At 39.3% G+C, this 60,948-nt stretch overlaps 9 protein-coding genes and 1 long non-coding RNA gene across 20 annotated transcripts; 7 read left to right on the top strand and 3 right to left on the bottom strand.

Annotated features, from left to right (window-relative positions):
- Positions 1–1,780: 1,780 nt before the first annotated feature.
- On the top strand, positions 1,781–3,158 carry LOC149375230 (uncharacterized; the record flags this gene model as incomplete). Its single annotated transcript, XM_089589716.1, has 1 exon — positions 1,781–3,158. A coding segment is annotated over one exon (861 nt), but the record flags the coding sequence as incomplete, so codon positions are not given.
- Positions 3,159–5,028: 1,870 nt separating this feature from the next.
- On the top strand, positions 5,029–7,263 carry LOC106643327 (pentatricopeptide repeat-containing protein 2, mitochondrial). Its single transcript, XM_014358416.2, has 5 exons — positions 5,029–5,246; positions 5,744–6,270; positions 6,369–6,668; positions 6,754–6,858; positions 6,927–7,263. Exons 1-5 carry the CDS (start codon positions 5,165–5,167, stop codon positions 7,104–7,106), a joined length of 1,194 nt encoding a protein of 397 aa, XP_014213902.2. The 5' UTR covers positions 5,029–5,164; the 3' UTR covers positions 7,107–7,263.
- On the bottom strand, positions 7,241–12,835 carry LOC106643326 (tetratricopeptide repeat protein 37). Of its 2 annotated transcripts, XM_089589373.1 has the most exons (14): positions 12,575–12,835; positions 11,931–12,428; positions 11,476–11,852; positions 10,946–11,361; positions 10,408–10,869; positions 10,143–10,297; positions 9,936–10,071; positions 9,502–9,869; positions 9,118–9,437; positions 8,734–9,030; positions 8,398–8,658; positions 7,921–8,304; positions 7,586–7,847; positions 7,241–7,470 (listed from the first exon to the last, which is right to left on the bottom strand). In XM_089589373.1, the coding sequence occupies exons 2-14, from the start codon at positions 12,254–12,256 to the stop codon at positions 7,329–7,331; spliced, it is 3,906 nt and encodes a 1,301-aa protein (XP_089445499.1). In that variant the 5' UTR covers positions 12,257–12,428; positions 12,575–12,835; the 3' UTR covers positions 7,241–7,328. The 2 variants fall into 2 exon arrangements, with proteins under 2 accessions (XP_089445499.1, XP_014213900.2); XM_014358414.3 differs by having other exon boundaries at positions 11,931–12,835.
- A 2,328-nt stretch (positions 12,836–15,163) lies between these two features.
- Positions 15,164–20,548, top strand: Rga (CCR4-NOT transcription complex subunit regena). The gene is given in 10 exon segments (XM_089589311.1): positions 15,164–15,360; positions 15,474–16,269; positions 17,012–17,516; positions 17,518–17,577; positions 17,580–17,674; positions 18,008–18,243; positions 18,562–18,807; positions 18,920–19,181; positions 19,268–19,375; positions 19,450–20,548. Coding segments are annotated over 8 exon segments (1,515 nt in total). The 5' UTR covers positions 15,164–15,360; positions 15,474–16,269; positions 17,012–17,228; the 3' UTR covers positions 19,670–20,548.
- Positions 20,549–21,567: 1,019 nt separating this feature from the next.
- LOC106646409 (uncharacterized) lies at positions 21,568–25,337 on the bottom strand. 2 transcript variants are annotated; one of them, XM_089589313.1, is made up of 5 exons: positions 25,197–25,337; positions 23,402–24,462; positions 22,672–23,106; positions 22,059–22,124; positions 21,568–21,983 (listed from the first exon to the last, which is right to left on the bottom strand). In XM_089589313.1, exons 2-5 carry the CDS (start codon positions 23,609–23,611, stop codon positions 21,780–21,782), a joined length of 915 nt encoding a protein of 304 aa, XP_089445439.1. In that variant the 5' UTR covers positions 23,612–24,462; positions 25,197–25,337; the 3' UTR covers positions 21,568–21,779. The 2 variants fall into 2 exon arrangements, with proteins under 2 accessions (XP_089445439.1, XP_089445438.1); XM_089589312.1 differs by having other exon boundaries at positions 21,568–22,124; positions 22,645–23,106.
- Positions 25,338–27,479: 2,142 nt separating this feature from the next.
- On the top strand, positions 27,480–31,857 carry LOC106643314 (uncharacterized). Its single transcript, XM_089589544.1, has 8 exons — positions 27,480–27,574; positions 27,643–27,756; positions 28,223–28,274; positions 28,349–28,597; positions 28,681–29,044; positions 29,483–29,730; positions 29,806–30,129; positions 30,909–31,857. The coding sequence occupies exons 2-8, from the start codon at positions 27,692–27,694 to the stop codon at positions 31,197–31,199; spliced, it is 1,593 nt and encodes a 530-aa protein (XP_089445670.1). The 5' UTR covers positions 27,480–27,574; positions 27,643–27,691; the 3' UTR covers positions 31,200–31,857.
- A 2,637-nt stretch (positions 31,858–34,494) lies between these two features.
- On the top strand, positions 34,495–49,637 carry scny (ubiquitin specific peptidase 36). 5 transcript variants are annotated; one of them, XM_014358455.2, is made up of 9 exons: positions 34,495–35,522; positions 40,604–41,241; positions 41,594–41,722; positions 41,795–42,021; positions 42,098–42,496; positions 42,774–43,279; positions 43,622–44,206; positions 44,781–44,929; positions 45,059–49,637. In XM_014358455.2, the coding sequence occupies exons 2-9, from the start codon at positions 40,710–40,712 to the stop codon at positions 45,412–45,414; spliced, it is 2,883 nt and encodes a 960-aa protein (XP_014213941.2). In that variant the 5' UTR covers positions 34,495–35,522; positions 40,604–40,709; the 3' UTR covers positions 45,415–49,637. The 5 variants fall into 5 exon arrangements, 4 of the variants coding, with proteins under 4 accessions (XP_014213941.2, XP_089445582.1, XP_089445581.1 ...); XR_016292870.1 differs by having other exon boundaries at positions 34,496–35,522; positions 43,622–44,185; positions 44,840–44,929; positions 45,059–45,145; XM_089589456.1 differs by having other exon boundaries at positions 34,496–35,522; positions 43,622–44,185.
- A 145-nt stretch (positions 49,638–49,782) lies between these two features.
- Vps8 (vacuolar protein sorting 8) lies at positions 49,783–56,764 on the bottom strand. 5 transcript variants are annotated; one of them, XM_089589451.1, is made up of 15 exons: positions 55,810–56,764; positions 55,198–55,544; positions 54,834–55,109; positions 54,384–54,677; positions 53,905–54,303; positions 53,441–53,827; positions 52,876–53,352; positions 52,460–52,809; positions 51,992–52,381; positions 51,449–51,896; positions 51,201–51,368; positions 50,914–51,064; positions 50,589–50,832; positions 50,267–50,489; positions 49,783–50,164 (listed from the first exon to the last, which is right to left on the bottom strand). In XM_089589451.1, exons 2-15 carry the CDS (start codon positions 55,279–55,281, stop codon positions 50,066–50,068), a joined length of 3,990 nt encoding a protein of 1,329 aa, XP_089445577.1. In that variant the 5' UTR covers positions 55,282–55,544; positions 55,810–56,764; the 3' UTR covers positions 49,783–50,065. The 5 variants fall into 5 exon arrangements, with proteins under 5 accessions (XP_089445577.1, XP_014213893.2, XP_089445578.1 ...); XM_014358407.2 differs by having other exon boundaries at positions 55,631–56,764; XM_089589452.1 differs by having other exon boundaries at positions 49,783–50,168; positions 50,259–50,489; positions 55,198–56,764.
- LOC106643315 (uncharacterized) lies at positions 55,928–57,270 on the top strand. Its single transcript, XR_016292871.1, has 3 exons — positions 55,928–56,167; positions 56,589–56,764; positions 56,864–57,270. It is a non-coding gene; the product is annotated as an uncharacterized LOC106643315 (long non-coding RNA).
- A 1,217-nt stretch (positions 57,271–58,487) lies between these two features.
- Positions 58,488–60,583, top strand: LOC106643341 (tsukushi). Its single transcript, XM_089589666.1, has 4 exons — positions 58,488–58,665; positions 59,151–59,299; positions 59,389–59,895; positions 59,985–60,583. The coding sequence occupies exons 1-4, from the start codon at positions 58,653–58,655 to the stop codon at positions 60,276–60,278; spliced, it is 963 nt and encodes a 320-aa protein (XP_089445792.1). The 5' UTR covers positions 58,488–58,652; the 3' UTR covers positions 60,279–60,583.
- Positions 60,584–60,948: the final 365 nt, after the last annotated feature.

The raw sequence follows: 60,948 nt of genomic DNA on the forward strand, positions 1-60,948 counted from the left end.
CGGTATAACTATAAACCAAGTGCTCCGTAATTGAAAACCGTTGCGGGTGTACGCGTATAGCCAAGAGCGGGGGTCCCCTTCCTCCTACGGGCCCAAGGACCACTGGGATGCTCGTAATTTGAATTTGATTGGTTTTTAGCTGCTGCCCCGGCAAAGGATGCGTGCCTCCCTGCCGCGCCTGATGCTGCTCCGATCGAGGGGTGGCAAAGCGAGAGACCCGACCACCCGATGGCGGAACGAGTTTATATACTATCGCTCTAGATTATCGGACTGATAACTCTTTGACTCTTTGACTACCTCGTCGTTTCGTCCTTGGTATAATTTTCACGGCATTGATGTATCACGCTTTCCGATCGGAATTTTACTTGGAAAGTCACAGACGATAACTAATAAAAAAAAAAAAAAAAAAAAAAAAAAAAAAGGAAAGTACGGTATAAGTTAATTGTTATTCGTTTTCATGAGTTATTTTGATTAGGAAAGAAAGAACAGTCGACGAATTCAAAGATTATAAATAACCAGCGAACAAACCTACTATTTACACAATTGAGTGTGCAGTGTGTTTTGTTTTTTTAAGATTGTTATCATTATTTTTTTTTTAATTAAAAAATACTTCTTTTACTTTGTATACATGCTTTGCATTTGATTGGTTCAAAGAGAACCATTTCATAAACATGTGTTTAAAGCTAATTGTAAAGAAATGTTTTAACCACAATGGTTGCCGGCGTTCGAGTGAGTTGATAATGCTCCATTGCACCATAAAATTTCAAAAACTCACTATCGTACTTTAGATCTATTATCTTCCTCATGGGTACTAGTGCATGCGCTACACTAACAGTAATTATATTCAATGTTCACTCGCCTCTCGCAACAGTAACGGCTCTTTAACGTTTTACATACTAATTTTTCTTTGTTTCTACGTTTGTAACTTCAACAATGCTGCATCAAAACACTGTTGAATAACATTGAATAAACTTTACAAATACTTCGAGTGTGCACATGTACCATTGGCATATCAAAGAAGAAGTACTTATTTTGTTTGGAAAAAATCGAAAGCTCAGTTAAACACAAAACCCAATAAGCCCATTGCATCCAACGATTTAAAACGGAAAAACGAAAGGTAAATTTTTGTTTTATTGTAAAAATAATTGTTTTTAATTCCGAAACAAACGCTAAAACAACTACGTACTTTTATTTCCTCGCTTCAAAAACAAAACAACACATTTTCTTCTTATTGAAAAAAAAAAAAAAAAAAAAAAATCACTCATGGAAAAATGTTTTTTGTGCCAGTAGTCAGTAGTAAATGTAGTTTTTAATTGGTAAAAAAACTGCATATATATATATATAATGATGACTCGCGAAGAATAGTACGGCATCATTAAATTTTCGGGTGCTTTCATTCCAGTTTTGGTACTTATGAGGTTGAAAAAGTAGTTTCTAAACTGAAGTGACATTTTTATAGAACTGCAGGTGGAACGTTGGTCTCGACATCGGCGACGAAGCTTTTCCGGGCCCCCCTTGTTCTCTCTCCGTCACGAGTATGGACGAAAGTGCCATCGATTTCCTTTTCAACGAATTAATCGGTACAATCGGCGAAACGAAGGACGATCCCTGGGTACGCGAAACCACCGAGCCGGATGATAAGTTGTTCGTTTGCAAAGTGTGCAAGAGGAGCTTTCGCCTCAAGGGCAACCTGACGAGGCACGAGAAGATCCACGCGAACGTGAAGCTCTACAGGTGCAAAACGTGTTCGCGAAGCTTCGCCCGGAAGGACTGCGTCACGCGACACGAGCGCAGCCACGCGGGCGTCAAGTCCTACAGTTGCGAGCAATGCCCGAAAAGCTTCGCGTACAAGTCCAGTCTGACGAAGCACGAGCGGCTCCACGCGGATACCAATAAGCCCCTGTACGGTTGCAACCAGAGCACGAAGAGTTACCCGCAAAGGGCCCAGCTTGCGGTGCACGAACGGGTCCACAAGGGCGATAAGCCCCACGGGTGCAAGTCGTGCTCGAAAGTGTTCGCTTACAAGTCCAGTCTCGCGAAGCACGAGCGCATCCACACCGGTGAGAAGCCGTACGAGTGCCAGCAGTGCTGGAAACGTTTCACCTACAAGTCCAGTCTCACCAAGCACGAGCAGATCCACACCGGTGACAGGCCCTACGGGTGCAAGGTGTGCCTGAAAACCTTTACCTACAAGTCCAATCTCGTGGTGCACGAGCGGATCCACACCGGTGACAGGCCCTACGGGTGCAAGGTGTGCCTGAAAACCTTTACCTACATGTCCAATCTCGTGGTGCACGAGCGGATCCACACCGGTGATAGGCCCTACGGTTGCAAGTGGTGTTCGCAAAGTTTCGTCCGGAGGCACTGTCTCGTGCAGCACGAGCGGATCCACACGGGTGACAAGCCCTACGGGTGCGGATTGTGCTCTAAGCGCTTCGTCCAAAAATGTCACCTCAAGTTGCACGAGCGAATCCACACGAGCGCGAGGCCGTACAGTTGCTTCGAGTGCGCGCAAGCCTTCGCCGACAAGAGCAACCTTGCCAAGCACATGGGCATCGTGCACGCGTACCACTGCCACGGCTGCGAACTCATTTTCATCCGCAACAGAGATCTCGATAATCACGTGCTCAACCACCACTAGCTTCTTACGCGGAGAGAGCGAAAGAGTTTTTTTTAAAAACTCGCCTTGTTTTGTCTTCTGGTCATAATACGTGTATAAAGATGTTACGATACGACGCTTCACGAGTGACAAACACATCGACAAGTTGGATTTTTTATTTTTAACAACCATCGCTGATGTAGGGCTGATCTTTCATCCCATGTGGTGTATACCAAAATGGCTCGTCGAAGAAAATGGCAACAAAAGTAGATAGTAGCAGAGATGATATAAAAATTAAAAAAAAAAAAAAAAAAACAATTGTTGACTAATAATCGTGATTAAATTAAATTATCACCCGTGTGTTGTCACCGGTTGGGCTAACACTTCGCTTGTATTATCTTCATTAATTTTTTGCGTCCGTAGAAGTACATTTTAATACGGGCATTACGTATACGTTAATAATTAAAGCGTCGATTAAATTTTCATTTGGATAATTGTTTGTAATCATTAATTGCATGAAAAATAAAGATTTGTTCCGTACATGTGTTGCGCCAGTAAACTGTACCATCTATTTGTACTCTTTTGTAATTGGGTCTTGGGCCCGTTCATTAAATGAAATAAATATAATAATTAAAAATATATGACATCAATATGAAACGCTGCTTAATCGTTTTCAAACAAATTTAAAATTAACATTCATCTGATTTCTGAAAGGTAATGAAATATCTATCTGACGTTACATTTTCGATCCACAATTCAGTGTCCATATCAATACTAATTTAATATTAATTCAACGTTCAAATATATATTCATTCACTATATTACTACCTTCTTTTCCGAGACGTAAGCGATTTAAAGTTTTTTACTTATACACGATTTTTCAAGATTACTGTCTTACCTGATAACAAATGGAAAAAAATCACCATCCTGAGGTTTCCTTCGGTGTTTAAATAAAAATTATCTTCGGTTATTCCACTATCTATGTTACTCTGCAAAAAGACGATTTGATACTTCGAACTGAACGATCTCAAAACTAGTATACGCATACTGTGCTTTAGCACATTTTCAAACTCGAACTAAAGTTAAGAAACATTTTATTTAAAAGTACGTTTTTCACCTCAGTTTCCAAGTATTTGGTACATTTTCGATGATAATTCATGTACACATAATTGTTTTGTTGACATAATTATAAACAAATAAAATTATCGAAAATCTTGAGAATTATGATTATAAGAGTGAGGAACTCACCGACAATTAGTACAGGCTGACGCTACGATTTTATCATTCTGGTAAAGAGAGCACGGTGTTAGATATACGTAAAGTTATTAAGTACAGTGCCATATGGTCGATTTTATTAAACCATATAAGTAGAACATATGTACTTTTGGAGGTCGATTTTCGGGTAAAAAGTAAATTGTCGACTTGCCGCAAATAGCACAAACAATGTCAAATTTTTATTTTCTATTTACTAAATTAGTTGCGGCTGGTTTACAATTGATTAAGTAGCTCTACTGTAAGTAATAATAATTTATTGGATCAGCGCCATCTAGCGTTGCGGATTTTTGAACCAAAAAGTGGCCCTAGAATTCTCAAGGAGAGCTTTAGCTCTTAGAGACACTTAGCCTGTTATAAACCAGCCGCAACTCATCCTGTAGCTATAAAATGAAAAAATAATTATACGTGTGTTTTTGGCGGCAAGTTACTAATCTATTTTTTACCAAATAATTGACCTTCTGTGTATTTATACTTTTGAAGATAAATTTTCTAGTAAAAGATAGATTGTTAACTTGCCGCCAAAAACCCACGTATGATTATTTTTTTATATATATAGCTACAATACAAGTTGCGGCTGGTTTATAATGGGTTAAGTATGTCTCTAAGCGCTAAAGCTCTCCTTGAGAATTCTAAGGCCACTTTTTAGTTCAGAAATTTGCAGCGCTAGATGGCGCTGATCAAATAAATTATTACTACTTATTACAGTAGTGTCATTTAATTAATTATAAACCAGCCGCAATTAATTAAGTTAGTGTAAAATAAAAAGTTAACGCCATTTGTGTTGTTTGCGGCAAGTTTACAATTTATCTCTGATCCGAAAATTGACCTTCAAAAGTATAGATATTCTACTTATACATGGTTTATAAATAAAATCCACCATATGGCACTACTTGTTGCAGGTAACTGATAACGATTGCAGAAAATATTGACTGCCCATCAAAAAACTCACAACTGGAATATTTGTTATCATTCGTAGATACACCAGAAACTTACTATCAATTGACCGACTTACTATCAATTGACCATTGGCACGTGTGTTATCTTCCATTAGTAACCGCAGTACTGGCAGTAGTGTTCGAACACACACACATTGTATCAATGAATTATACATGGGCATGACACACGTGCGTGCGGTACTCCTCTTTCCTCTTTTTCCTCTCGCCTCTTTAACACATTTTACTCTCTTCATGTTTTTCAACACCAAAGCTATATAAAAGTCGAAGTTTTGTAATTATCGTTAAATATACAAGTCCATTGTCGCCATATCGTTGAAATTAAATTATTTTCAAGATGGCATTGTTGGTGGGAAATCTTACCAAAAGTAGTTTGAAGCTACTGGCTAACAATGTTATGAAACAGTTGATGTTTAATGGTAAACATTTTAATTTTTTTAACCTTACTTTTGTAAAAGTGTATACCAAGTGCCTATGTAAGCCGGAAAAATAAAGAGAAGCCTCAGATCTAGTAACGTCACCCCATGCCCCAAACTGCGGATAATAAATGAATGATTTTAGACTTCTTAATGAAATTATATCATTTATCATTAAGTAGGCTGACGAAAGTTTTCATCACTTAATCAATTTCGGAGTTTTTAGATTGCACCCCTGCTAAGTATCAAAATTATCATCTCAGAACCATACTTATCAATTTTCATTATTTTTACTTTCAAGATTACTCAATGTAACTTTTCTTACGTGTGCACTATTAACCGGTAGACAGGTTCTTGTTAGCTGTCTTTTGTATGAAAAATGTATTGTTTGTAGTGGTTTTATTTGTATCATGTACAATATAATGCTTGAGCTGGAATATTTGCCAGGTAACTTTGTGCTGTTGTATTAAAATTAAAATTACTTTAATAATTATTTTCAGCATCAAGGCCATTGTATTCAGCAAACAGCATGGGTATAAATGGCTACTTGAATGCCAGAGAGTATGTGAAGTCTCAGTTCCATAACATTGATCACATGTTTTTCAATAAAATGAAAGACTTTGTGGACAAGAAGGAAGATTCTATGATCTTCACTGAAGACTTGAAAACCATGCTGCACATTTGTGAAAAAAAGACGGAAGATTTGGAACTTTTATATAAAATGTTGATAAAATACAAGTCTCAAAATAACTTGAGGTTTGGTAGTTTCATCTTTGGCACAGTTGTCATGAGATTGTTGTACCATCTAGATGAACCAGACTTTGCCTTAAAAGCATTTATGGATCCGAAATTAGATGGTTTCTTTGACCAAATTATGACTCATCAGTTGCTCATGGATTTATTATATAATCATGGGCGATACAACGATGTCATCGCAGTCTATGACGTGACCAAGTCTAAAAATATTAATGGCATAGTTCATCCTAAGAATCCTTTCATCTTAGTTATGGCAGCTTGTTATCAAGAGGTATTTAATAATTTTACTTTTTTTATTTTTTATGAACAACGAAATTTTATTGCTAGCAAGCTAAATAACGTTAATGTACAAATTATGACCATTTATAGAATACACCACAGAGCTTACAATATGCAAAGGATTTATTTACGGAAGCACAAAACAGGGGTTACGAATTTCCTAGAAGATCAATCACATTTTTAGCTGCTTTAGCTCTCAAACAGAAAGATGCAGTCACCGCTTTGGAAGTTGCAGCATTAGCCAGAAATGTCAGATACATCGACATTAGATGTGTCAAAGTCGTCGCCTTTACTTATATGGAACGTATCGACGAAATCATGGTGTATTTCCGTGAGTCTCTGCAAAATGACTCTGATACAAGGCGAAAACAATGCTACTTCCACGATACCGTAAGATCATATTTCATAAAATTTTTTCAATTTTTTTTTATCGTACAAAGAAACCCATGCATTGGAATGTTTATAATTCTTCCAGATCGAAGAGGTAGAAAAATTCATTGAACATAAGAAATTAGATGAAAATCATGATCTTGTAAAAATGTTGAAACAGCTCAAACTTCACGATTACGTTCAGACTGGTGTAAGCATCCATAAGTTTACATGCATCGATTATATTGAAAGCATTACTTCATTTTGATTCTTTTTCAGACTTTACATGACCACATTACGGCAACTATTGAAAGTGTGAAAGTTGCTGGCAAACCTTGGCAACAATCCTATGGTCAAGAAAACTTGACACCCAACCGATTCAAAGACAAATTTAGGTATCAAGAAAGAGAAAGAAGAGACGACAGAATATATAGCGCAGGATTAAGAGACCGAGCCTAATCGTGACGTTGAAAGCATAGAAACTATTAATTGACATGATTCAATTATTTATAAGGATTTTAGAATACCTGAATTCTGTAGAATGAGACTATGAACTAAAAATTTGTAAATTAGAAATGAAAACCATCTTCTTTTTATAAAATGTTGTTTATTGAAATAGGACTCTGTATCTTATTATTTGTACATTCGTTTTTACAATCTGGATTGACAGGTGTAGAGTGCTTAACAATAAGCAATATCATTTGCTTGTTTTTCATTTTTTAAAAGCCACTGCTCCATGCCTCTTGTACATGTAAAACTGTTTCGTACTCGCGATGCCAATACCATCAGCCAATGAGCATTAAATTGTGACTGCCTGCTCCATCTAAAACATTTATTATTTTACATTTGTTGAATTCTTTTTTTTTTTATATAATTGTTTGTACAATCTGAAAAATTGAAATACTTTATGAATAAACTTTGGTATTTAAAAGAATTACCTTGGTAACAGTGCCGTTATTAGATTAGACCAGCTGTCTGCAGTTGCTGGGAAAGAGTGAACTGTATTCAATACAGATCGCAGGCCTTTTTGTGGACTAGACGTTATCAGGGTGCTTAAAGAAGACATACACTTGACCTTTGCAATATGCTCGTTTGACAAGTTCCGTCCCAAAAACAGTGCTTTATCAATGCATTTGTTAAATGAGATGTCGCTCATTATCAATAGGATTCTAGCCAGATCAGTCCACAGTTCAAACGAATCTACAAAATAGAAAATTTTCACTTAAAATAAACTTTGATAACTCTTAAAGTTATCTTTTATCGCTCAACTCACCTGGATAACGATGGATATACTTGCACAATACTCTCGCTGCTCCCTCCATATCGTTTTGTATCAAGAACGAATAAGCAATCAGCCTGGCGATGTGGTTCTTGTATTCGGGATTGTTATCGTGAGCTTTTAGTTCCTTCAAAACCAAATGTGTCAAATTTTCATCTCCATCTAGCATTCCCAGTGCAGCTAGTGCCAATAGGCCAGATATGATTGGTGGCTTGATTCCAATCGACTGATAAAGTAGTGTCTTTGCATCATTACTTTCCTGAAACATGTAGGCCATTGCTGCCATTGCACAAAGAACGTGAGCCTTGTCTGTCTCGACATCTGCCAACCAGTGCAGTGCTGCTTCATAAGCTTCGTAGGATTCTTTAAAGTGCTCAGCTGAAGTAGAAATTTATATTAACTATTTGTTTGAAAAATCAGTTAAGTTATACTTTTGATATTAAAATAAAGTACGAACAATAAATTCCTTACCTTTGAACAACGACAAAGCTAATTGACAATGAGATGCAAAACTGGCACTCTTGATGGACAAACAAAGTTTTACAGCCTCTTCGGACTTTCCCAAGTACATCATCGCACGTGCTAAATTTATACTCAATTGATCCCTTTGTTTATCATCCGATATGTACTTCAAGGCTTCCGAAAATCGCTCGAATGATGGTTTATATAGCTTTTGACGTTCTAATAATAGTCCGTAAGCATTCAAAGCATATGGATCGTGAGGATAGTGGACTGTGAAAAAATAAAAATTCATAGAGCCTATTCTCAAAAATACGCATCATCTGCAGACCCTCACGTGCATCCTACCTGTATACCAATGTATTCCGTCGGCGGCTACCGCAACCGCGTGCATTTTTTCGATAACATAAGAATAGAGAGGATCTTTTTTTGACTCAGGATCCATTATAGTTTTAATGACCCAATGAGTGTAACCAGTGGCTGCTTCATGGTGAAAACCGAGTTGGGTGGCATGACGGAATAAATCCATTGCATCCTTCTGAGATACCTTTTCAGCTATAAAGGCTTGACCAATCCAACAGTTCACGTAAGCCGGATCTATTTTTTGAGCCCACGAAAAAGCTTCGTTAGCCCGATATGGATCCTCTTGAAAGTACAATTGACCCAATTAAATAACAAATTTTGCTGCCGGTACTCTGTAAAATTTAAAAATTTGATACTTTTTCTTCATACCTAAGAGCAAGTATAACGATCCAAGATTCGTCCAAGCCACGGCGTTGTTGGATTGCCTCTCCAAAGCCATAACAAAACTGTGTTGAGCCAAGGCGTAGTTTTTAACTAGCTTCGACATACAAATGACTCCCAGTAAATTCCAGTGGAACCAATTGTAAGGATCAAGTTTGACTGCCTCTTTAGCTGCGGCTAAACTTTTTTTAACAACCTCTTTAGCATCCGACAAACTATCCAAATTGAGCTGGGCAAAATAACAGCGGGCCAGATCATGCCATAAAAGTGACGAACTCTTTGACATGCTTAATGCTCTACAGTAGCACCTGTAAAACCACTGTTAAATTCTGTTTTCCATTTTCACGAGAAAAAGTAAAATTCTCTAATTACCTTATTGCCAACAAAAATATATCTTTTCGTTTTATTGACGCATAATCATCCTGAGAATCTGACTGAATCAACCCCGGAACAACATCGAGAAAGCAATATTTCTCCGGCAAAGCAGCCACATTATAACAAACATCACCCAACATTTTCCAAATACACAAAAAATCGCTTTTTTGCATTATAGCCTTTGTCAGGTTGTCCACAGCCTCTTGGAAATCATCTCGCGCTCGAGCTAAAAGCTGCGCGGCTGCGTTCTCTGTCCCAAGCTTATAGCAGCACTCCGCAAGGCCCTTCAAAGCGGCAACATTGTTTTTGTTCTCTTCCAGGATATTTGCAAAGTCTATTTTAGCCAATGCGAATTGACCGACTAACTGTAAAATGAATTCATAGTTATTGAAATAATAAACACTGAAATTGTAGAAGCAAAAAAAATTTACCAGCTTGATGTTTGACAATTGAATCATAGAATAAAAAGACTCTGGGTTCAATTGACAGGCTCTTTCGTACGATCTTAGTGCGGATAAGTGCGCACCTCGAGCTAAATATGCGTCTGCAAGGCATTCCCAGCAATTACTGAAAATTGAAGGTATCATTTACATCAACAGGTTTTTTTTCTACTACACAAGGTGAGTTTTCTTTGCTACCTGTCACTTGGATCTAGCTTGACAGCATTTCTCAAAGTCGATACTGCTTGGGATGGGTTGTTACAGTCAAGATACTGCAAACCAAGCTGAATTAATGCCCATTTTGGTCCTCTACTGTTACTCGTTAATTGAGTAAGAAATTCAAAGTTTGCTTCCTAAAATTAAATAAACAAAAAATTTAACTTCAATGTTTCAATAAGTTACTTGTAGTAGTTATAAGGGTAAATGTGAAAAAAAAAAAATGAAACCAAGCACAAGTACTAACGGTATTTTTAAAAAACCTATGCACTAGGCTCAAACCAATACCCGCTTGATTTGAGTTGGGATTTATTTGCAAAGCTTTCTGATAACATTTCCTGGAACGCTCGTAGTCCTTACTTTGTTCTTGGTGATACTGTCCCAAGTAGACCAAACATTCCCAGTTATTAGGATCAGCACAGATTGCCTTCAAGAAAGCCATCAAACTGTGCCCGTAATCAGACATCTCCCAGTGAATTTTTCCCAAAATCATCCAAGCTTCAGACGATTCTAGGATGGATCCCAAAACGTCTGCTGCTTCTTCCAAGTGTTTTTCTTGGAGCAGATAGATTGCGTGAAGAATAGTGCCTTCAGTCTTTGTTCCTGGATTGTTTTTCAAGTTTTGTATTAAATTGATCGCACACGAATCATTCAACATAACGCACAGATGAGCACGTAAAATATGACTTTTTACAGAGCCATCAGACAACTGAAAATACGACCCAAATAAAAGTTATTCAGAGAGAAATTTGATGCTTCGATAGGAAAAAGTAAAAACCACTCACTTCTTCAAACTGTTCTTTAGCTTTCTTCCATTTAATTTTGTTCAAGTTCTTAATAAGAGCTTCTAATAGTATTAAGTTACAAGCAGGACGCAAATTATGAGGATCACCCTCGGGTATGAGTTTTTGTGCATGTATAGCAGCCGTTTCAGCATCGTCCCAACAATGCAATAAAACATTGATTTTGCCTAACAGGAACCAAGCGTGAAACCATTTTGACTTGATGCCAACTAAGTGACTGATAAGATTTCTCGCATCAATCAAATTTCCAGTTTCGTAAAGATACACCGCCTTGGCAAAATGTCCCAGAAGAGCCTCGGGATCGTGATCCAAAAGAGTTTCATAGAAAATAGTAATGTCCACTCCTTCATATTTGCAGTGAGTGATGGTAAACTCGGAATAGGCACGGCACACCCACTCTGGAATAAAGCAAATGTAAAAACAGGTTTTCATTAAATTAACGTCACACATTATTAGTTATTTTTTACTTTTACAATTAGTATTTTTTTTTTTTTTTTTTTTTTTGCACTTACCAAGCGGGTAAATATCTTGTACGAAAATTGCATGCATTTTTGCAGCTTCAGACATAAGTTTATCAATCTTCTCAAATTTATATAACAATTTCAAATACTTTTTGTAATACTCGTGTCTATTGGCAGAATTCTCATCCTCAACAATGGAAGACAATATTTGCTCCAAAATCTCATCAAGGTCACTAGAAAGTCTTGGACACTGAGTTAAAACTGTAGCCATGGCTTCATTGATGATTTTCACAGTCTCTTCTGAAATATCCCTTTTTTCTTTCAGTTTGCATAGTACAGAAATACTTTCAAACAGCACTTTGTCATCATTGAGTTTCAGCAAAGTTTTGGATAGATTTTTTAAATATTGAAGAAACTTTATTTGATCACTGTAATAAATGACAAATAATAAGATTAAAAACTTTAAGGTAGCAATTAAAAATAAAAACCAGTAACAAATCTCAAACCTTTCTAGCTGCAACAATTTGTTATAAACATGAACAAGTTCAACCAAAGCCTCAGCATTGTCTTCCTGTTCTTCATAGTGAACAAGCAAGCCATGCCAAGCAAGTGGATTATCAGGCTGGATGTCAATAGCTTTTTTCAACTGAACTGGAGCTTGGCTTTTCATGGTCTCCACTTCGCGCATCGCAGCCCCCATCAAAACCAAAGCATTGTAATTGCGTTTTTCCTCTTTCAACACTTTTTTGCATATTTTGATCGCGGCGCTGAACTCTTTTTGCTTCAGAAGCTCTTTGGCTTCTTTCAACGTTGCTTTCACATCTTTTGACATAATGGCAACTTGATAAGTGTAGAGTAAAAATAAAAAAATCTGTTTGCCCAAATATTAATGTTAGATTTATTAACTATCGTGCATTTTTTAATGCAAACAACCAAACTTATGTCGATCACAGTCAACAGGTAAACTTAACTTGCGTACAGGAAGCGTCTTTAACTCTTTTGTCCTATCACAGTTTATATATTGTATACAAACAAAGTGTTCCAATTTTGTTAGTTGTTATTAATGTTGTCCATCAAAAATAAAGTAAATAAATAAATGCTTGTTTAATCGATTTCTGAAAATAAATTATTGACTGTTGACACGACTCACTTTTTAACCTCACAATTTGGCCTAAATACCCGTTTGAAGGTGTGTTTAATATATATTCCGTAATCCCTGCCAACAGTAATCACTGTCAGTGGTTCCACTACCTGCTAGTGCTATGCTATCTGCTAATGTAAACAAACTTCACTCCATTTTCACATCAATATTTGTGAAAGAGTTTGTTTACAAATGAAAATATTATACCCACAGACCTACTCGGCACAGATTGTAGGGTAAAACAAAACAAAAAACCCATCTCTTTTTTGTTGTTGTCAACGCCGTCTAGCGTTGTGATTTCTGGCATCCAACGGAGTCCAATCTCTAGGGGAACCGTCTTTGAAAAAAAACCCTAGATTTTAGCGTTGCTACATAATTTTTCGACCTAGCTAGGAAAACCCTAGGGTGCCGTAGCGGAGGGTCTACTGAAGCGGTTCCATCCTTAAAATTCACTACCAAAATTTACTGGGGCTAAGTGTCCGCAGCGGAGGGTCTATTGGAGCCGATTTGTTAGACCCTCCACTCAAATCTTTGAAATTCACGAGGAAAATGCACTAGGACTAGTGTCCGCAGCGGAGGGTCTATTGGAGCCGATTTGTTAGACCCTACAGTCGCTCCCTACAAATTCACTATGAAAATTAACTGTCCGCAGCGGAAGGTCTATCGGAACCGATATATTAGACCCTACGCTCACTTTGTAGAAATTCACTGCGAAAATGCACTAGTGTCCGTACCAGAGGGTCTATTGGAGCCGATTTACTAAATCCTACTCACTTTGTAGACATTCACTAGGAGAATGCACTAGGCCTAGGTCTGTAGCCGATGCTGGGTTAATTAGTAATTTAATCCCTAGCCCTAGCCCTACGCTCTACTTGTTGTCAGCGCCATCTAGCGTTGTGATTTTCGGAATCCATTTATCTAGGGGAAATCATCTTGAGAGAAAACACCCTAGATTTGTGTGATATATATACATTTTCGACCTAGGGTTTTTCCCCAGGAATAATCGATGGATTGTCGGTATCAATTCAGAAATACGGGACCTGCCGTGCCGACATTCACTTCACTTACCGGTTGAAGATATCTAACCGACGTTGGCCGTCGGTACAAGTTACCGAGGGAGACAAGTGCTCTATTGTACCGGCGGTCAACGTCGGGTAGATATTTTCAACCGGTAAGTGAAGTGAATGTCGGCACGGCAGGGCCCGTATTTCTGAATTGATACCGACAATCCATCGATTATTCCTGGGGAAAAACCCTAGGTCGAAAATGTATATATATATCACACAAATCTAGGGTGTTTTCTCTCAAGATGATTTCCCCTAGATAAATGGATTCCAAAAATCACAACGCTAGATGGCGCTGACAACAAGTAGAGCGTAGGGCTAGGGATTAAATTACTAATTAACCCAGCATCGGCTACAGACCTAGGCCTAGTGCATTCTCCTAGTGAATGTCTACAAAGTGAGTAGGATTTAGTAAATCGGCTCCAATAGACCCTCTGGTACGGACACTAGTGCATTTTCGCAGTGAATTTCTACAAAGTGAGCGTAGGGTCTAATATATCGGTTCCGATAGACCTTCCGCTGCGGACAGTTAATTTTCATAGTAAATTTGTAGGGAGCGACTGTAGGGTCTAACAAATCGGCTCCAATAGACCCTCCGCTGCGGACACTAGTCCTAGTGCATTTTCCTCGTGAATTTCAAAGATTTGAGTGGAGGGTCTAACAGATCGGCTCAAATAGACCCTCCGCTGCGGACACTTAGCCCCAGTAAATTTTGGTAGTGAATTTTAAGGATGGAACCGCTTCAGTAGACCCTCCGCTACGGCACCCTAGGGTTTTCCTAGCTAGGTCGAAAATACATAATTATATATAGCCACGCTAAAATGTAGGGTTTTTTTGAAAGACGGTTTCCCTAGAGAAAAGACTGTAAACTGCTTAATAAACCAAGAAAATATTAATTGTCTATCAACAGTAACATTTGTATTATTCTATGAATTAGCAAATATAGCTGAAATTGAATAAAAATACTCCCATTTTAAGGCATACAAATTTGAAATACAATAATTTGTTTACCGAACATGCTTCATTTTTTATGATAAAAATTTTTGTGTTACGTTAAACAGAAAGAAAACACGGATGTGCAAGCAATTAAAACAACAAAGAAAAGTAATAATAACAATAACAAGGAACATATTCACACATGCATGCCTTGCAAACAGCAAAAGATACATTAAATGATTTGAACACACGGCGAACTTTGAAAAAACTGCTGTTGTGTGCATGCAGGAGGTCGTCGTGGAGGATCGAAAGGATTTGCCCGTATCTTATTGAACGTGCAAAAATTGCCCAATTATTAAGTATACGAATGAAAATTCAAGTACAAAAAGTCAGTACCAAGCCTATCATTCATTTAAAAAAAAATAAAAATAAAAATAAAATCTTTTAGGCCTTATTAGGTATATATACTTATTTTATCATTCAAAAATATTTTTATTTATTAGCTAGAGTGGAGTCAGTGGAGAAAAAAAAATTAATACATAGTTAGAAAAGGAAGGACTACGATTTAATATCTCGACCTTGATGAGAATTGAATTGTAAAGGCGCGGAGAGAATAAGTAAAGAGCGAGCGAGTCGAGGCCATATACATGGAATGGTATACCTATATCTGCTGCCTAGCACTGCCAGTGACAAAAGCCAACAGGCTGTAACCTGTGTAACACGCAGGAAAAAATAAGAAATTACAAGATCCGATCATTGCGTTTGTTGAGCGTTTTAACCTCACATTCGTGGACAGTAAGTATTCATATATTTTATACAATAAAGCGACTGAAACCTTGTTCTCGAGAACTCAAGTAGGAACAAAGGGTGTACTAATCGTACGTATGTACATGTAACTATACGTGTAGCACAGACAGGTACTCTCGAGAAAATCAGCCAGCAAATTAGTCCAAAAGGCCCAAGATTGAGAACCTGTAAGCAACCAAGTACAAGGAAGTTACAGAAGTTCCGGTCCCGGAGGACGTACGATCGCATAGAAGCTGGACCTGGCACGCGATATAGCCACAAGAGCATCCTCCAGCTTCATGAGATGCAAGCTGCCTATTGCGCATGAATTGATGAATTCCTCGTCGAGTAGCTGCATCAGTAGCAAAAAAAAAAGCAGAAGCAACAACAGCACCTCATCGGCCAGCTGTACCATTACTAGTAGCAGTTATTTTCTGTCACTACGGCGCCATCGACACCATCAAGATCAACAACATCCGCAAAATCATCAACGTTTGCGTCAGGAACAACAGTATGGACATTATCGTCCCGTCACTGCTACCCTAGCCTCTCCTTCGATGCCGTCCACGTCCCGATCGTAGCGTCATAGCAGCTCTACATACTTTAACGTGCATTAACGAAGCAACCTAGAGATTAAGTCGGTGCAAAAAGAGGACGTTCTCCTTCTCATACTGCCATTAAGATTATATCAAACAATCGAAACATTGAAGGTAGGATTGTGCGTGCGCGAGCGCGCGTGTGTGTAGTTCGGTGTACCTGATGAGAAATGAGAATACGTGAAAAAGTGTAACAGAGTCCAGACCAGATGACCAGATCTAACAAGTTTTACAATCTGAGTAAGGTGGTGAAATTTGATCATAGATTACAGCGAAACTCAGAGGGCATGCCGATGGAGCTCCCCGCAGAGCTCTGAGAAAGGTACACTTAAAACTTTTTATCTACTTAAGTACTTACTTTACAGCTGACTACCAATACCTAGCCTAGTATCTACGTAGTAAACCACTCGTGTGTGTGTGTCTAATGTATGTGTATCGCTACGCGCACGTACTTTGCGTTTTCTTTTTTTTCTCTTTCTCTCGTTTTTCGTTAGGTACACTTTGAACATATGTATATTAGTGTGGGACAGAAAAGAATAAGGAAGGAAGAGAGTTGTAAAAAGTAAGAAGACGAAGACGGGAAAGAGAGAGAAAGAGAGAGAGATCGAGTTTGATATTGCACACCTTTGTTGCTATACACAGTGTGTATACGCTATATGCATGCATACACATGTCCCTCTCGGTTCGGTCTCCGTTCGCGATCATCGCAGGCAAAGCTGGCAAAGTACAAATTTGGGAATTAAGACGCCCCCAGGTGTACTTGTGTTCCTGGGTCCTTCTTTCCGTTTTTCGGCCCGTTAGCACTCAAATCACGCGTTAATCAAGCTTGCAAAGCATATCTTTGGCACTTTTAAGTGATTATTCATTGACACACATGAGTAAGCGTCTTCATTAACTTGTTTCTTTTGTTGGTTATGATAACTGTTATTGTTGACGACGAAGACAACAAAGACGGTTGCGTCCAAAAGGGACTCCGGAGATTACCTATATTCTTTACCCAACATTACATACTTCCCTTCTTAGTTACATGTAATGATTTTTTAATTTTTTTTTGTATTTTACAGTGGTATACCAAGATTTTGCTGCTGCTGCTAAAAAGAAGAAGTAAGAGCGCCGCACACACAGTGTAGAAGATTGAACAACTGAAAACTGAATTGAGCAGGGAAAAAGTGCATGTGTGATAAATAGTGTGAAGGTAACGAAAGAAAAGACAAAAGAGAGAGGACTCTAGAGAGCACAAAAAATAGAGAATTGCTCCGCGGTCGGTGGTCACCGCAGGTTATGGCCAACCTGAACTTCGAGGCCCCACCAAGGAGTATAGCAACTAATGCGAGTTTAGCCACCCGAGCAGCAGTAGCGGCAGCAGCAGCAGTAGCAGCCGGTAGCGGCAGTAGTTTGACCTCGTCGACCCTAGCGGGTCATGTCACTCCCACAACCGGTATGTTCTCAGGCTCATCCTCGAGCACTTCTGGTGCGGCGAGCAGCGCGGTCATTGGGCCAAACTTATCTTACCACCCAGTGGGGGCAGCTTCAGGTGTTATTGGTGGAGCACAATCAAGCTCGAATCACGCAGCAGCAGCAGCAGCCGCAGCGGCGGCGGCGGCGGCAGCAGCAGCAGCAGCAGCAGCAGCTCAACAACAACAGCTTTCTCCTATGAATAGTAGGGGCCTTTTTGGCCAAAGTCAGAGAGCGTTTACTGGTGATAGGCGTAATATGCCAACTCTAGGGTAAGCCATTGGTTTTGTTTGTTTGCCTGTTGTTGTTTTCTTGAGCGACAACTTTGAACAATTGTGATGTGTAAACAAACTTTAGTTCCAACTTATTCATCAGTAATCATTAAACTTGTATTTTATATTCATGTGTCTGATAACACTTATTTTCTTTAAGCAAGATTTATGTTTCACAAAGATGTCTCATAAATTTTCAAATTTTTCTTATCACAATTTCAAAATACCAGAATATAAAGGTTGTCGTTCAAATTTTATGAGGAATTCTGCATGTTTAACTGCATTTTTAATGTCTTTATATACTACGACTCTAATCTGATGATTTATTTTTAGAAATAATCCAATTGGTGGTATGAACAGTTTTGGAATACCCCAAAATCGCAACTACGGATCTCAAGGTACTATCAACAATTTTCATTCATTTGGTAGTGGGACGAGTGCTGGTGGTGGAGGAGACACAAGTACACCTCCACTTTTGGACCTGTCTGAATTTCCTTCGTTAACTAATAGGGGGCAAGGGGACTCCTCTATGCCCCAACCTAGTCCCATGCCAGGGAAACAACCTTATGGTATGAAAACACTTAATTATGTTACTAAAGGTATTGAGATTCCTTATGTTTTTTCTTTCCTCTTTTTTTCGCCTTCATTGTAACCATAAAATCTAGTCTCCAAAGTTTCTATTGACACACACATAAAGATTTCAAAACAATCTCATTTCTTGACCATGTGGTGTACGTAAATTGATTATTGCACGTAATGTTTCAGATACATTGTGCAGACATTACATACAACTACTATGTAAAGTTGTTCATTTTTTCATACACATCTGCTTCTTTGCTAATTGAAATTTTCGTAAAACGAATTTTAATACGTCATGTAAATTTTAGTTGGAATGGTGAAGCAACCGACGTCAGAAGCAAGCGAGTTCACAATGAGCTCGGAAGATTTTCCTGCATTACCGGGAACACAGAGTCGAGAAGGTCCGTCGCCTGGAGGAAGCGTGATGTCGGGTGATAAGGGAATTAATGTTGGTTTGGGTCCAGAGTTGAGTCAAGATGTGTTGCAAGCCAACAGAACAAATAGTTCCGATAAATCTGCTTCAACGAAAAAAGGCATTCAGACATCACCTGATGGTATGTTAACGTTTTTGATTTGCGTTTTAAACATATCGTCTTGATTGCAAGGTGTGTTAAAAAAAATGCAAGTTTGATGACTATCAAAAGGCTCATGGTATTGAAATCGCAGGTAAAGTGACGAACATACCAGCAAGCATGGTGAAGGACCAGTTTGGCATGGTCGGCTTATTAACATTCATCAGGGCAGCCGAAACAGATCCAAATCTCGTGACATTGGCGCTAGGCCAAGATTTGACGGCGCTAGGCCTCAATCTTAACTCGCCCGAGAATCTGTATCAGAATTTTGGTGGTCCGTGGGCCGAGACGCCCTGTCGACCGCAGGACATTGACTACCACGTTCCACCAGAATACCTGATCAATGCTTCCATCAGGTAATGATCACTTCTGAGGGAAAAACATTCAATTTGTACAATTTTGAGGATATTTAAAAAAAAACATTTCTTTCAATAATTTTTAGGGATAAGCTGGCGCCTGTCAAACTGAATCGATATAAGGACGATCTCTTGTTTTACATGTTTTATACAAACGTGGGTGACGTGTTACAGCTTGCGGCTGCAGCAGAACTGTAAGTTTAAAAGGATTTTGAGCGTCATTTTAACACAATTTCGTTTTTTTTACATATTGTTTATAACGTTTCAGGTATACTCGTGAATGGCGATATCATATGGAGGAAAAAGTGTGGATCACGCAGGCGCCAGGCCTCGGGCTCGTTGAAAAAACCTCAACATACGAGCGCGGCACTTATTACTACTTTGACGCGCAAAACTGGCGTAAGGTTGCCAAGGAGTTCCATCTTGATTACACGAAGCTCGAAGGCAGGCCCCACTTGCCCAACTCTTTTTATCAGAGTCAGCCTTGACCAGGTCTGCCCTCGACTGCACCGACTTCTCCTCTTTCTCCTCCTCCTTCTCAGCAACTGGTGCCACAGCAGCAGCAGCAACCATCCTCGCCCATTTCTGCCCGAGCGGCCAGGTGAATCGCGTGCCCAAGCGCAATGGACGTTTTTGCTATGTGAGTTTTGTGAGCGCACGAGGCGAGCGATCGAGACCGAGAGAGAGGATTGTTTGCCCAGCCAAGAGAAAGAGAACGAAGAGAAGGCACAATTCGTACAGTAACGTCACATGTAAGAAATAAAAGAAAAAAAAAAAAAAAAAAACAAGAGCCGGCCGATCATGTGTTCTCAACTTTCACGGGGAATGGATGTTTCTTGAGCTCTTGTGCTACTTCGTTCTTACCAACTGAGAATTCGGAGATAAGCGACTAAGCCATTGTATAAATGAACAAATTTATTAATCTTTAATAAAGCGATGAAATTTCACGGAGTTAAACAAACACTATTGTAGAAACCATTTAAATTATTTGCTATTACTATTTTTTTTTTTTTTTTTTTTTTTTCAGTGTGTTGTATTACTGTTATCAAAAAATAGTGTTTAGTAAGGATAAATTTTCAAGTGTTAGCAAACTTTTTGCTTCTCCTTTGCCGCCGTCCGGTTGTTGGTCAGTATCATGCTTTTGTTATTCAATTTTTAAAGTCGGCTTTGAACCTCCATTGTGGTTTCATCGTGAATAATGAATATGGCTGTTTTCTCAGTGAAGGTGAGTTGCTGTGATTCGAAGTTTCAAGTCAATGGCAGAAATGGACATTTGCAATCAGTGTAAAGATAAATTTTTTTTTTATTTTATATGGTACCTTTTTTTTGAAAAATTAAAGAAAATTTTATTTTCAAAACTTATACAACATGGAATTTTTGTTATTATTTTTAACTGCTACAAAAAAACCAAACAGTTTTCTTAATATTTGTCAGCATTTGTGGAATGCATGAATGATAAGATTACATATACATGTGTTAAAGTACATCTTGTACAGGAAAGATTAGAAAAAAGTTGACAGACATTTTAATTTTTATGTGGTAATTATTAATCATAATACTAAAGTGATTTTTCCATCTTATATGTGGATAGATACTGATAGACTTGTTGTCGATTCTCTTCATGCTCGTGATAAAAAAGTTTTGACCATTTGATGTCAAAAACATATTTTTAAGCATTTATAATGTAATATACATTTTGTAGCTTTCCGATTTACATAATTCTAGTACAAAAACTATTCAGTAATTACGTGTTATGAATTGTGTGTATTTTTCTCCTATTTTATTTTTTTATTTACTCCTTAAGACAGTAATGTGCATACGTGTATTACACTTGTACAAAAAAATTTACACATCGCGATTGCGCGTATGTTAATTTTAAAAATATTCACTTCGAAAATCTGACCTTTGTGTTTTACAAAGGTACATAATGTATCGAGTATCTGAAAATTTACTGTTTATAAGTTGAAAAAAAATTCAATGTCTGTTTAATTGGCTTACAGTAAAGGTTTTTCTCGGGTTGATTATCCGTCATGTTAACTAAACAATGCAACATTGCCGTTCGAAGCATCCGTACATCTACAAGTAATTATTATTACTACCTTTACTGTGATATGTGCACGAATAAAATTTACTCATTGAAAAGGACATTGTTTTGTCTTGGAAATAAAGTATCTTATTGTTACGCATTGGTTTTATTTTAAAGACAAAACAATCATTATACATACAGTTTTCCTGTTTAATAAGACGGTTTACTCTTTAATAAAGTCAATTTTTACGACACAAAGGTTTTCGCATTTTTTTGCTAGTATTTCACGTGATTGATCTACATAAAACTAAGATGTAACACGTAATTTTAAGAAATTCTTGTCTAAAAAAAAAAAAAAAAAAAAAAAAAAAAAACTATTGTACATAAAACGCTGAGCTACTTATGCTACTCAATGAAGAATTGTAAAATTGTTCTACTTATTTGGCAGAGAGATATAAAAAAAATTAAATTTTCCTGCGACGAAGACGCGCCTTCGTAAAAGTACAAACTCGTCTCGCCGCGCAAGAGAGACCGACCGCAAGTGTAGATCATCACACGCTGACTTGCTCATCTCATCCGTAACTAATGGTGTACCCCATGGACAGCATGAGCGTCTCCTTGATAGCCGGATGAAGTTGGCGCTCGATGTAGTGGGTGATGGCTTGGCTGGCGCTCCTCAGGAACACGTCCTCCATCTCGCGGGCAATGTCGCCGCGCGAGCGCCAAAGATTGTCAAGTATCGCGTCGTTGTCCGCGTTGTCGCCCAAACGGTTCTCCTCGTCGTTGGCCAGTCCGATCACACCGGCCACCTCGTCGATCTCCTCGCCGTTCACGCCCTCGTCGTGTTGCACGTCCTCGTCCTCGGCATCGTTGTCAAAGGCCGACGAATTGAACACCGAGTTGTAGTCATTGCTTGCCTGTCGTCGACAGTTCATTAATTTTATCTACGTATTTTGTATAATAATCGCGAGTACTTTGTTTATAACATTTTCGCAAGCGATTCTAGTCAGGAAATACCCCTTCCTTGCGGAATTTTATTGTCGATCTTGACCTACAAGAAAGTTGCTCAATAAATTGTAAAAAAAAAAAAAAAAAAAAAAAGGATTTCACAACCTTTACCTGATGGTACATATATATTGTACAGATCATTTTACAACCCGCGTTACAAGTATACTTGATTAATTTAAAACTATGTGTACAATGTATTTCGAAATCTCGGCTTTTTGGCACTCGGAGTATCCTTGAAAATTGACCGATTTTTATTGTCAAATCACATCCAAGTTTATTGTGCAATTGCAAAACCAATGCCGATAGTTTTGTCAACAACGTGTGTCGGGGGAGAAAAAGACGAAGAGTAGTCGAAAAATAGCTTGACTCGATTGACAAAGCTCTTGCATCTTGCGAAGAAAAAAAAAAAAGGCGGAATCAATTGCTCACCAGCAGCAGTCCGGGAAACACGCCCACGTTGCCCCGGGGCTCCGAGTCGATGTCCCGATCGATGTAGGCAGCAAAGGGCCTCCTGACGGGGGATGTGACCGGCCTGCATCCGTAAGCGTATATGGACGCGAATCTCGGCTCGAGGAAGCTCGACTCAGTCCTGATGCGCATCTGGCCCCGGCCCCGGGCAATGGGGCTGGTGTAAAACTCCATGCCGGCTCGGCGTAGGCGCAAACTCATACGACACGACTCGGCGGGCAGGAGGCGATCGGCGAGCCTACGGCCGCTGGGTACGCCGGGCTCGTGGGCCACCAGTCGGACGAGGCCCGTAACGGCCAGCTCGTTAAACGCCACTCGCGTGCGGATCGAGTTGTTGCTCGGCTCGTACGCGCAACGCTCGACCTTTGCCCAAGCCAAGTTGTCCCGGCTGCTCGAGCTGCTGCTGCTGTTTGGGCTGGGAATCTAGGGGATGGATTTTACGTTGCAAAACGATTATTTTGAGGAAAGGAACTTTTTTTCTTTTTTTTGTTTTTTTTTCAAACAATTTTAAACAATTGACAAGAAGAAAATAAACCTCAGTCATATAGACAAAAAAGCTTAGATGAAACGCGGTTGTTGAATTTTTCACCTATGAAACGATGCAGTTGGAAACGTATACATATAATTGTAATGTTGACCGATCAAATATTATAAATTTACAGTTTGTTTGAAGAAAAAAAAGTTAGCGTGTATACAAATATATGTTGTAACGGCTCACCTCTACCTGTATCTTCGTGACGGAGACCTCGATGGGGGCGGATCTGAGTTTTTCGCGATAAACGACGTCCGAGTCGTCGCCGTTGTCGTACCTCCGGCGCGCCGAGCTGCCCCGCTGCTGCATCAGGTCGAGGGCCCTCTCTAATCGCTCGCCGCAGCGACAGTCACCCCCGGAAAGCATCAGGGACAACGCAACCAGGATCAAACGCATCTTTCCGCTGCTTCCGTCTCCAACGAGTATACTCTTGGATTTTGGTTTTTCCTACCCTCTCCAAGCTAATACCGATTTTCCCGCGACCCGACGAGCTTGAGTAATACACAGTTGGCCGATCGCGGTTGTTAATATAGTGTCTCCGTATGTAAATGCAATTTGTTGTCCATCACACGCAATCACATTTCGCTTACGAACGATCCACCAACTATTGGGGGGTATAACTGTTTTATCGTTTGTATACGCGGCTCATCTGGCGCTCAGCTAGGGTGCAAAGGAGCAAGTGCGGCGTCGAGAAGTATATATCGATTGCCTGCAGCCACGCTCTGCACCGGCAATGTGGGCAAAAGCAACTTGTACGATGCACGTTAAAAAGAAAGAAAAAAAAAAAAATGCGTACTCGTATATGTATATTATACTATCTATCGCAAGCAGTTTCGTCGGTTGGCGTAAGCACAGCGATGGGTGGAAAAAGTATCGTAGGTATCCGTAGATGCATCAGTGTAGCGTAATAAACTGCGGGGCTGGCGAGAAGACGACGGCTCGCGCAACGAGAGTGGCTGCCGATCGGCAGGATGCGGGACGGCATCCGGGGGCCCCTCTCTTACCGATTTTTTCGCCGGTCTGCAGCTTCTTTCGTCACCAGTGCCTTTGGGTAAGGTGTAGAGTATGCACAGCCGGATGCACCCGCGCTGGGATTTTACGATCTCGATGGATGTACGTGCGTATCTATGTTATCGGACGTCTCTCTTCACGGGCTGGTGGACTCTCTTTTCTTCCTTTCCGCGGGTTGGCGCAGGGAGAGCTCGTACAGAGTGGGGTGGCCGTTACGATGCTGCTGTTGCGTCTACCTGGATATTGAGATGGATAAACAATCAAAAAAAAAAAAAAAAATTCTTTTGATTGCATCCCAATTTGTCGGTTCTCTTTTATTTTCTGATCGTTTAACGCGACAGGAGTTTAATTATTTTATTTCTCCCGAGGGTTGACAAACGCTATAATCCACGGATATACTCGATTTTCTCTTTCAAACGCTCGAGAAAGTCGCGCTCGTCACGGCCCATGACAATCATACATCACTTTTAATTTAATTAACCGCACACCTTTATAAAAGCATATCGTACATCGTACTTTGGAAACAACCCTATATCAAATAATCATCGGAACACGCGCAACAAAAAACTAAGAGAATTTATAAAAAAAACATACATTGAAAGTGAAATAAGAAAATAATGAATATAAGCGGTAAACTCACATGTTTATACTTAATCAGCCGCGTGTCGTTGCATGACGCGTATACATGTATACATGCATCATTATAATTGTCTACGTGGATAATAACAACAGTAACAACAATCCGCGAGTTGTTCAACGAAAGATTCATATAGAAGAAGGTGTATTAGAAAGTCGACGGGAAAATTTCGCCGCGTCCTTTAATTGTAAAATCGCCGTGTGGCGCACACACACGATAATCACTTTTAAAAAAAAAAACCATAGCGCAACTGTATATAATGACACTCGTTCCATGAAAGAAAAAAACGAAAAAATCATTCGTAACTCTCATGAAATAGATACATATATTTACCAAATACTCCCTTATTCCAGCACCATGTGGTCCATTTGTAAAGAATGAGTCCTGCGTCGATTGAAAATCACCAACACCATCACAAAAAACAACTTTTCTCACACGTAAAAGAGAAAACAAATCAACATTTTGACGTATCAATCATCTAAAGTAAAGGAAAAAAAAAAAAAAAAAAAAAAAGAACGAAAAAAGGATGCTCGCACATCTTTCTAGCGCGCGTCTTCGCGAGTCACTGCAAAAGAAGAGCACCAAACTCCTCGCCGCGGTGGCAGCGCAGGTGTCCGAAAAATTTAGCCAACTTTCTATGCGGCAAGTACAACCATATACACACCCACACACACATACACACTCGTAACATAACGAGCTCCCGAAAAGTCAAGCAACGCGTTACCGTGTGTACTTATACTTACAACGGCACTTACAAGTCGTGTCCGTCAGTCAGATATTGTTCCGAGCGCTACACGTTGTGCGCGGCACGTAGGTATATATAAGTATATAATACGGTGAGCGTCGGTGCATCAGCCATCACGGGCTGCAGATAAGACGGACAACAATGAAAGTGGGATGTGGCGGAGAAGGTGGCGGATATATGCGCGAGAGCGTGGAGAAGGAGAGCTGTACCTGCGTGCTACCTGAGCCGTGGCTTTTGGCGCTCTCCTCTCTCGCTATACACCACCCACCTACTTGTCGTACCTACATATTCTAGACTTAGGTACTATATGTATATATATATACATGCTAGATAACTAGATAATAATGGTTATATATATACACGTGTCCTTTTTTTCTTCCTCGACGTGACGTATGTAACGTACTTTTACACTGGGGAGCCGTGTGTTGCATACATGTACGCGTCTCATCCTTTGCTTTTCTACCGCGCGCGTCTATACACACTCTGCCTTGCAATAGAAAAAAGATCATACATACGGTACTCTACAGAGAGTCAGGACATTGATCTCCTCTTAAAATTATTTAAAAAAAATAATAACGTAAAGGGAGACATTTTTACGTGTGCCTCGATAGAGCCCACAGGGTGTTTCCCGCTTACCGATCTGCTTACCGATTTTGGGGCAACCCTTTTTTTCTCAATAGTGATCAATGGATCTTTTGATTTTCCGAAATCTTTATACAGACACAGAGTTGTTACAGTTATTTTAATATAAATCGGTCGACTGATCGTCATTTTGGCGCTCGTATAGTACTTTGTGACACAAGCATACATACCTATGTATCATTATATGATAGAGGATTAATAAAGATTTCTCTTTCTAAAATAAACACATACATGCAAAAAAAAAGTAGCAACTAGCGTGTAGTAAGTAGTTATATATAGAATAGACGTATATAAGTACATCCACGCATGCTTGGGCACACAAACACCCGGGCATATAGATGTGAATACAACATAGTGTAGAGAGAGTATACAAGACAATATAACGAGATTGCAATTGGGATCGAAAAATTTCTCCCGCTGGCGCATTACTTTTACGCTACGACGATGATAATGATGATGAGGCGCCTCTTGAACCTTTACATGTATTGTACATATATAGGGTGGTGGGTGCCAGAAAAAGTAAGTATATTATACAGGAGCGGAACCGGTCACGGCCACTTTGCACCCGAAATTGAAATTGATCGCTACGGTTTGTATACATCAAGGGCACGGTCTCCCTCTTTTTCTGTTTACATCGTGTACGTATATATTTACAACACCTTATGGAGTACCTACATACACCTTTTAAGGTACATTAACTAAGAAAAATTACTTTTCCGTGGATTCTTGGAAACGAAGCGTATATAATATGTACAGCTTCGTATTATATCGTTACATTTGTAGACTTGCACGCGTTTATCAATACACGCAAGAGCTTTTAACGAAACGATTTACAAATTTCCGGGTATGTGACTATAGTATGTACTACACATGTTGTACAACGTGCAAACATGCAAGCCAAGAGCTTTAAAATGAGCTTCCAAAAGCTCTAACGGAAGAAGAACCGTCGCCGTAACAACCAAACAATCGCTCTCCCCACCCGCCCACCGACACCAAAAGCTCTTCATACAACCAACGTATAGGCGTTACAAATAACAATAGGACAACCTTCGTGCGGGTCGAGCAACTTTTCATCCTTGTTTTTGTTGTGTTTTTCCCTTATTTTCTTCCAAGAATCGGTGGTGCTCGGTACGACAGGCGAAAGTAATAGTACTTGTAAAACTCTTTCCGCATATGTACCTACACAATAACTGAATAACCTTGTATGTTGACCGTTTAAATGTATACGTGTCCTTCCCCACTACGACGACATCGCGTTTAAACGAGGAATAACGAGATGCCTGCTCGACAGAGCGAGACGCTCCGGATAATCGAAGGAGAGCTCGTGAGTTTCTTTCTTCCCCTTTTCTTCTTTTTGCGCTCATCTGCTGGTTTTTACATGTACATATATAGGTTTCTGGTGCATCGAGGATGACATTATTGTTACTTTAACGTGGACGCGATGGTCGACGGTGGTGACAGCGTAGCCGTTTGCACGAGTGGAACAAGAGGCGACGAAAGCTCCAGGTACAGTGTGACATCGAGACCATTTTCCACCTTTTTTTCCCAATCAAAAGCGTTTAAACAAATATACCCCACAAGGCACGTGCACGAGAAAAAAAAAACAACATTTTGGTTAACCGGTCGCATAAGGTTAATCACCGTCTTTCTCGGGGCTTCCTGTTTCCTTTCGAAGGAAATTATAAAAAATAAACTCGTGCCACGCGATAGCTTTCTCCCTCCCCCTCCCGTCTTTCTTTCTTTCCAGTGAAAATTCAAACACATCGCTGACACTCTCAACTATCATTTGTTTTATTATTATTAAAGACAAAAAAAAAAAAGAACCCTCCACATATCACCCAACCTGTGAAATATACAAATAACAGTACAACAGTTAAACTCTCAATTGCCGTTATTGTTACCCGGTGAACCATTTTCAAAAAATGTGAGCGTGACATTTTATTTGTTTGGTTTTTTTTTTTTCTACGCGCAGGGTCGCTGCAAACCAAGGCATTCCCTGTACCCCAGCTGGCGGCGGGAAAAACGTAAGTGCTTAGCAATACGCCAAATCGAGTGTTTCGCCAATCATGAAAAATTCGGTACTGCCCGTGGTATTTAGCTCGAGCCACGCGGCGTTGCAGCCACCACCGAGAGGCCCGCGGATCCGTCGGCCGCGGTCCTGCTGAAGGCGCTGCGTCGAGGAGAAGGGGGCAACAAGAGCGCCGGCGGTGGCTTCTCCAAGACGCGCTACGTCCAGGGTGTCAGGCAACTGTCCAGGTGGCGGCTACTCATCGGGCAGAAACGCGACGCCAGCATCAAGCTCGACCAGCAGCTCGACATCGAGCGAAGGGCCTTCCTCGAGATCAAGGTACCCTCAATTTTCTCAATTGAAAAAAAAAACAAAAATAATAATAATAATAATAATATTTCCATCCCTTCCCCCCAAAAAAGCACCAGTACAAGTCATGCGCGAGCGCTCTGGAGCGCTTTCTCGCGCGGGAGCACGCGAAGAGCATGTCGATGCTGGAGGCGGCAGAGGTGGAGCTGCGGCTCACGAGCGAGCTGAGCGAGCGCAGGGACGAGCTCTCCCGGCGCTACGGCCAAACGCGGCTCGAGGTCTACCACTGGGAGGAGACGTGGCGCACGGTACGCGCCTGCCACCGCTTCGTCCTTTGGGTTGCGCCTCCGACCGTGGATGAACCGGACGACCAAGAGGATCACCACCGAGTAGATGAGGAGGAGGAGGATTCGCCGGTGAGGGACTTGGCGGCGACCAGCGACTACGAGCACAACTCGTCCCTTCAATCGCTCATAGGTCGGTGAACTTTTTTTTTTTTTTTCCCCCTCCTATCCTCTCTTATTGCTTCTTGCGCGTCTGTCCTACTGTCCTCCATAATACGTCACATGTGTCCCCTGCTTTTTTTCTCTCCTTCTGCCTTCCGCTCGATAGCCCCTCTGGTAATTTACACTTGGCTTGAGATGGCGACAAAACTCGCGCCTCTCTATATAATTCATTTATATGTGTATATATTGGCAACTTCCTCCTTCACTCGCGTGTACGCGATTTAACGCCAAGACACCATGTTTAAAGCATCACTATTTGCGTTGGAAGTCCTTTTTTTTACATGACCAATTGTTACGCCCCCAACTGCAAATTTTTCGAGCAAAAAAAAAAAAAATGATAATGGCGTTGTATATATACAGGTAAGTGTACCGTAACAAAACGTAATGAGTTTTACTTTCGTCCGGGTAGTGGCCTTCGAGGAGGAGGCCAACGCGTTGCCCAGCAGCTTGGCAAAGACCCCGAGCGATCTGGGGCTGGTCGAGCCCGGGGACCTTTTGCGCATCTACCGCGCCATCGAGGTGCAGAACCTCAATGCCCTGGTGCAACTGGAGTCGCTCGGCGGGCCGATGGCCGAGATGATGTCGCGGATCGACGAGGCCGAGGGGCGCGTCAGGCGCGAGATCAACGACGTGCTCGAGGACATCGGCCGACTCGAGGTACACATACGTGCATTTTTACACACGCCACCCCCGTAGCTCCCGTGAAAGTAACTTGATTTGTTCCGAGTGCAGTCGTCCATAGTGCTCGAGGAGCGCCGTGGCCGAGTTCTGGAGCGCCGGTGCTCGCGGCTGGTCCAGCAGGGCTTCCGGGCGCTCGTCTGCTCGGAGGAGGTGTTGCGCGCGCGCATCCTCGTCGAGGACGCCTACGAAAGCTGCATTGGGCCGAACGTCGCCGGGGTCGAGCCGCTGGCCATGGCCAGGGCCCTCGAGAACACCTACGAGCGCCTGAGCGCCGAACTCGACCTTTTGCCCCAGCATTTGGTGGTCACTTGCGAGCGGGAAGGCTTCCTCAGGGAGCTCAAGGAGACCCGCGAGGCCGAGGATGCGGCTAGAAAGGTCAGCTTTTTTTCTTCTCCTCCTCCTCCTCGTCGCATTGCTCTGTGTTTTGTTTTTTCAATTTCAAGTCAAGCGACTGAAAATTTGTAGCTTCGGTGATCTAAACACACATAGACGTACGATTAAATGCGTTAAAGAAAAAAAAAAAAAAAATTATTTATCGGTTGAACATTCCAAGTCATTGGAAAGTTGTGATTAGAAGAAACGAGGGGGAAGAAGAAAAAGTTGTTGGGGAGATGGAAGAATTTTCGAGATTCAACAAAAACCGAAAAAAAAAAAAAAAAAAAAAAAACGGCGCGTCATAAACTCGCTCGTTGTAACAAAAACACGGAAAAGGGGGGAGCAATTATTTTCATTAGCCCGTTTTAGAGAGCCACTATTTTTTATTATTACTCACAGCCGTATACGGGAGCACTGGACGTTCTGATAATTTTTATTTTTCCCGTTATACCGGCGCAGACGTCGCGGCACGCTTCTTTTGGCTCTGCGGAGAAAATCGCCGTCTCCGGCTGTTTTTTCTTTTTTCTCACGTCTGCTGTCGCCTCCAACGCCTGCAAAAGAAAAAAAAAAAAAAAAAAAAAATTGGTCGCTCGTCACTGAAATTAATGTACTGCGAACTTTTATGTAGCGCCACTCACTCAAGTGGGTCAATGACAGCGCAAAATTTATAATAGTCACGCCAGGGTTTTTAAACTTACTTCTCTCTCTTTCCCCCCCCCCCTAAAAATTTAAACAATACTCACGTGTGTTTCTCTCATGAATTGTCATCTCCTCTTTAGTTCGAGCTCATGCACCGGCTGCTCGCCGCACTGAGACGAATGATGGAGCCGAAGGAGCCGAAGCATCGTCCCCTGGTGCGCCGATCGGTACCCACTGGCATCAGGCGAAAAACAAAGCGTGGCAGGAAGACAGCTAGGACACCGGCGGTCAAGAAGGACGTCGAGTCGGTGAGCGCGCGAGAGGCGCATCTCAAGTTTTTCGAGAAAGTTTGCAGAGCCCAGAAGCTCGAGGACAGCGGCGACGAGAATGAGGAGGAGGACCAGCTGGGTGCAGCTCACGTCGATGCGTAAAAATTGTGAATGTCGATCGATGGTTCATTTAATCTCACTTGTTTATTGCGTACGTAAAGTGTGGGGGTGTATACAGTATTGCATTTCATACACCTATATTTACGGAGGTTCTTTTGAGACGTTTTTAATAATGCATCATCTGCAGTATGCTCAATGGAGATTTTGCCGGTGTTACCTGAAGAGATCATCTGATACGATATATATGCCCACTCGATCCCATTTTAAAAATTGATTCGTTTTTTTATTTTTTGTTTCCTGCGAACTAAAATTATACAAGGTACGTACAATAACGTTTCTGCGTGAACGGTAGGTATAACTTTATCGCGATGAAGTACCGTCGTAACTTGGGGAGTAAAAACTTGTATCAAAAAGTATCCAGGGCGATCTGAAAAACTATCGAGCATGAATTTTTCAACGATGCGGGATTCATAATTTTTCAAAGAAATACTTATGAACAACAAAAAACCCGTCAAATTTTATTGTATTTCATCTCGGTGTTTTAGAAAATAGCTCGAGAGCCCCGTTAAAGAAGTTGAACGATCGCCAATAGCATGTTAAAAAATTATTCTCTTGAAAGGCCATCCGATTAAGAGGCGATATTGAATGAATAACGTTTGTGCAGGTACAAAACCATAAATTTGTATTGAAATATAGCTATGTATAATCTAGCACGCTAAGTTTTGCTGATGTGAATTTTCGTAAAAAAAAAAAAAAAAAAAAAAAAAAAAAAAAAAAAAAAAAAAAAAAAAAAAAAAAAAAAAAAAAACAAATAAAAAAATTAAAAGTGTACATAGCCTTGCAGTCTGTGGTGAAACTTACGGAATATGACCAAAATTCTTTAAACTCACTTTGATATTCCAGTTGTATAGCAGTTTGTCGATTATGAGGCAACCGCGCCCTTGATAATCAAAGACATTTTTGGCCACGATGAGCTCTTTGAGAGAACACATTGATGCCAGATCTTCGATTTCTATTTTTTTAATTGGATTTCCTGATAAATTCAAGAGCACGACTTGGAATAAAGACAGAAGTCGTGGCATGCCAGTGAGTTTATTGACGCTCAAGTCCAAATGTTCCAGTGGAGCCGTTTGTGGACTCACAAAAGTACCCCATTTCCTCTTTGGGGAACATGCATCTTAGGAAACTGCAAGCCCGAAAATAAATACGGCACAGGAAAGCCGAAATGGTTTATTGGAGTCTTGTCGTTATGTAGGCCCTTGTTTATCTTAAAATGCCCTTGAAATGTGGTATTTGATGCACATACAGTAAGATTGAAATACTTTTCCTCATCAGTGGTCACAACTTTTTTTTACGAAAATTTACCTCAGCAAACTAGATTATATCGTATCACTTCTGACACATTTATGGTTTTTATAGCTGTACAAAAACATTCATAATTTTTTATCACGTTTCGAGTAGATGGCTTTAATTCATAGAAAATAAATGTTCACCATGTGAATGACGATCTTTTGACTTTTTCAATGGGGCACCGATGCAATTTTTTAAAGCATCTAAGTACAATGAAATAAAATAAAATTCAGGTATACCTTGTGGTGCTTTTTTATCCTTATCCACAATTGGATGAAGATATGATCCCGTAGAGAGTATCAAACATCGAGACAAAATAAATTTGTGGCTTTCTCGACACATCACTAAACTCCACTTTCGTGATTTTCGAGAAAAACGACTTTAAACATTGAAAAGCTATTTTTCGACAGCCCAGAAAACTACGTGTTTATTGTATTCTCCACTTTTTCTTTTTCGGAACTCAAAATGAAAATTAACAGACTCCAATAAACCATTTCGGCTTTCCTGTGCCGTATTTATTTTCGGGCTTACAGTTTCCTAAGATGCATGTTCCCCAAAGAGGAAATGGGGTACTTTTGTGAGTCCACAAACGGCTCCACTGGAACATTTGGACTTGAGCGTTAATAAACTCACTGGCATGCCACGACTGTCTTTATTCCAAGTCGTGCTCTTGAATTTATCAGGAAATCCAATTAAAAAAATAGAAATCGAAGATCTGGCATCAATGTGTTCTCTCAAAGAGCTCATCGTGGCCAAAAATGTCTTTGATTATCAAGGGCGCGGTTGCCTCATAATCGACAAACTGCTATACAACTGGAATATCAAAGTGAGTTTAAAGAATTTTGGTCATATTCCGTAAGTTTCACCACAGACTGCAAGACTATGTACACTTTTTTTTTTTTTTTTTTTTTTTTTTTTTTTTTTACGAAAATTCACATCAGCAAAACTTAGCGTGCTAGATTATACATAGCTATATTTCGAGCTATTTTTAAAAACATTATGATAAAATATAACAAAATTCAGGTATACCTTGTCTTAATTTGTTTTTGTCCATATCCAGGATTGGATAATGTATAAGAATTCCTTAGAGTAAACCCTATAATGCCCTAACGGCTCTTATGACAAAGGCGTAGTTTTCGCGAGATTACGTTTTTATTTTTTTTTCTAATAATTTGCTTGGGTTTAGTCTAGGGTTTTAACTTGATAAATATGTAAGGTTGATGTACTTGCTATTCGTAATTCAAATACGTAATAGTTTTATATACAAAATACTGTTTCATATGGAAAAAAAAAAAAAATACAATTTAAAATGAGGCATTTAATCTTTTTTATGGCTTTCTTGTGCATTACAAGATTTTTTTGCACACCAAGATTATTTATATAATATATATTGAGTTTCTATAATTTTTTTACTTTTATTTTGATTTGAAAGATATGATGTTAAGCAATGAAAATGAAATACTTATTTTTTATGTAAATAAAATTTTTGACAGTCAACCAAATAACGTATTAAAATGTGAGGGACTTGAAATTATGTACAAAAGTCACTCTGTAGTTTTTTAGTACAAATATTTACAAGTGAAGCTCTACACAGTTAACTGATATTATTATTATCGCAACGTTCTTGTAAAATTTTTGTTACATTGTGTAAAAATTTTGAATAAAACATTGTTTTTTTGTATAAAATATTTTTTACATTTAAAAATAAGAAACGACCTAACAATGTAAAAAATACGGCGAACGCTATTATTCTGATGCTTATAAAGCCCGTCTTTTGGAACAAGCTTAAAATTTGAATTTCGCGCCAGTCTGGTGGTGGTGTGCCGTTTGTTCCAAAATAAGCTATACTTTTGTGATTATGTTGGAACATACCAACTTGGAAACCTTGAGTAGAAAAACATCCCCAGGTTATCCCTAGCCTTAGCCTCAAAAGCCCGGAGAGGAGGAAAGTGTCGCATACGAGGCAGCGAAATGCGGCGGCTGCATCAGGGAACAGTCTAACCAAGTAGTTTCGAGTTCCGGCGTTTTAGGTTCGATAGAATAATACCTAGTACCTATTATTTCAATTCAGGTCGCCGTCGCCCTGATAGCTCTCGTAGTGTGCATATGGTGTGTGCGACAATTTTCTTCACTGAGAATTTGAGAAACGAAACTCCGGTGTCTTTGTCCACATTCACAATCGACTCGACACTCGACACGCGCGTGTATACCCTGCAAGGGCGTAGAAAAGAGAGAAGAGATAGATAGAGCCCAGGCCAAGCATATTGAGCTTTGCGGCTTGCCGGCTTGCTGCTGTGGTGCTGTTGTGCCGTAGCACGCACGCGTGTGTCTTTTCGAGCGGGTGTCCTCCTTGTGCCTTCGGGCTACTCCTGAGAGAGAGTAGCCGGTACGTGTATTTATGTATCAGTGAGTGCGTGTGTAATAATTCGGAGGAGACGACACGCAGTGAGGACAAAAGTTTCGACGACTACGAGGAGGCTACCACAAAGAGGCGGAGGTGAGGATGCTGCAGAAGGGAGCCCCGAGCGGCATCACCGCCGCCGCCGGTAGCGTCCCCCTCCTGCCCCGCGCACTCGGGCTCCATCGTAGTCCACGTTTTCATCTCTGAGTCTGTCATCGTCACCCTTTTTGCCCTTGCCCATAGTTTTCGGTGGTTTCGTTTTTTTCTTGGTGCTCTCTCGCGGGTGGCCCCGTTCGTCCACGTAAGTTACTACCGGGTTGTGTGTATTATAAAACAGCATTACCAAAAAGAAGAAACGAGCAAGAGAAAATACAACGTCGACGACATAACCGCGAATACACACACATGCGCACGCGCGTGTAATTACAATTTTTGCAATGAAATTTCGCCCAGTGTTAAATAGATAAATCTAATGTGTCTTGTTGTCGTGATGTCGTGATACTCGTGATCCTGTCTTATGTACGTGCACGTATACGTGAGTTCCTGTGGGCACCAAGGAGACGAAGCTGTCGGGCTGTACTTGTAGCTGCCAAGCCGAAAAAACCGGATGTAAGGTGAGTACCTCTCCTTCTGTAGATAGTATACTTAAGCATGCTCGAGAAGGTGGAGAAAAAAACGAAAAGTTTCTCGTTCCGCTCTACCGACTAAGATTACTAGGCAGTACAGTAGGGCTCTATCCCGTAGGCACCAAGTAACCTATCTATGCTCATATTGGAGTGGTGATAGATACTTACACGCGTTCGGTCTGCTCGCGCGCTTACGAGAGGGTTCAATGGGGACGCTCCTCTGCCTCTCCTTTGCACGTTATTTATATTTACTTATGTGTATACATAATATGCGCGAGCATAAATAAAGGTCGTCTCCTCTGGTCTCCTTGCAAGGGAGACTCGGCTGCACCTATACCTATTATACCCTTGCTTACACCCAACAGCATGCACGTCGAGGTTGCGTGGAGGCAGCAACGTATACCCATCTCTCCCCTTAAAGACATGCACGCTGTGTTTGTGCTTCCGTTCCCCTTCTTGTTTTCCCCCTTTTTTTTACTCTGCCCTTCACGCTCTCATCCTTCGACAGCCTCTAGCTGTTACTCAATGCACAAAAGTCAGTCCAAGTGTGCAGCCAGTGCAGCAAAACGTCGATATACTTACCCTACCTTCTTCTACTTACGATGAACGGCAACTCTTGCGTTTGGCCGCGCGCGTGTATATGTACGTGTATGTGTATGTGTGTAAGTTAAAGATCTCCAAATTTGGCTTTTAAATTGTAAGAGAGCTTTTGTTGATATTGATTGTTTTGATCAATCAAACAATTTACATTGTACTCACTTTTAATCCTTGAGCCCAGTCAGAAGATTCTTTTGCTCCGAAATTTTCTCGTGGCGCTTTTCATGCCGTGTCGTCACCAATACAATTGTACACACACACACACACACACACACACACACACACGAAATCTCTCAATACATAGGTGATAGGTGTATTACCTAATAAAAAGCCGGTCTCTCGCGAGAAAGGAGAAATGTATATAGTACGTATGGATTTAACACACATGTGTATGTGTGTGATATCGTACTAGCTAATAGCGATACCGCGATACGGCGATACCGACGGCGGCTGTGGCGGCGCCACGAACCACGGCGTAATCGCGGGTTGCGGGTTATTCACGACGACTTGTGAGACGTGTCCCTTCGAGGTCGTATTTTCATGACAGTACCTAATGACTATAATATATTCTTAATTATTAACCGCATATGTATTTCGGAAGATTTTTCCTCGCCTATTTCACTCTAAAAATAGTCCCTCACGGTCATTATACCCTATTTACTTACTCTTTTAATGCATCACCTGTAAAAACCGGAGTACAACCCTAAGTCAAACTACTTTTTGAACTTTAATTCATGTCAAATGAGAACGGTAAACGACAAATATTTGAACCAAAATATAAGCAGACTGTTATAAAGAGGAGCCCTGATAAGTTAAAATAAATTCTTATCTGAGTGCCTGCTTGTTGGATTACTAAACAGGTACTTGCAAGGAGATTGTCAATTGCAAATGAAAGTAACCAAAAAAAAGAAGCAACGTAAAAAAAACTACAAAAATGGAGAGCAAAGTCCAGGGGAGTAAACGATAAGGCCGGAACAATGAGAACGTGCAATATGCATGTAGTACCTTCTTGAATAGAAAAACATACATTATGCGGAATCGCCTGACTAGAATGTTGATTAATACTAGTTCAGTTTTTTTGTACGGGACCTGATCCGGTCCCGAATGTGTTCACCTGACCTTCGGTTACTTGTCCAGGACCTGATCAGGAATCCTGAAATAAACTGTACAGATACCACATGATTATTGAGTTTTGTGTGTGAATATTAACTTAAAATCTCACTAGTTTTCGACTTCTTTTTTTTTTAATATTTCATCCGAAAAGTGATGTTCGAATAGTTTTTGTTCTTGCGTCCAACAAAAAAACGTATACAGAGAGAATCGGAGGATAATTTTAAACGTTTTGAACCGACTCCCTTTCAGAGTTGATGTACCTATACAGATAAGTAGTACAAAAATTGACTAAAAGTCACCTAATTACACGTCGCGTCGCTTGACCCGGTACTTATCACACGCGCACTCGATCCGGACCTAATCAGGCCCAGTTGATTGCCCCGGTCGTGCCTTAAGTGATATCTCGTATTTCCATTTGAGATAATCCTTCAATACACACACGTACTGTTTCTATATATAGAAAACATTCGCGCGCAGACTCTCGAGGTCGTTTGGTGGGCGCGCGAGCGCGAAGCGCGAACACGCGTTATTGCACGGCGGCAACGGAGATACACTTATATACTTATTTACGTAAATGTATTGAACGCAAGATGAGGAGAAGAAAACACTGAGCGAGCTCCGATAACGTCCAGCAGCAGACTGAACTGATGATGATGATGATGATGATGATCTCGTTGTTGCAAAACGCGCGGATGCTGCAGCTGCAGCAGCCTGATTATTTTTTTTAATATCATCATCAGCGTCGTTAAATCGGAGCAAACTACAAACGCAGAGAAACCACCCGCGTCACGAACGCGCGTAAAAAAAGCCTTGTAGTGATGTGGCTCTCTGATGCTTTCTCTCTCTCTCTCTCTCTCTCGTTCTCCCGGATTGGGGTTTTGTTTATTTCGGATCGATTCGTGGGCGGGGGAGTGGGGCACGATGACACACGTAAAGAAAAAGAGACCACCGCAGCATCAGCATGAACAGCTACGGCGGCAGCGGCCGTCGAGAGCGCGAACCGACCCGAGTTTTCCGGACGCCTCGTCGTCATCGTCGTCGTCGTCGTCGTCGTCGACGATCCTGTAGATTTTGCACTTAACTATATATATATATATACATGTACATATGTACATAATTAACCTAGCGAACGAGCGAACGATTAACCACCGACTTTGACCATCCGCACACCCATGCTGCTGCTGCTGCTGCTGCTCCGCCAGGGCTGTTCTGCTCTCAGGTACAATATATATATACCTACAATAAACAAACAAACAAGCACACACTCATACGCTCGAGGTTACGACACAATAAAAGTGTTGAAGCGCAGGGTATACGTTTTTTTGGTTTAGGGGAGAGTATTGTACATTGGCTCCTATTATTATGGGCGGAGTTCGGAAACGGGGGCGGAATTCGGGAGAGTTGAAAAAAAAAAATTGGAGTATCATAGTTATATGTATACGCGCCCTCCCTTGGTAGTGTGGGTCGTATTTGTATTGATACGTCTCGTCTGTGTGGCGCCGCCAATTCTCTCTCTGCACTTCTCCTCGTCATCGTCGAGGCGTGTTGCTGCTACTCCCCCTGCCTGCCATCAGGAGGGAGGGTTTAATACTTTACAGAAAGTAAACGTAACCGTGCACGCATATACCTATTAAAGTCCCGGACGATCGATAGACCGTGTTTTTTGCTCTCGCCCCGAGAGTCGCCACTTAACACTGTATACCTACACATATTAATTTTTTTTCTCGTCTCTCTCCCCCTTTGGTACACATCTATGTTTTATAACATACCCCAATGTTGATGTTCCCACGGTTCTCCTTTAAATTGAGTAGTTGTACCTTGTACCCCGTGGGTTCCCGAAAAAGAGTCGTAATCTGCGTTTAAATGGTCGTTCGTTATGGACAAGACGTTCAAGGTGCCGGGTAAAAGGGGTGAGTGTTATACTATTATCTGTACCCATTTTGATGTACACGTATTTGTTATACTCACTGGGGCGAGAGTAAAAAAGAGATTGAGTACTTACTTCCCCCTTATTTCACAAAATGATGTCTGGAATGATGTGCAGGTGGGTGGGTGGGTGGATATATGTAAGTACGGTAGACAATGTGTGTGTGCCGCTAAACCGCATGACCACGTGGGTACTACATAATGTAAGCACTGCTGCCATGAATGCGCGCAATATATCTATATATTCCTCTATGAGGGCAGAGGAGAGACAGAGGGTTTCTTCCGCCTCGTGCAGTGTCAGCAGTAGACTTTTAAAGTATACATATATGATACACGTGCGTGCATGTGTTTGTTTTTCTCCTAAATTCTTCTCTTTTTTTCGCAGTTATTTAAATGCCGTACTTGGAACGTTATTCCTAACTTTTTCCAATTACTTATTTAAGTATTTGCTATTTTGATACATGCAGAGTGCTGAGTGTACATTTGTAGGATGGGCTCGCTGTCATTTATCAGTAATTTCGGAGTTAAATCCATATTTAAATGTTACAATTTGTTGATTATTGTTGTTATTGTGTCAAACACACCATTAAGGTTTTTAACAATCATTTTTTTCGAATAGTTCACCTCCATATGAGACCATGTTTAAATGTTCCTTAAATTTGTATTTGATTCAGTAATTACTTTTTTATATACTTCTTAACAATCATTTTCAAGAAAATTAACAAAAATTTCAAAACGTAATGAAACAATGGAAATGAAGATATCAAACATCACAATTGATTTAATATGTTTTATTAAAGTATCTTTTATTGATTTCTCAAAAGGAATATTTCTCCCTAAAGTAGAGCACTGAATTATCATGCAAGAGATATGTTGCAATATTTATTATTTGTAACGATTGCATCATAGAAAACTATAAGCACACAATGAAAAAGTTACTGCAGTTTTATATGTAACACCTATATTACACTTAATTCTTAACTCTATAACTTTCTAATTTTAAAGCTACTTTTCCAGAATATGTTGTTGGTCTACATTTTAACGAGTATGTATGGACAAAAATAAACGATCAACAAAGCTGTTGCGACTTTCTCACTTGTTGCTAGAATTTCTGGATTTTATATCACACCAAAATCTTTTATTCAAACATTAAAATAATCAATAATTGAACTTGGATGATGTTGCGTGTAAGTAGGAGTACACATGAAGACGCATAAAAACAGATCAAAAATAAATGTCGTGTACTTACATATTACTCAATGATGAATAATGGGCTGTTTAAATATAACATCCTTTGAGTAGCTCAAGTTGGAATAGTAATCCAATGCTCAGAGAATATAAATGAGAAAGAGATAGCTGCAATGGCGATCCCAAAAAGACTATATGCAAAATAAGAAAAAAAAAACAATTTTTTGTGATGCTTGCTGTTGCAGGTAAGATAGGCCAAGGGGTTGCCTATCAGTGTTTCATCGCTCGAAGGTGACTGAAAAGCCAGGAACTGTGGCTAGTTCAAATAAGCTGACAAAAACGTCAGACGAGATGCCTGCAGTGAGCGTGTGCGACCCGCTGGCCAGGGCTATGCACCACAACCTGGACGTAGCCGGTCAGTCTAAATCGTCAGATGACCTGAACATCACTGGCCTGACAGGAGGTGCCTCGCGCATACTGTGCTCCGAGCTTGACTATGAAGAGACCGATAACTATAGGCAGACCGTCCAAGACCACCTGAAAAACAAGTACATAGTCCTCAGTCTGCCCAAGCAGGAGAACAGCTCCTCTGGGGACAAGACGACGACAACGGACGTCGGAGCTGGCAGTAGCAGCAGCGGTGGTACGAAGACGACTGGTTCAGCCAAGGAGCCGAGGCTACCTGAGCCCAAAGTCGTGCTCTATGCGCCCGATAGAATTAGCCTTGGCTGGGCCAAGGACTTCCCCGTCGGTGCGGGCATGTTAAACGTTGGCAACACGTGTTACCTCAACAGCACGCTACAAGCCCTCTTTCACGTGCCTGCCCTCGTCAATTGGCTCCTAACCGACACTCATCATAAAAGCAAGTGCAGCGAAGGAATCGGTAATGACGTATATACATGTTTTTTCATTTTAATGTACGTTTTTTTGTGGCAGGCATGGCGTATAATGACGGTGTTGCTGGTAGTTATTTTTATTTGTGTAAATATATGTGTAATCCTAACGATTGCGTTATAACAACGTATACCCTGCACACATGTATGTAACCACACTCATATTTTGCACTAAATAGTTTTTTTGGTTGAAAATATTAATATGGAGTATCATCAAGTTTTACTGCATTGACAGTTTTCCAATTTTTACGGCACACTCACATCATCCATGTCTGCTTTTAATTTGCAAGCTTGTAGTTACCTGTAACTAATAATATTTGTATGTTCTATTGGAAACAACAGACAGACATCGTTTTATTTCAGATGGAGCTGGTGAGTGCCTTACGTGTGCAGTGGCAAAGACTTTAACTGCCAGTCATCAAAAGTCTGGCGAAGTAATCAGGCCTTTTCTCGTTTATGATAAACTTAAAAGTGAGTCAACGATCGCCATGTAATTTTTAAACGCAACAATAACACTCAAGCGTTATGTTACTTCATTTTCAGTTATTTGTCGAACATTGGTACACGGACAGCAAGAAGATGCCCACGAATTTTTACGATATCTTTTAGAAGGCATGGAAAAGGCTTACTTGTCGAGACACAAGGCCACTAAATTAGATAGTTATTCGAAAGAAACTACTCCTATTAATCAAATTTTCGGAGGCTATATTAGAACCGAGGTCAAATGCCTTCAGTGCGGTCACATTTCTACTACTTTTCAACATTTTCAGGTACAAAATGAAACAAAGAATCACCCGTGCATTACATGGAACGATTGTTTTAACTTGCTAAAATTAAATTTTGTAGGATCTTCTGTTGGATATTCGAAAAGCCAACACTCTCGACGAAGCCCTCGCTGGTTACTTCGGTCGGGAAATGCTCGACAACAACGACTACAAATGCGAATCGTGCAAGCGGCGCGTACCTGCCTGCAAGCAGTTCACCCTCGAGCGACCGCCGAAAGTGTTGTGTGTACAGCTGAAGCGTTTTAGCGTAATGGGGGGAAAGATTTCGCGTCACGTAAGTTTCAAGCAGACCATCGACATGGGTCCTCACATAAGGCGTAAACCGGGTGAGCCCATAAGCAAGGTCATCTACAAGCTCACCTCGATGGTCACTCACATGGGTCCTTCTGTCAATTGTGGACACTACACTGCCATTGCACAAGTGTCCTCGGGCAAATTTTTCTCTTTCGATGATTCTAGCGTAAGTATAGCCCGCTTATGAATATACATCTATGTATAATTTCTGTTTTGTTTTTTTGGTTGCGGGACATCCCCAGATAATAGAAAAAAAAAAAAAAAAGAAAAAAAATTTATTTTTCATTTTGCTGTACGTATTTGTTGTGTATACTTGTAACATATGTAACTGTAGAAGAAGAAAAAAATTATCACACGTCATTAAATAATAAATCCCCATTTATTGAAATAACAACCAAGAAGCATCACCAAAATACTAACAAGTTTCTTATTATGCTAATCAGGTTCGCCAAGTTAGCCTGAATAGTGTGACGAGCACCAACGCTTACATAATGATCTTCGAGATGGAGCCGTCCTCCATCGCGAACGGCCAAGCCCTAAACAGTCAGTTGAGCAGCTCGAAAGGCGAGATACCGCTATCAAAATCGCCGTCGTCAGGTCTGTCGTCCTACTCGCACTCAAACGGCGTGTCGAGTAGCAAGCTGCTGGATCACGGCTCCGGCAGTTTAAGCAGAGCTCTGACCCCGTCAAGAAACGGCGAGGGCAGTTCCTCGTCGTCGTTATCGGCATCCACGAGATTAGCGCTCAGCTCTAGGCCCCTATCGTCGTACACGTCGTCCTATGGTTCTCGCTCGCTCACGCGGGACAGCAGCTTAAACAGAATCACCTCAACGCCACCTTCACCTCCACTGACGTCTCTGTCGCACCTCACATTGCCGCTCAGTAGCAGCGTGAGGCGCAGCTATCATCTCAGTTCGCAGCCGTCGTCTTCTTACTTGGAGAAGAATAGGTTCGCATCGCGGAGATTATATTATTAGATCCACATGTTTTATCTCTGGTTTTTTTTTCCTCTTGTTTGAATTGTAATTAGTAACTTATACAAAAATAAACAGTGTGATGACATTAAAACGTTTAAATCATGCGTTCGTCATTTCTGAAAAACTGAAATATAAAAGAAAAAAAGAAACAAAAACACAAAAAAAAATGGTCCAATCGAATGTTCAACTCTGGATGGCATAACTACATTTTTTCGTGCTCTCTCTCTCTCTCTCTCTCTCTCTCTCTATAAATATATATACATAAGGCATGTGTATTTGTATTCCTTCTAAAAATAACTTTGGCTGAATTTCAGACTGAACGAGACGTCAAAAAGCGGTAAACTGGTCGACTACGACGGCGACTCGAGCGAAGACGAGGACAAGACCAGTCACAGTACCTTGAAAAAGTTCCGGGATGAGCAGGAGCCCCAAAAGTTCTCTGGAAACAACGGTTCGTCCTCACCAAGGTCGTCAAATAAGTCAAACGGTAACTCCCACGCGTACTCACCACGGCGCGCTGCCTCGAGATCGCCCACAAGCAGTAACCACAACGGCAACAATCACCATCACAACTACGCGCCCTCGAACGGCATGGACTCGGTGTCGGCAAACGGCAACGGCAATCGCAACGGCCGCAGTAGTAGCAGTAATGGCTCATCATCGCGAGGTTCTTCGCCCAAAAATGGCATTAACAACGGTAAAGCAGAGCACTCCAATGGCTCATCTGATAAATCTAAGGATAAGTGGCACTCGTCGAAGTCGCGAACGAATTCTCCAGACAGGAAGACTTATGCAAAGACCTCGGCTGGTCTTAACAAGGGTTGGCAAGTCAGTAAGGAGAGCTCGCCGCCTTCGTCTACCGCTACGGCGAATGGATGGTTAGTCTCTGACAATTTATCGTAAGTCATGTTTATTGTGTTTTATTTTCGTTTTTGTGCTTGGCACGTGGAAAAGAGGAGTATCGTGAGTATTATTATTATTATTATTATTATTATTATTATTATTATTATTATTATTATCATTAATATCATTATTACTTCACTTGTCACGCTATCTCAAGTTCAGTTGACTTTGACATTTATCAAACATGCAGTATCTAGCATCATGTAGATTTTGTGAATTACATAATAGCTTAACTTAGTCAATAATGTTTCATTGATATTTTTTGTCATGTGATTGCACATAAATATTTGTTAACCATTTTTTTTTAATTTTTTTTTTTTTTTATTATCTTCATTATAAAATTTAGTCTTGCACTGATGTTTTTTAAAATTTTTTTTAACATTATTCCTCTTTTCTATCAACATCGTCAATTCTCAACACTGATTGGACATTGTCTTGTTAAAAGTTTTAAAAGTACAATTTTGTCTATATACGAAAAAAAATTTAATTTCGTAGTAGATACTTATCAATTTTTTCCAAAAAATCGTACAAACATTTCTATTTTACAAAAAAATCATTTTTTTTCTTCAGGGATGATTCACATAGCTGTAGCAGTAGATCAAATAATCGTTCAATGACCCCCAACACAGCAGATTCGAGAAGTTACAACGGAAATAATCGTTCTGAAGGTACATCTCATTTACAGAAAACATCATTGTATGGCTATGGAAACATGGGGGGTAAGGATTATACTTTATTTTATAACATCAAATTTTTACACTAAAATTATCTTTTTAATGGCAACAGATGTTGTAACACTTATACTCATAAATTATGCGTAAAACTAAAGTTAACTTGATAATTTACAGTGTTAAGTTGGGACGGTGGAAAAGCACGCTTGGACAGGGAAATCGACTCTGATCGGCGACAAGAAATCGTGAAGCGCAGATATGATGACGATGATGACGAGTATGATCGGGGCCGTACGAAAAAGATTAAAGTCCATCACAATGATCACAATAATCGGGGTAACGATTCCAGATACAACCGATTCCAAGAGTTCGAGAACAACAAGTGGAAGTATCCCAACAGTAATAATAACAATAATTACTACCGGTACAATAATCAGTCGTACCATCGACCGCGGCACGGTGGCAATCACAATAGGTCGAATCACAGTCGTCGTTTCAACCACAATAAATCGAGAAGTCACTGGCGCAGATAGGAGAGCACATTAACGACGACCACGTCGATGATAATTATGATAAAAGCCATGGAGTGAATCCAGCGCTTTGACCTGTGTTATACACTCTTTTATAGTTAAGTTGCGGAGTTTGGTAGTCGATGACGACGGTGACGACGACGATAAGATGAAACGCTATTATAGAAGATAATGTTTAAGAATACATTATGTAAGGGATGCAAAACTGAAAGAGAACGAAAAAGTAAAACTCGAGAGGATATAGAGCTACGTTAAGCAAAACAAAAGGTCACGTGGCTTTCTACGAGTATGCGTTGCGTTAAAGAACGATTGAAATGCTCGAAAGCCTGTGGAACACTAGATGGATGATACGGTTTCGAGCTCCGTTGTACTTGAATTATTTTTAATCTACTGTTCTATTTTTATGTATAATTTTTCACTGGCAAATTTAGTTTTTGCTCCCTCTAGGTAATTATATATATTTTAACTAGCCAGAATTGGTAATGTAAGACACGAAAAGCAAATTTGTTTTTAACGATACCTTCAGTTATTCGTGAACGATTACCTCGTAAGTAACGAAGAACTTTGCATTTTTTGCATTTGAGTTACGTATTAGTCTGTAGTAAATAAGGGTCAGTACGACTTCTTTGATATATAAATAGTCAGATATAACGTATGTAAAATAAAACACAATGTGAATGATATATTACCTTCTATTAAAACATTGAAAAAAATTTTATTTACTACAGTAATTATCTTATGATCTCTGTAATGGAATAATTGCGAAAGTTTAATATGTATTCGCGCTGATTTTTAGCGGTCTTCAGCGAAATACTTTATTGAGTTTAAAGAAACTACTCTACCGTTGTAACAAAAACACGAAGGACCGTATGTGTTAATGATTCATTATTACACAAACGTTTTCATTCGTTTTTCTCGTGTGACGACGTACAAGAGAAAAAGAAAAAAAAGATTGATTTGCTCGCAGCATTTTGGTATGTAATACTTGTGCCGATATATGTACGTACTTTCATTTGTTCGCGTGAACACGCGGATGATGAAAAAAAAAAATAATAATAATAATAAGAAAAAAAAAGAATAAGTAAATATTTTAAAACAACATAGACTGCACTAGTATAATAACTCTAGAAAAATTAACAGTTTTTCAAGTTACAAGTAGTGAAAGAACTTTCAGAAAGAGAACAAGAAAACGAACGGGAGAACAACATTTTACATGGTATTTTTTTTTACTCATGAACAAACTTGCGTGCGCGCACTGACAGCGTAAATTATTGACATTAAGTGTTTAGTTTACTCGGAAATATATGATGAAAAATCCAGAAATAATCGATATCGAAAATGATGTACAGTTACATTAACTGTGAGATATACATTTTTTAAATCCATAGACTTTCTTTATTTTAATGCTGACAAAAGATGAATTTTCCTATACTGCTTTTTCAATGGTTTTTGCAGCTGAGCCTTTTCATTCAAGTGTTTAAAAAATCAATTTTAACAAACATCAAGCGGAACTATTGGAAACACAGAAGACTGCCTAACTTGCAAAATAAACCCGTCAGTGTTAAATTTAAATATTGTCTTGTTATTTACTTAATGTTTTATCTCTATGTTTAAATACCTTAAGACCGTACTAATGGCTAGCCAAATATCTGTATGAACAATGTTTTTTTGTATATGGCGTTATAATGACTTTGAACTTTACATTAGTGCTTACCTTTACATGTGGTTCAATACTATTCTATGCAAGAGGATTCTTACACTCAACTAAGTTTAATTATAGGTACGCGAGAGCCTGATATGTACGTCAACACATCGCGGTTCCGTCCTGCGAGAAAGAATAGAAAATAAGTAAAGAAAAGCTTGGTAACATACAGTGGCTTGTCACTATATTTAAATATAATGACGAAACTCGCCGAGCTACAGTGATCTTGCGATGTAATGATTCTCTTTTCTTTTCTCTTTCAAGAATAAAGATGGTATTCCATACCAAAAGTAGAGTACAATAAGCTTGTCAACTTTCGATGCAAACGTTGAACATTAGTCGATTTCTTTAACAAAAGAATACTTGTTTGTTTGATAGTAGGAGAGAAAAAGAGCTTAAATAGCTTTTTGGAAAATTTTGTCACTGACTTTCAAAACTTGTCAATGCTGTAAATACTTGACTGTGTGTTAATGTGAGTTTTGAATGATTGATGAAAACTACAACATTCTAGTAAACTTTTACTAGACATGCGTTTTTTGCCTACTTCTAGTGATATCTTGGAAAAAAAAAAAAAAAAAAAAAAAAAGATTTAACAATTAATCAGCGATTTTTGTACATTGAATTAAATGAGTATAATTTGTGCAAGCATACTTGATCGTAAGTTTTAAGTCCTTAAATTTTGTACATAGAAATTTGAAAAATAGATAATCATTCCTCTAAAAAACTAATAGTTATTTTTTTCAATATTCGCCAAGTGTAAAAAAAACATATACCACTGTAAAAAAAAGTTTTTTTAATAAATCTGTCATTAAACAGAAAACAGTCCTCATAGGATTGACTTACGCCAAACACGTGTGTACACACTTAAACGACAGTCTAAGATTTTACTAAGTGAAAATCCTGCATTTCGTTGAACAACGAAAGTGTAAAGTGAGTCTTGTATAAGTACATATTAACACTTCTGAGTTCTTAAAAGTTTTCCAAACTCCTGCAGTAAAAAGAAGAAAAAAAATACATATTTCGGATGACTCGAATTAATATATTATCTTCTCTCGTCCCCATTACAGTTACCGCAATTGTTGATACTTTATTTATTACTAGTATGACAATTTTAATTTTTTGTTTGTGTAGGTGTTCCAATTTTTTTATAACTTAGTTTCCCAAAGACGCCAATTTTTTGGTTTAATTTATAATTTTTTTTTTTTTCTCTTTTTTTCATTTCCCGTGTAGTGTGAATAAATTATTTCTAATTTTTTTTATTTGCTTAGCTTTTTGAAGCATATACATGTATAAATATATAGATTTGTTTTTCTCAATAAATATAGCTTAAAAATTTTTTGATGGTGCAAAAATGATATTTTTCATTGACGTTTTCCGACATATAATTTGATTTCAATTTTTCTAATTTTTTTAAAGTGCAATTTTTCATTTCTTCCAATAATTTTAATGCCTAGAAACGAGTTTAAATAAAAGATATTTTTCGCAATTTATTTATCTCGTTTTTACCGCTTTTTTCTTCCAAATTTGTATACTATAGTTTTTGTATGATAGTATTTGACAAGAGAATAATCCTAATCTGAAGAAGAGACGCATTGCTAAAAGAGTTAAAAGGGAGGAGGTGACGATCCAGTCTAATAGCTTGCGTAATAATTATTAAAATTAACAAGTCAATAAAAAATGCGATGACGTAAGAGTATTATGATAAAATTGTGTTTCGGTGGTAGTGCGAATCAAGGAGACAAAGCTATAGTGTAAAATCGACCGAGAGAGAAAAAAAACTGTAATGATAAATATGCCATTTGTAATAACCACGCACGTACATTACGCGTGTGTCGTTCGAAATATAACATTACTTAAATGACAAAAATAATATGATACAAAAGTAGAAGCGCTGAATAAGTGGAATACTCGTCAAGAAAATTATTTGCGTGTATTGTGTATAGACATAGGCAGAAATTTTTTTTTTTAAGAAAAAATGCAAAACCGACTAAGTGCATCAAAATGTGTGTATAAATTTTGCAGCAAATTTTTTATACATGTATTTAATTGATGATGTATAAAGCAGAAAGAACACGAAAAAATATCCCCCGTCATTAATCGATTTTGTTTGGAAAAAATTTTTTTTTTATTAACTCGCCAAATGAAACACCTGTAATTCATTATCTTCCTCGACATTTGTTTCACTATATCACCCACCGTTTTGTAATTTTTTTTCCTTTTTGTTTTGATTTTTTCTTTTTTTTACGTTTGCACCTGCATGTTTGTTGTATATTTTGTATTTATTTAAATCAAGATAGAAACTAAGAACGAATGAGTGTTTTACTTTGCTAATAATCTTTGAACATTAATAGCTATTGTAAGGAGGAATGTAATCTGTAATAATCTAGTAGATGAGAAAAACGTGTTGTTAAGGATTTACCTTGCAAATGGTATAGACAAAATGAATTGGAAATTATTATTGGAATTATTTCCAACGCAAACTTAACTCAATATTTTTATAAATACGAGACATTAAAACATTAATAAAAATAATTATGAAATTTCAAACATGGAACTTTGTTTATTTCCTTGGTAACCCAAAGACAAATTTTCTAACAGTTAGCTTATAGTATTAGATAAGTGGATTTCAAAAAACAATGCAACTATACAATAAAGACATCTAAAACAAGTTTTTCACTTTGATAAAATAGCTTTACTTACAATTTTAGAATACATTTTAATAATGAATTATGTAACATGAAGGAAACTGAAACCTGTTTCATCACTAAAGAGTGAGATAGCTTTAATTAACACTTGATTTTTTTTACATCGTGCATGGATAAATTTACAAATATCTACAGTACGTATACAAATGTACAAATGGCTGAGTGGTAAGATGCAACATTGACTTAGATTTGGCTTGATAAACTTTTTAATGGAATAACTTGAGTTGTAACGTCATTTCTGACTAGACTATAAAACGTCGTCCAAGTCAGGCCAAGGAACTGGTGGTGCTAGTCTTAATTCACTAAATTTGTTCCGCATAAATGCTGGAGGCTCCAGTCTTCTTTCCTGTAAAAAATACAATAATTTTTTAGAAGTCGTGTTGATTCTATAGTTTTTGAAGTAAGTTGAAATATTTGAAAAATTAAGGTTAATAAAAATCTGTAATACCCTGGAATTTGTACTTTTAGGTGCAGGAGGCACAAAGTCAGTAACAGGATGCGCCCAACCTTTTGTTCTTTGACATTCGTAACAAGCTTTTGGTTCTTTAAGACATTCTGTATGATATGAATGATTACAACTAAATATCACAACGTAATCTGCAGTACTGGCTAAAGACTTCTTGCAGACTTGACAAATTAACGAATTGCCGGCACGCGCTTTACTAGCTTCCCTGAGCCGCAAAGAATATTAATTAGTCTAACTATAGGATTAATCATAGAGAATAACTAAGTCAATATCTTTAAACAGTAATAATCATTGAGTTACTTACTTGAGGGTTTTTTTTAAAGCTTCATGCAGTTCGAGACTGACCAGCCTCGCCGTAGTTTCTACAAGCACCTGTTCGTACCCCGTTTGGGTTAAAACACTGGTCAACAATTGCCTCACATCTCCCATCGTACCTCCGGTACACAAAGGTTGCTTTAAAATGTGCTCCAAAACGCTCGACAGAGCAGTCGTACCGCTAAGTGCTTGTAAAATTACTTTCAATAGTTTTTCGCCCAACAGTTTTTTATCTAAAAGTAAGAATTTACTATAATGAAATATACTTTGATAACAATGTTTTTATTAACTACACTTTCGTACTTTCACCTTACTTTTTTCATCATCGTTGGAAAATCGTTGCAAGTTCAGTACCGCATTAACAAGTGGTAGCCAATCAAGTATGCCCGCTGATCTTCTGCACATGCTGGACAATTGTGACGTTACTTGAATGGCGTTATCTTCCTTTGATTCATCTTGTGTACTCTGAAAAAAAAAAAAAAAAAAAAAAAGGAGAGAATGTAGATATAACAATAAACTGCTTTTTTTTGCTTAATTCACTTTGAAACAGACCATACAGAGTATTGTATTTGGCTACGTATAAGTTCACATCATTTCTTACCACACTAGTTATCTCATTAAGTTGACCAAGCAGAAGATCAAAGGCATCCTGATAGTTACCCGATTGCTCGAGAAGCAGAGCTTGCGCGTCCCTGCGATTCACTTCCTGCACAATTTGCTGAACGCGTTCTGGCTGACACCCGTGAGACTCTTGGAGATGTCTCATGACCTAGATCATTTAAAAACATGTTTTATTTATTCTTGTTTAAAGAAAAAAAAAATTAAATTAAGCTGGTCACTAAAGCTTACCCTATCAGGTTCAATATCGCACATGAGTTGTAGAAACCTCTCCAGAGCTAACTGCGGTAGCTCTGGTTTTGCAATGTTATTCGAACTTGGTTTATCAGTCTCCTCTTTACTTTTATCATTAACAACTCTTTGCTCTGGCTCCTTGTTATCCGCGCAGCCAAATAACGCGGATAAGAGTGCGTATTCATATTTTGGCTCGTCCTTGAGGCACTCCAAAATATTGCTAATCTGATCAGGTAAACGAGAAACAATAACGCCAGCAAAACCAGATACATCGATATTTACAAGGTCACTCGCGTGCATCTTGGCAATGTCATCGATTTGTATAGTTGGCAGTTGCTGAAGCAGTGGTATCACTTCGGAATGTCGTGCAGGATCGGCTATCATGCATTCGCAGACTGATTCCCAATCGCCTCGGTTCGAGTGTAACTGTTCCAAAACATGCAAGCTGCAAAAAAATCGATAGTAATTTAGTTGAGGCAAACGACTCGCTAAATACGAAAGCTTTTCAGTACAAACAATAAAAATATCACAGAAACCTACAAATTAGCTCTGCGCATCAAATCCAGGAGTTTCGTTTCTGGAATGCCACCCAGCTTGTTGTTGTGCAAAAGTTTGAGAATGGCACTTTCTCGTCTCGTCTTGTGATTATCACTCGTTTCAATGCACAACATTTCAATGACCTTGTGCAAAGAACTCGATTCAAGATTTACGGTGCACTCGACAACCTCATCCACGATGAATGCTAGGACAAATATTTTTTGCTCATCTGTCAAGCAATCCAAATTCTCAGAACCAAGAGGCGTATTCGCTGTGACGATGTTAAAGAGAATGTCAACGATCCGTTGTCGCTGTCGCAGACCCATCTCTGACGTGAACTCAGGTTCTTGAAAGGCCATCGCCAAAGCGTCAAGAAAGCCCTTAGCATCAAATCTATCAGTCAAAACGAGAATTACATTTTACCAGAAACAAATGTAGCGTAAAAAAAAAGAAAAAAAAAGTTAAACAAACCTCAACAAAGTCCTGAGATAAGGATACTGTCGTTCAACGTCGCTTGCACGGCTCGAGTGTATCGACAACAAAGCCCTAAGAACGTCGGCTTTGACTTTGCGCGGCAATCCTTCTGGCAACTCGCTTTTACGTGGAAACTGCCGACCCGTTAAACAACAACTGGCATAGACGAGGAGTGCATTGCCAAGATTGATGCAATCCCAGGGCTGTTCGCTGGTGGAATTGTCAATTAAATGTTTCTGCAACACTGGCACCAGTTGGTGTATTGGTGCCGTGTAGTCGGCCAGAGCCGCCGTCTGTAAATGTATCAGCGCTTCCCACAAACCACGTTCGTCACAAATTTTAGTCACCTGTTAATTCGATGGTCGTCATCAATTGAAGAATCATCACTGATTTTTTGAACACGAAATACTCACTTGATGAAAGTCGAGACAATCAACGTTCAGGAGAATGATGATAGCCTGCAACGAATCCAGCCGGTCCTCTTGATTATAAAGCGCAACCAATTGCTGAGCTATAAAAGGTGGTAGCTGAGGCGACAGACTGCCATCCATCAGTGGGGATTCAAGGGCACGCAGATACGCCGCCCTCAAACCTTCGGATTCGGATACCAGATCCCAAAGTTTGCCAAACAGGAGCTCGGTACACTCGAGCTGTATGCAATACTCGACGCAAGTCGAGACAATCTCGAGCTCGACATTGCTGTTGCCATTTGCCTCGGCTCCTACAACGCTCGCTTGAGGCAGCTCTTCCATAAAGCGCAACAATACCTGACACACCTTATCTTGAACTATTTGCTTGCGTCGCTGCTTCGAGCCGTGTAATCCGACCACAGCTTTTCCCTTATCGCGATAGAAGTCAAGTCCAAGCTCCAACGCTTCCCGGTATCGCTTCTGCGGGTATTTAGGATTCGCGTGAAATTATTTATATGACGAAAAACAAAAAAAAAAAATTAAACGAGCAAACTCACGTGTTTGTTACCTGCAGTGTTAAATGCCTCAATCTCTCGGTCCAAGTTCTCACGCAAATCGTGTGCAAGCTTTTCATTCCAAGCAGCAAGAGCGACGAGCCGAAATTCACCACCGTGTTGTAGCAAGCTCGTTCACCGGCCAAGGCCATGGCTTTAGACACGTTGCCGCCCGTGGAAAGACCCTTAAAGTGACTGGAAGCGTATGACAAACTAACGTTGCTGACATCCAGCGTCTCGAGGTTTTCTTGGCTTCGCACGTCAAGTAAATGCATCTTTTCCTGTATATCCAGCACAGCTAAGGAATGCGAGTTCATCCAGCGTAGACAGCTCATAGTATACGTCAAAACAATGCGCCGCAAGGGTATCAAGCGCACTCGCATCCCTGCCTCGCTGCATACCTTGTTATGTAAAAAATGATTTTTTCTTTTATTTATTTTTCCGTGATTGGATAATATACTTGAGCGACGATGCTTACCTGATAAAAGTTTACGACGTTGTCTCTGCCGAGTGCGAGCACGGGATCGATGATTCTCGTAGCATTGACTGACCTAATTGCCACCAATTGCCAAGCGACCTGTGGTGGAGCTATAGCCATGCCGCTCAAGGGATGCGTTAAAACGACGCGCATCCTGGGACGAATGCACACGACGAGGACCTTGGATAACGTAGCCATCGCGACGAGCGTATAATTTTTTAAGGGATGGACAGGTAGTTCATTCAACAGCAAAGGTTCCAGGGTACAAACTTCCCCTCTAGAACCGCTAAATAAGCATTTGCTATCGCAACCTCTCATACCCATTGTTCTTGTGAAGGTCAGTTCAAACACTGAACCACCACTGTCGCTGCATAGAGCTAACTTTGGAGAATCTGTAAACTGTAAATCAAAAGAGAAGGCAAGGATGAAAAAAAGTTCAATGTTTCAAGTGTTATTGGATTCAAAGTCATGAGAATTACCTTGACATGCAGAACAGCAGTTCCTGGAGGATGAACGTCTGTAAGAGTTCTAAGTATTTTGCCATCTGAGCTGTCAATCATGAGGATGTATCCTTTGGCAAAGCCTGCCAGAACTCTTGTCCCATCATGATTAAAACCGAGAGCTGAAATGGAGCCTTGGTGCTTTGTATCTCTGTAACACCACCTTAAAGTTTGTCCAGAATCAAAGCCCAGTACTAGCCCGTGACTGGTTCCAATGGCTATCATATTCAAGCCAGCTGCTACAGCACTTGCTAGACCAGCATTGATTTTTTCCTGTTTTCAATAAAATCATAGTATTATTCAATACATTTCACATACCAACAAATGTTGGTACTAAAAAAAAAAAAAAAAAAAAAAAAAAATTTTACACAACTAGTATTTTAAAAGTAAGGATGAATAAGCCCGTACAGCAGAACAATCAACACTTACACTAGCAGAAGCAATCTGGGCACAGCATCCCTTCAACATGAGATGCCTGAGAATAACTCCAGAATGAGGTGGTTGGCGTGACTTTGGTCTACTTGGCGAATTGAGAGACAACAAACTACCCACGCTGACGGTCTCACTGGTGGACAATTTCTCAAGAGAGGGTGCACCCATGTCATCGTCTGTCCCAGACAGAGAGCCACAGTCAGGCTCTGCCAGTATGCTCTCCAGTGAAGGAAGCTTGTCCACAGCAGGAATCGCGTACTCGGCATCGTCCAGCTTTAAACAACAGAGTTTTATGTGTGACTGATGTTATCTGTCAAACAACAAAACTACTCCTTTGCAAATTGCAATAGCAATAACTCACCTCCTCGATCTCCAGATTCAAAAGTTCGACAGTCAGGTTTTCCTGGGAGCCAACGTCCGAGTTCGATCCGTTTTCCTCGGCCATATTTCGATGCTACCTTATCCCTCACGGAGCAGCTTCTTCAGCTTCCTGACAATCGCTGCTATGCAATAAGCATAGTAAACAGTAAAAAAACTGGAGTTATCCTGAGTCGCTGCTGGACTGCATCAGTGATCAAAGCATGGTGTTAGGGGGTGGGTGTGAATGATAATACTCTATATCATCACCACCACAGCTATATCTGCGGATCTGCTGCTGATGCTGGCTGCCGGCGTTGGTGTATAGGAACACCGATCCATGATTACACACTGCAAAAGTGCACTAGCCTTATACATACTGATTCATTTGGAATGTTTACGTTGTTTATGTATGCATATGTATCACAATCTCATACAATTTCACAATATCACACAAATTAGGCTAAAGCAGACTTGCGATTGGTTGGAGCAATGGAATTGACACTTTCATATATTCACACATGCACTCTGTGTTGCTAAACATTAAACAATAAATTAATTGTTTTAACTCTTTGGGTTGCTAAGTAAGTAAATATAAATGAATACATTCCAATACTTATAATCAAATTTGAGAATAACGCCAGAACGCATTGCAAATTGCAATACGCCCAGTCGCAGTCGCCCACTGGTCCACTGCACACAAATTTAACAATCCACACACACACACACACATTTAGAGCAGAAGCAGACGCCACTAAAGTCAGAATTGAATTGAGCAACAACAATTAGCGCAATGGGACTTAAAAAAACTCTCAGTGTAATTAGTACTCTCAAAAGCCGAGGTAACCATCAAGAAAGAAATGGTAGTAACACTCCGGGTGCTCGCACGTTGAAATACGCTTTCTCTCTTTCACTTGCTCCATATCGTTCCATTTTTCTGCAGTATGATTCAAGAAGAAATACGTCATCTTCAGGTACGTATACAGTTTTGTCAATATATTTTACACCATACATATTGCATACACCCAGCACACATTTTGTCTAAAGATTTCTTGTAGATTTCTTCTCCATAGGCGGCGGATGTCCATCTGTCTGCAACTGGTCACTGCGGTCAGTGGCCGCGGTTGACGCTTTCGATTTTTTATTTTATTACGGCAAATCCTGCTATTTATCGCAACTAGTGTACATTATTTCTTATTCCTTGTTTTTAGTCCGTGTTGCGTTTTCGTTTGTCTATTGACACAAATTTTCTGTTGTTAATTTTCTCAATCTAACCTATTACGCGACTTCACACTGTGCAATTGTGTACACAAGAGTTTCACGCAACTTTTGACAAATAAGTACTGCTGTTAGCTGCACATCTACCTACACTAATCAGCATGATCTAACTTCTAGATGGCTGATACCAAGGCAAAGGAGCTAAAGGCAGCTGCACCCACAGCTTAGCCTAAAAAAAGGTTGGCAAGCCCAGGAACTGCAGTTTGGGAAATGGAATCTACAGGTTCAGTAGAACTCGCATGTTCCACAAAAAAGCTATCTATACGTTTCTCGACAAGAAGACACCCTAGAAGGTAAACTCCACATATATAACATTTTTAATCTAAATAAATGTTTGAAGACCTTTTAGACAAGTTGTTTTGCAGTTCTTTATTGAAACTTTGTTTGTACAGGTTGTCCCCGAGAAGCTCAGCACAGTCGTCAAGGCTATCGGTGGTGAGAAAAATGGAGACACCAGGGCTGTTTTGCTTGAAAAGAGGAAGGCAAATTATCAATCACAGATTTTATCATGTCTCACCCACCTGAAAAATTACTTCAAGGATCACAAAGGACACCTTCAAGTAAACTGTACTGAAAGAACTGATTTTATTTTTTTTTTCTTATAAACATAAGGGCAATTGTCTTCATCTTGTAACTAGTAAGATAATCGTCGTTGTATAGTTTTCTTAATATGGTACAGTCAAAGTCAATAGTTTTAAGTGCTTTTTGATTTTAAAGTATACCTAATATCTCTTGTTCACCAGTGTTTTTTGAATTAATTCTAATTGTTCACATCTAATGATTTTTTTTTTTTTTTTCACTTTAGGGCCTTTGAAAATAAATGCCTGCCAATCAAATCTTCACTATCACTACATTCACAAAACTTGATCTTAGCGACTTTAAAGTCCCTAAGCACATGAAGGATAGTTACTTTAAGAAAAAGCGTAAAAAGATAGATGCTGTGGAAACTTTGATGAAGAACAATGGACCAATAAAATAAGTCATGTAATCTTATGTTTAAGTGATAGTTATAAAACTATAACGACAGTAATTAAAAAAAAAAAAGAATCAGATACATTAAATGTACACGTTGGCAGCTTCACAGAAATAATTATCCTCTAGTGTATTAATTTCGAAAAAAAATATTAAGCAACTTACTCCTAAAAAATAAAAAAAATGGTTCCTAGAAATAAAGAAATTGCCATTGATGAGAATGCAGAAGATGAAAATTCTCTGGTTGGATGCAATGATTAGTGACCGTAATTTGAGTACTCTTAAACCTATAGATAAACATTTGGGTTGTCAAACTCAAAGTGGAAGTTTTCCTTGGTTTTCCGTGATGTAGTCTTGAGATCTAGAATGTCAGGCTGGGGACTGCTTCACTAACTCCCTGTGTGAAAAAGCAGATCAGAAAGGTTTGACCAATCAAGGGACTTCTTTCAAGCTAAAGGAGCCCTCTGGTTAATAAAAACTTTCTAATCCGTCTTTCTCAGTAGTGACTCAAGTTAGTGAATCAGGACCCTGTGGAGAGAGTGAGAGCCGAAAGGTGTGCCTTTGGCTACAATAATGGCCAATGGGCCATCTAGCGATGGTTAAGCTGCGGTGCTACGGTGGGCGTTTCGACTTGCGACTTTTCAAGTTGCGAACACTACACCGGCATCCTTTGGAGTTTGCAGTTCGCACAGTTCCATTAGCACTTCCAGATCTTCTAGTTCCAGTCAATTGACCGCAGGCGGTACAGGCAGTCCTTTAGTTTTTCTGCAGTTACATCGTGGCATGTCATTGTAAAAGTTCGTTTTACGCAAGAAGATTGACGCTCGCGTTTTTTTATAGTCAAGACAAATCTCTATTATATATTAGTTTAAAATACGGTTCGATGGTAAATAGTGTAGCTAATTTGAAGGTAGATGTGTCGCGTGCATACTTGAACTTCAATTTCGGTACGTAGCGTTTTTATACTTTATAATTCGTATTTATTATGTTAAGTATAGGCTTAACGCAATATTAATATAATTTTTAAATACGTTCCATATGACGTTTTGTTGTAGAATAATTGACAACAGAAAGTTTAAGTAAGAGAAAAAAATACTTTTCGCGATTTGAGAACGTTTTTTTTTTTATTTCACTACTTGCTGAAGTGTTTTCACACTAACTGGAAGTTTAATCATCCGGCTGCGGGGCATTACAACGGCCATCATCATAATGTCAGTCACAAGTAAGTTATTTAGAAATTTTACGTTTTACGTTTCAAATTTGATTTTAAAGATTTTCCCATTCATGAAATTTGAATTTTCTCAAGCATATTTCCAACAACACAGAATTTACAACTTTTCGAAGTTAAACTTAAATCACGCACGCGCTCGGAAAAGTACTGCTTAGAGAGAGAAACGGCTGCTTACATTTATAGTTTTATTGCTCTCATGGGATTAATACAAGCATATTTCGATTGTTTACATTTATTATGCCCCAAGCATGTGTATTTTTGAAAAGACTAAACTCAACAACGACGAAGAAGTTCATCGTTATTTTAACGGTTCTTTTACGAATTTAAAATGGGCCCTTTAAATGATAAAATTGCGCGTCACACAAAAACGTGTGCAAGGCTCAGTGTCAAATGAATCTATATGAATACGAAAGGATTCTGCTTGCCTTGATTTTTTTCAAATTTGTGATTTTTTTTATCTAAGCACTTTTTTTCAGAGATGAGTTTAATACTTCTTGGTATTAGCTTAATAATTCTTCAAGCCGAATCAAGGTGTAGGCATGTAAGAAAAAAAGGTTCCTTAAGAGCTGACTGTTTTAATGAAGGATTAAAACGTATACCTGAAGATTTGAACAAAGACATTGAGGTACGTATTTCTTGAAACATGCCGCAACTATGGCATGTCTCGGTAGTTTCTCCCCCCTTTACGAGTAACGTTTCTGTTTTATCTCTTAGGTTTTGGATGCACGGCATAATACGATACCGCAATTAGCAAACGATTCAATAAGATACTACTCCTCTTTAAAAGAAATTTACCTTCAGACCACCGGCTTACTAACGATAGAGGAAGCAACATTTTCTTATTCCACACAGTTGGAAATTTTAGATTTGTCGAATAATTTCATCTCAGACATACCAATTAACATATTTTCTTTACCCAAGTTACAAAAACTATACTTAGACAACAATGAAATAACCGACACTAGTTTTGAGTCCTTAAATGTAACATCTCCTATAGAACATTTAGATTTGAGCGTCAATAAACTCACTCACATGCCACGACTGGAATTATTCCATGTCGTTCTCTTAAATTTGACTGAAAATCCAATAGAAACGATAAAAGTCGAAGAGCTGGCTACGATGTGCTCTTTGAAAGAGCTCATCGTGAGCGAAGATATTTTTAACGACAGCGGCTGTAGCTGTCACATAATCGGAAAACTGCTTTTGAAGTGGAACATGAAAGTGAGTTGAAAGAATTTTGGTAAATTACTCGATGAATTATCTTTAGGTTTTTTTTTATCTGATATACTTTTTATTATTACCTTATACAGGTAACTGTGACTGCTCCACTGAATTGTCAAGGCCAGAATGGATGCACAAACGTTGATATGTTATTTAACCACACGCTCGCCCTGCGAGAAAAATGTGAGACAAAACTGCTAGCTCAAAAAAAAATTTGGCAAAGAATAGCCAAAATGATATACTGGAGTATTGCTGTTGGGCTTGCAGTTTTTATGTTAGCCCTTGTTTTGTCTTTTTGGTTCCAAAAAAGAAAAAGTGAAACATACGAAACTAAAGAAGTTATGCCAACATCTGGTCACATGGAAGAATTATCTGATATGTAAGAGCCAGCGTGTGATTTTGACGTATTTGTGAGATAAAAAATCAACAGAAGTTTTCTTGAATAAGTTTATGATTAGATTAATAAGATATTACATGTCAAGATAGTTTTATGTGAGGAAAAACTACGTATCAAAATACCTAATGTGTATGTAAATATTTATTGACCGAAAAATAGAAGTAAAAAATTTTTGTACAAGTCGCATTTTATAGTTTTTAAATTTAAGTACAAATACTTATAAATTAAATTTTACGAAGTTGAACAATACTTTGATGCGACACGTTTATTATGACAATGACAAATAGTTTGTTTTACTATTGTATGATTTCAATTCAAGTACATTGTTTTAATTTTTTTTTTTGTTTCTCCCATTTATACATAGCATTAAATAATTAAAAAAAATTTGTTTCATTGTGTAAGAACTGAATAAAGTATTGTTTGTATAAAAAAACAAAAATAAATCGATTTGGTCAATTTCTACCTCGGCCCTTTGATCCTTGTATTTCGGATGTTACGGATTAACATACGTACTTTAAATTTTAGATAAATAGTGATTTTATCTCACTTTTTGATTTCACAAAATTTTTATTTTTTCTATGTACGTTTTGGGCCTTTCCATGCAAATGTGATAAGATCAAAGAATAATACAATTGCGGGAATGAGGGTAGTATAAG

This window comes from Copidosoma floridanum, unplaced genomic scaffold (assembly GCF_036245765.1).
Source record: "Copidosoma floridanum isolate Cflo_tuat_1 unplaced genomic scaffold, Cflo_Japanese_pri ptg000009l, whole genome shotgun sequence".
Taxonomy (NCBI): domain Eukaryota; kingdom Metazoa; phylum Arthropoda; class Insecta; order Hymenoptera; family Encyrtidae; genus Copidosoma; species Copidosoma floridanum.

What these genes read in the sequence shown, in the direction of transcription:
- LOC106643327 (XM_014358416.2), top strand. Translation starts at nt 5,165, where the DNA reads ATGGCATTGTTGGTGGGAAATCTTACCAAAAGTAGTTTGAAGCTACTG. An exon ending in GAAACAGTTGATGTTTAATG is followed by an intron (nt 5,247 to 5,743) that starts GTAAACATTTTA and finishes AATTATTTTCAG; the next exon opens with CATCAAGGCCATTGTATTCA. An exon ending in TGGCAGCTTGTTATCAAGAG is followed by an intron (nt 6,271 to 6,368) that starts GTATTTAATAAT and finishes GACCATTTATAG; the next exon opens with AATACACCACAGAGCTTACA.
- LOC106643326 (XM_089589373.1), bottom strand. Translation starts at nt 12,256, where the DNA reads ATGTCAAAAGATGTGAAAGCAACGTTGAAAGAAGCCAAAGAGCTTCTG. An exon ending in CTAAAGAACAGTTTGAAGAA is followed by an intron (nt 10,870 to 10,945) that starts GTGAGTGGTTTT and finishes TCGTATTTTCAG; the next exon opens with TTGTCTGATGGCTCTGTAAA. An exon ending in AGCTTTGTCGTTGTTCAAAG is followed by an intron (nt 8,305 to 8,397) that starts GTAAGGAATTTA and finishes TTTCTACTTCAG; the next exon opens with CTGAGCACTTTAAAGAATCC.
- LOC106646409 (XM_089589312.1), bottom strand. Translation starts at nt 23,611, where the DNA reads ATGCGTTTGATCCTGGTTGCGTTGTCCCTGATGCTTTCCGGGGGTGAC. An exon ending in TCACGAAGATACAGGTAGAG is followed by an intron (nt 23,107 to 23,401) that starts GTGAGCCGTTAC and finishes TCCATCCCCTAG; the next exon opens with ATTCCCAGCCCAAACAGCAG. An exon ending in TGTTTCCCGGACTGCTGCTG is followed by an intron (nt 22,125 to 22,644) that starts GTGAGCAATTGA and finishes TGTCGACGACAG; the next exon opens with GCAAGCAATGACTACAACTC.
- LOC106643314 (XM_089589544.1), top strand. Translation starts at nt 27,692, where the DNA reads ATGGTCGACGGTGGTGACAGCGTAGCCGTTTGCACGAGTGGAACAAGA. An exon ending in GGGCCTTCCTCGAGATCAAG is followed by an intron (nt 28,598 to 28,680) that starts GTACCCTCAATT and finishes CCCCCAAAAAAG; the next exon opens with CACCAGTACAAGTCATGCGC. An exon ending in AGGACATCGGCCGACTCGAG is followed by an intron (nt 29,731 to 29,805) that starts GTACACATACGT and finishes TTCCGAGTGCAG; the next exon opens with TCGTCCATAGTGCTCGAGGA.
- scny (XM_014358455.2), top strand. Translation starts at nt 40,710, where the DNA reads ATGCCTGCAGTGAGCGTGTGCGACCCGCTGGCCAGGGCTATGCACCAC. An exon ending in TCTTACTTGGAGAAGAATAG is followed by an intron (nt 43,280 to 43,621) that starts GTTCGCATCGCG and finishes GCTGAATTTCAG; the next exon opens with ACTGAACGAGACGTCAAAAA. An exon ending in TGGCTATGGAAACATGGGGG is followed by an intron (nt 44,930 to 45,058) that starts GTAAGGATTATA and finishes GATAATTTACAG; the next exon opens with TGTTAAGTTGGGACGGTGGA.
- Vps8 (XM_089589452.1), bottom strand. Translation starts at nt 55,281, where the DNA reads ATGGCCGAGGAAAACGGATCGAACTCGGACGTTGGCTCCCAGGAAAAC. An exon ending in CTGCTGTTCTGCATGTCAAG is followed by an intron (nt 54,304 to 54,383) that starts GTAATTCTCATG and finishes TTTGATTTACAG; the next exon opens with TTTACAGATTCTCCAAAGTT. An exon ending in ATTGTCTCGACTTTCATCAA is followed by an intron (nt 52,810 to 52,875) that starts GTGAGTATTTCG and finishes TCGAATTAACAG; the next exon opens with GTGACTAAAATTTGTGACGA.
- LOC106643341 (XM_089589666.1), top strand. An exon ending in ATTTGAACAAAGACATTGAG is followed by an intron (nt 59,300 to 59,388) that starts GTACGTATTTCT and finishes TTTATCTCTTAG; the next exon opens with GTTTTGGATGCACGGCATAA. An exon ending in TTTTGAAGTGGAACATGAAA is followed by an intron (nt 59,896 to 59,984) that starts GTGAGTTGAAAG and finishes TACCTTATACAG; the next exon opens with GTAACTGTGACTGCTCCACT.